This window comes from Rattus rattus, chromosome 2, assembly GCF_011064425.1.
Source record: "Rattus rattus isolate New Zealand chromosome 2, Rrattus_CSIRO_v1, whole genome shotgun sequence".
Classification (NCBI taxonomy): Eukaryota; Metazoa; Chordata; class Mammalia; order Rodentia; family Muridae; genus Rattus; species Rattus rattus.
In genome coordinates, this window is record NC_046155.1 from 200,892,128 (window position 1) to 200,964,033 (window position 71,906).

General features: G+C 48.4%; 1 protein-coding gene and 1 pseudogene across 2 annotated transcripts; one reads left to right on the plus strand and one right to left on the minus strand.

The window, feature by feature from the left end:
* Positions 1-20,848: 20,848 nt before the first annotated feature.
* Tent4a (terminal nucleotidyltransferase 4A) lies at positions 20,849-54,312 on the minus strand. Of its 2 annotated transcripts, none has more exons than XM_032894825.1 (13): positions 53,621-54,312; positions 36,716-36,839; positions 35,923-35,969; positions 34,791-34,911; positions 32,611-32,718; positions 31,502-31,630; positions 29,068-29,281; positions 27,472-27,598; positions 26,487-26,587; positions 25,747-25,919; positions 25,063-25,221; positions 23,330-23,494; positions 20,849-23,012 (listed from the first exon to the last, which is right to left on the minus strand). In XM_032894825.1, exons 1-13 carry the CDS (start codon positions 54,310-54,312, stop codon positions 22,821-22,823), a joined length of 2,352 nt encoding a protein of 783 aa, XP_032750716.1. In that variant the 3' UTR covers positions 20,849-22,820. The 2 variants fall into 2 exon arrangements, with proteins under 2 accessions (XP_032750716.1, XP_032750715.1); XM_032894824.1 differs by having other exon boundaries at positions 20,849-23,015.
* A 15,300-nt stretch (positions 54,313-69,612) lies between these two features.
* LOC116893535 lies at positions 69,613-70,401 on the plus strand (annotated as a pseudogene).
* The last annotated feature ends 1,505 nt before the right edge of the window (positions 70,402-71,906 follow it).

Here is a 71,906-nt window from a genome sequence, read left to right on the forward strand (position 1 = left end):
TTTGAGGTAATTTTCTAAAGGACTTTTTGTCTTAGAAGGTATAAAAGACCAGAGAAAAGAAATAAAGTTGTTGGTTGGAAGGCTTGGCTTGGGAAGCTCTGTGCCAACTACCTACCCATCCATCCATCCAAATGTATATTCTGTCTGTACATACGTGTGTAATTGTATGTGTGTGTAAGCATGCATGAATACTTGTGGAGTTGATTGAGACAGATGATTGGGCCTGGCCAGAGTCTGGGGATATGAACGTCTATGTGTCTGTGCATATCCTTCCCTTCCTCTCTGATTCTCAAACCAGGCCAGCAGGAGAGACTTCTGGCCATGTGGACAGAGAAGGGAGCAATAGCAATAAATCCATTACCTAGTCACCCCACTGTTAGCAACAAATGTCAGTAGACCCAGAGGTCTGCAGCTTCTGGCCTCAGAGTAACTAGATAGCTGTGTGTTATTATAGAAAGCAACCTACTCTTTTTGCAAGACCAGGTAGATGTTCTTCCAGCCCAGCTGCTTCCAAGAGGACCAAGCCCAGGGCTAAGCTCCAGGCACTAAGCCATTTGTATTACACTTCCTGCTATTTAATTTATCCTTCTCAGGTCTCTGGTGGCGTTGGTGGCTGGGCTCCTTCTCCAAAGCTGCAGTTTGCTTGCTAGTTGATTTCATATGTAAAAATAGGGCCTTGCTTTTTCTAGAGCTACTAGGCCTCTTGCTGAGAAAGGCAAACAGATTTGCCTTCATATTAAAAGATACAGCTTCATATTAAAGGATGCACAGGTTTCAGGTGTAACTTTTTACTGTTCCTTTATTTAAAAGAACTTGCTTTGCAATAACTGCTCTGAGCAATAACTACTTGTGCTGAATGAAGTCAATGTGGTAAATGGTGAGATGGAATGAAAAAAAGGTTTGAAGTTATGTAAACTCTGAGGGTCTAATAGCATGGTTTAAAGCATGTAAATGTAAGTTGTGAATGTGTAAGATAGGGATTTAAGGTAATAAAAAAGTTTCGGATTTCTTTTCCCCTTCTATGGTATTGTTTTACTTAGATTTCAAAAGTTCAGAGCTTTCACATTGATCAGTGGAGTTTAGATAAGCTGGTAGGGCACTGACTACCAGTATCAGTCACAGGCTCGAGATTTACAATTTCCTTAGGTTGTCTTCTAAGTATAGACTTAAAGGTGCATCTTGCCAGGCTAAAAAGCATCTCTGTCCAATCTCTCTATAGATAGATAGATAGATAGATAGATAGATAGATAGATAGATAGATAGATAGATAGATGGATCCCTATTGACATATAGATATATAGGTTTATATGTATATGTATATACAACCCTGTGGACAAAGAAGAGAATACTCATGCTTTTTAACACAAATGACTTCCTATATGGCTAGGAGTGAATCTACTCCACCTGTTTTACAAACAGCCGTTAGCTGCTTTTCCTACAATGTGGGTTTTACTACAGATTTCCAACAGTAATGCTAATATATCTAAACTTTATCTCTTTTTGTAAACTTAAAAAAAAGTAAGTTTCAGGGAATTGAGGAACTAAAACTTGGATCCCCCTCTCACAGGTCAAAGGACTCTAGGTACAGCCTAAGTCTCCCCGACTGCCTATTCCTGAGGATGTGATTTCTCCCCCGCCTAGTCTTAGGACTCCTTCCCTCCCCCAACCACCAAGATAGTGTGCCTGAAAGTTCCAAATGTGATTTTTCCTTTAAGTCCCTAAACTTTAGCTTCTGTCCCTCATCTATATCTGTCTCAACAGATTTCCACTTGGCTGACAGACATCATCCAGTAATCATCTGGGGACTACAAACTACTCCAAACAGCTGAGAGCCCTGGGCTTGCTGAAGGCTGATGTGAACCAGTCCAGCCGATGTGATTTTGTAGTGCCAGGAAAGTGTTAATGATTCCCAAAAGAAACAGACAGGAGCCCATCTATTGCAACTCATAGCAGGGCCTTTATTTGAGCTAGCCTGGGCTCCTCCAACGTGCTGCTGTCATGCAGGATGGTTTTGGTGGTGGGGAAGCCCCAAATATCTATCAGAGCAAGGCTTTATAGTAAGCAGCAAGGGGGAGTGATAAGTGTGCAAGCATCTAATTGGAAAACTACTGTGGCCTTTAACATAATTGGCTGGTGCTGGAAATCATATCATAAACTTAATTTCTGCTCCCCTCTGCATTGGTGGTCATTAGGCAAGGGGTGGGCTTGTAACCTGGGGGTGCAAGTCTGTTGGAGAAACAACCTGGAGAAGATCTTGTTGGGGGTATAACTTGGAGAAGCTGGTCTTGTTGGGAACTAGCCTAGAGACTGGAGCTAGGCTCAGGTTTTGTTGTGGGGATAACTTGGAAACTAATGCTAGATATCAGCCTGTTGGTTTACCTGAGTTCAAACTTAGGTCAGGTTTAAAATCTGGAGTCTGGATTTAAAAGATTTGGCCTCTCAATTGCTCCCTGTCTCTTCAGGTGAGTCAATGAACCAGACGTTTCTGATGAATGCCCCATTGCCTGAACCCCTCAGCCTTTGGCTAGCATTCCAGCCCTCCTGGACCCTGACAATGACAGCCTAATTTCACCAGGAAGTAGTTACAGAGGAGAGTATGTCACCCCTTGTCCCCAACAGGCCAGAATGTTAGATCAAAAGGAAACTCCCTAGTATAGGGGACAAAACTACCTATTGTGCCAATCTGCATACCTGGAGAGGTACCTGTTAAAACCAAATAGACCGGGCTGGAGAGATGGCTCAGCGGTTAAGAGCACCCGACTGCTCTTCCAGAGGTCATGAGTTCAATTCCCAGCAACCACATGGTGGCTCACAACCATCTGTAAAGAGATCCGATGCCCTCTTCTGGTGTACCTGAAGACAGCTACAGTGTAATTATATAAAATAAATGAATAAATTAAAAAAAAAAAAACAAATAGACCCAGATGAATAAACACACAGATTCTTTAGCTGGAAGAGTTCTACAAGGATAGGGCATCTGACCTGCATTATGTAGTGACTTTAAGAAAAATTTGTTTCAAAAAAGAAAAGCACCAGAGAATCATTAGAGGTAGTTTGTCTGTAGTCAAAGGGGAAGGCAGGGGGTGGAAGGGGGGATATGAAATAAAAGACTATCTCTCATTCTCATAGCCACTCTGATGTCAGCCATCACAGGGCCTTTGGCCCTTCCGTTTCTGCAAATTACTATTGGCCCTTGCATCATCAATGCCTTAACTAGATACATAAATTCCCATCTGGGTGTCATCAAGTTGATGATTATTACCCCAATATAAGCAGGTGCCCACCACAGAGTCAAGGATCTGACTCAGAATACAACTCAAGGGAGGACTGTGAGGGCTGAAGTTATGTTTTAATGACTGTACTGAAGAGATTTACAAGACAGAAACAAACAACAAACTGCCTCTAGCCAGTAAAGCCCCCACTAGCCCAAGGACAGATAACACTCTGGAATGCTAGGGGCCATTGCTCCTATAAGACAGCAAGCCACATGTTTTCACTTTTGCACACAAGGTAGGTTGTTCCAACTGCACAGGATGTACTTGATCACATGTAGGCAGGAGGTATACAGGCAGGAAGTATGTCAGGATGTATGTTTGCCGGTAATTGGATGAAGGAGACAGGTCATACAGTCTTGTGGGTTTGCCTTTACAAGTATTGGACTAACACCATCGGCAGTTACTCTTTGGGCATCCTGGGTACTTACCTGGCCAATATTCAATAAAGTTTGCTTCACACCTACCCCTGCAGAAACGTCATGTGTGTTGAGTGGGGATGGGTATGGGAGGGGCCTACTCTCTCAGAGGCGAAGAGGAGGAGGGATGAGGGAAGGGATTGTGAGGGGGGATTGATCAGGATGTAAATGAATTTTTAAAAAAGGCTTCAGAGTTGGCTGAAATTTGTGGTAGTGGTCTGTTTCTCGCCCAGTGGAACTAACACGGCATCAGTTTATAAATAAGACAGGCCTACAGACACGCCCACGGCCATGGAAGCTCCTCAACTGAGTTTTCCTCTGCCCAGTTGTGCCAAGTCGTCAATTAAGTTTACCACGGTAAACATCAGTTCTGTCTCTCCTCCAAAGTCTGGGAAACCTCTTGCTCTGGATGGAGACATGACATCTGCTCCAAAGAGAAGAGTAAATTCAACTGGGCTTGTCAGTCACCTGGCACGGAGTCCCCCTCCCCAGGAAAGATGTTTTACCTAGAGACATGAGAGGGAGGTGAGAGGAATAATCATCCCCCTATGAGACTAGTACTTGTTCTTCGCAGGGGCCACTGGCAAAGCTCCTCCCTGTGGCAACGGAATCGAACACTTGTCTGAGTTACTCAGAAACCTGTCAGCTCTCTTCCTCCTTCTTTCTGTTTATTTTTCTTTCCAACACTGGCCAAGACCCGGTATTCTTTCTGTGGCATGCAGCTCCCACGCGTTTACTCGGGAGCCACACATCTCCACCCTTCCCCACTGTACCACCGACACCCTCCGCCCCACGGCTGCTCCTCCTTTGTTCTAGTTCGCTTTCTGCTGCTGTGACCAGTGACTAAAAGCAACTTAGTGAGAAAGCGGTTTATTTTAGCTGACAAGTTACAGTCCATCCCCCAGGAAATCAAGAGCAAGAACTCGGGGCAGAAGCTTGAAACAGACACCACAGAAAAATACCGCTCTCTGGCTTGCTCCTAGGTTCACATTCACCTTGGAGAGCCCAGGATCACCTGCTGGAGAATGGTACCACCCACAGTGGGCTCGGCCCTCATGCATTAATTAGCAATCCAAAAAAAATGTGGTTGTTTACACACTGCGTGGCCTGCTTTCTTCTCTGTCCCGCTGTTCCCAGTAGCTGCTGCAGCTGCTTGCTAACTGCTATTGCTGCTCTCAAACTCTAAGAAAAATGTCCCTCTTTTACTGAGATTAAACCAAACGTGGAAATGGTAACAACAAACGGGTAAATAAGAAACCCCATTGGAGCAGTCCCGTTTAGCACAAAGCTAAAGAGTCATTTTGAAAGTGTCTGTGACTTTAAATAGTGTTAGAAACACCAGTCAGGGACTCGAGGCACAAGGTCACCTGGACCATGATGCATTTCACCTAGGGTACTTGAAGGTGCTGAAAACGCGCACCTCTGGATTTAGAACCAGAAGGAAGGCACCTGGGGTTTCTTGTCATCGTGAAAAGAAATGTCTGGGAAAGCAACACCTTCAAACAAACTGAGCACAGACCTAGTCGTAAATCAAAACTGCCAAGAGAGAGCGCTGAAACCTGTTTCTCACCAGGCTCCACCCCAGTCTAATTAAATCTCAGTCGCTGTAACGGGATCCCGAGACTTTATTTTCAGGAGCTCCCAGGTGAGCCTAACGAGCAGCTAAGATGGAGAGAAGACCGCCGCAAAGCCTTAAAGTGCTCACATCTTAAATTTGTCCCAGATTAATCTGCGAGGCCCCTGCAGAGCCCTGAAGCAATGGGTCCAGAGCTATCAGAAGAATAAGCCTTGACTCAAAGGGAAGCTGGGGGAGGGCGACACCCACTCCTCCACCCTGCCTAGCAGTCGCCAGCACCACCTGCCTTGGAGCAAGAGAAGCCTTTTTCCTTCTCTTCGCCAGCTCCAGTCACCTCCTCCCGGCTTACATCCGCCAGTTATGTAACCCACGGAGCTGTTTTTTCTTAAAGTTCAAAGTCAAATTGGATCTAGCACAGCGGGAAACAGGATAAATTTAGAGAGGCTCTCAGGTCTGTCAGCAGAGGCACTCTCTGGCTCCCTCCCGTGTGCTGTGCAAAACTCCCAGCATTCGCAGGCTGCAAGAGCAACTAAATATTCATCCCAGACGAAAGCAACATAGGCTGATCTGGGCCATTCTCCCGAAATGGTGCGAGGCATCACACACTGTCTTCCGGCACCTCTTTTCTTTTCTTTTCTTTTCTTTTCTCTTTCTCTCTCTCTTTAAAGTAATAAAATTAAGTGCGGGTGCAGTAGAGAGATGTGCTAAGGAAGATTTCGGGTGAAAATCCTTTTATTAATTATGGGTGGGTGAGATGCTGAGATAGAAAACAATACGTAGAACAATGAAAATTTTTATATCTAGGGAATTTTAAGGGGAGGAGTTGTCAGAGCAGTGGGAAGGGGTGTGAGTCTAGAGGGAAGAGGTCCCTGGATTTAAAAGTGTAAGAGTGGCCACTCATGCTAAGATAACCATGTAGACAGCAAAGGACAGCTCTGTGGAATCTGTTCTCTCCTTTATGTCAGTCCCTGGGCAACAACTCAGATCATCTGACCTGGCAGCAAATGTCCCTAACTGCTGAGCCATGTTGCCTGCCCTCCAGAACGTCATCTACCCCACAGATGTCACTCCCTAGCATGAGTCGGCACTTTAATGATTCTCAGAACTAGATGTCCTTGTACCTAAGACAGACATAAAGGATTGAAGGGTATTCTCAAGGGAGAGTTCCAAAACAAATCCATCAACTCTGAGGTGCATGTCACGCTATGCCACTCTGGTAGAGAGCTTGACACCTGTTCTCTTAGGAATACACTGTCCTCACAGGAGGACTATAGTGGGAAACACAGTTATTTTCACGGTGAGAGGCTGCATAAGAGACCCGAATAAAAATGTCACTTGTCATTGTTAGAAATGTGTTCAGGGTTGCAGAGGGACCACCCCTCCAACTAAAGGGTCTCAAGAAGACAAAACTTTACTCTCTGCCAAGTTGGTACACTCCACCTTGTGGAGAAGAACAAGCAGAAGGAGGCAGGAAGTGCAAACGGGGACTGCACCCCCCCACACTGGGGTCTGACCTCACAGTCTTTCCAGACTGACTGGTTTTAAATTTATAAAGGGAATTAAGGGAAGTGGGAAATGGTGGGCTACTTAAGTGGCTTAACTTCCAAAAACACAGCAGGACCTTTGTGTAAACAAATGTTTTTACAGGGTGTAAGGGTTCAAACGTCTTGCTTGAAGGACTTACAAGATGGAGAATAAATAGATTTTGACTCCTTGTCAAGAACAAATGTTGCACCATGTTTGATGGAAAAGACTACCATTTCATGTGTATTGTGGATGTCAGCCGTCTGTGCCATGACAGCAAGAAATGGAGATAAGCCCTTGATGAATCAGCTTGACCTGCTTCCCTACTTAAGGCAGGAAACCTTAATAAACATGGGGTGGGATCACATGTCAAGGATCCCTCCACAGGATGGAGTCTTTCCAGAGAAGTGTCCTTCCTGTCTCTCATCGGAATGGCTTCTTGCTGAGAATTAGACCCATTTCTTTGACAGCCTGTTGGACTGAACTGTCAGTGTGTTTTCTGTCTAGTTCAAAAGTTTTGACTTCATCCCTTTGTGTAACTATAGCAAATTACCCCAGACTGGAGAATTAATAAACAACACAACACTTAGCTTCTCAAAGGCTACCAGGCCCCACAATCAAGGCTCAGGAGTGGTGAGCATCTGCGGTGTGGTGTTCATGGCTGTTTCTCTCAGCAGCATCTTCACATGGATGAGGGCAGAAGACAAAAGAGAGGTCTCAGAGGATGGAGGAGCAGAAGCCCTCCCTCTGCCTGTTCATAAGACCCTAATCCCCTTCCCTGCTCTGTGACAAACCCCAAACTCTGTAATGTTGTCAGTGCAGCTTCAACATGTGGATTCTGAAAGACACATCAAGCCATTTCATATGCTCACCTCTTCAAGCAACTACACCCCACTTTGGTTCATCAATTAGATAGGGACCATCTGCTGTTTGTAAAAGTGGGGGTTACCCTGAGCAAGGAAGAAACAGGTAAGCAGCTCTTGAGGAAAGTCTTTAAATACATATTTTCCTCCCTGGATGAAATGCCTGTCTAAGGGACCCTTCCCTGACTAGATCATTGTTGTCTGGGGGAATCCTTCCCTGGCCAGCTTATCACTGTTTCGGGGGACTCTTCCCTGACCAGTTCATTGTTGTCTGGAGAGGGACCCTCCCCCTAGCTAGTTCATCAGTGTCTGGAGAGACGTTCTCCTGACCAGCTAGCATATCATTCTCTTGGGGGACCTTCCCATCATCAGCTGATCACTAGGGGAACCTTTCCCTGGCCAGCTCACCACTTTCTGGTTCCTGTTCTGAGCTATGTGTAGTAACATTGACTCGTCCCCGAGATGCAGAAGTGCATGACACAGCAGAAATAACCTGTTGGCTGTCTTCCTCGGTCAACACCCTGTACATTGTCAGCTCATAGGACCTTGCTGGGTAGCAAAACATTGAACGTTTTTCCTCCTTTTCTTCGTATAACATCAATTCTCTTGTGTTGGGAAGGTTCAAAATCCCCTCTATACATATTCTGAAATATTCAATTAACTTTCATTGAGCAAACTTACCATACTAGACCAAGAAGGATTAGAAGCTATTCCTTCTGCCCAATACACCCCATGCCCACTACCCACTAGAAGACCACAAACCATAGTCTGTCTGAACACCAAATCGGAGGACGCTGGCTTAGGAAATGTTTGTATCTGAAGGAAGCTAATTCACGCATGTGCACATGGTCCCTAGCTGCTTTGGGCTGCAGTGCAAGAGGCTGTGTGACCCACAAATCCTCTATTCACTATCTAGCCCTCTATATAAAATGCTAGCAAAACCTCATTTTGAACGCTGGAGAGATGGCTCAGCATTTAAGAGCCGTGACTTCTCTTCCAGAGGTTCTGAGTTCAATTCCCAGCAACCACATGGTGGCTCACAACCATCTGTAATGGAATCTGATGCCCTCTTATGGTGTGTCTGAAGATAGCAGCAGTGACTCACATAAGTCAAATAAAACTACAAAAAACAAAACAAAACAAAACTCATGTTGAGAATCATTGGGGGTTTTGTTAATCTAGAAACATCCCCAGGCCTATAGTCTAACCCTTTCAATTAGTAGAGGAGAAATGTGAGCTGAGAGAGCCCTCTGCAGGCCCCAGGTGCAGCACCCCTCTAGTGGTTATCCTATACTCAGCAGATATGGACATGGTCTCTGGTTCATCAGACTAGGATTTATATAATTGACCAAAAGAAATATTTATGATTTCTGTAACAGGCAAGTTGCCAGTTCCCTGATCTGATCATTACACATTGAGTGTATGTCTTGAAATGTCATGTTGTACTGTTCAGATATGTGAGACTACTATGTAGTCAAAAATGCTGCGAATGTGCCTTTTAAACATATAGAAAAATCAAGAATCTGGGAGAACAATGAACAGTAAAAGAAATTCAATAAGCACAAAGATGTCTAGGTACTAAACAAAAACTGTAACTCTGAGATTCTTTGTTTCAGACACCTGTATGGCCAACAACATACATGAAGATGTCCTCAGTGTTGCCTCTGGGCATGTGAAAGTCCCTGCTCATAAAGGACTGTTGGGCAGGGGGATTATAGCCACCAGCAAATATCTTTTTTGGCTCCTAAATCCTCACAGCAGGAGGAGGGGGCACTACTGACCTCTAGTGGGTAGAATCCAAAAATGCTTCTGAGTGGTCTACAGTGCACAGTTATCTCCACACAGAAGAGTTATCTACCTAGCTCTAAGTGTCACGTGTGAAAGCAGATTCTGTTGAAAGTCCCACCTGTGCACAAGATGCCAGTTTGAATGCTGTCTTATTTACTGTTCTGTTACTGTGAAGAGGCAACTTAGAGAAGAAAGCATTTGAATGGGTCTACTCCATTATCGTCATGGCAGGGAGATTGACATGGTGCTGGACAAGTAACTGACAGCTCACATCTGATCTGCAATTCCAAGCTGAGAAAGAGATACTGAGTCTGGCATGGGCTTAAAGCTCACCCCCAGTGAAACATCTCCCCCAACAAGGCCAAAAGCACTAATCCACAAACTAGGGACCAAGCATTCAAATAAATGTATGGGGGCCACTCTCATTCAAACCACTACAACGTGAAATGTCCCATAGGCTCCCACGTGTGAACACTTGGTCCTTGGCTGCCAGCTGCTGCTACAATTTGAGAAAGTTGGGAACCTTTAGGGAATGGAACCTTGCTGGAGGAAATGAGTCACTGTGGGAGGGTCTGAGGCTTAGTCCTACTTCCTGCTTCCTTTTTGCTTCCGGAGCATGAATGCGGAATTCGGCTCCTGCCACCATGTCTTCACCACCATGATGCACCCACACACATGCATGCTAACACACACACATACACACACACCACACACACTACACACGTGCATGTGCACGCACACGTGCACATAAACACATACACAAAGGTGGCAAAGGGGAAAAGAAATATGCAGAAATTGCCCCCATAGTTCTGGAGACTGGAATGTCCAGCATTTTTTTATGGTAGAGTCCAGGTCAGGGTTAAGGGAGTTCTGTCAAGTCTCTTCTATCAGGATATCAGCCCCATTTGCAAAGCTTTGCCATCTCAAATGCCTTTTGTCCTGTGGTGAGGCACTGGCATTTAGTGTAAAAGTTGTGGGAAGGCACAAACATTCAATCTACCCAAGTTAAAGCATCAGCCTACTGCGTCCACGCACCCTAGGGGAGCTGCGAGTGTGGACGATGAGGTCATATCACAAGGCTGGACACTTCGGTAGCATTCTGCCTTCAATTTGGAAATTGCGGGAGTTTGGTGACACTGAGCAAACGATCTCTCTAAAGAGCTCTGGCAGCAACAGGAAATTTCAGTCCCCACATGCTTTGACTGCCACCGGAGGATACCCAATCAGTAAGTAACCTTAGCCATGTCCCTTGTTCTCACAGCTAAGTGGTTGACAAGCGGTTTAGAGCAGATGGAACTGGTTGCTCATTAGCTCCTCTGAACTCTGCCACACAAGGAGGCCTCAACAGCGGGGGGGAGGGGATGGGACTGAACAGAGGAGCTTGGCTCCTTTCCACAGAATGATGGGAAGCAACTGCGTTTGATGAAAATAAACACTTCACGATTCCCAGTGGAAGATGTCCTCAGTGGCATTTTCCAGTGGCCATGGGCAGAGAGGTTGGAAATCAAACTTAACTCATGTGAATGGAGCAGCCATTAAACTGCAGACTCCACAGAAACTGCAAAGTCAGGCTTCTTGGAATTGAACCTCTTGGTGAGCCTCTATGAGTCATTCAGCAGTGTGGACTCTGAAGAACACCTCTGGGAGTGGGGGCAGGGATGGGTAGGTCTGCTGTGGTGGGACAGCATGGTGTCTGCTGCCTGCTGCTCCTTTAACGACTCACTGGCTAAGAGCACTTGATGCTTCCAGAGGACCCAAGTTCAGCTCCCAACATCCTCGTCAACTACCTCACAACCACTCCCTGCTGTCTCCTGAGGGCACCTGTAAACACTTGTCGCACACACGCACACACACTGCATGATGCATGATGCACACATGTGTATGAATGAACACACGTAAAATAAAAGTAGATCTTTAAAAAGTTTATTCTGACATGAGGGTAAATTGCTGATTTTAATTCAGGTAGAAGAGTGAATAAAGGAAGCAACTTTATATGTGTCCCTCAGCATGCTTTAGCCCCTCGTGCTGGAAGGGCCAGAATCACTATGGGCTGACGTGGCTGGCTTTCCTGAGGCTGGGCACAGACTTAGAGAGGCACACGGGGTTCCCTCTGTACCACAGAGGCAGGAAGACAGGGACTTCTGAAGGATTTCTCCCTGCCCCGCCCCGCCCCCAATCCTGAGACCGACCCCGGTCCATGTCACATCTCAGAAAAGTTATTTCAGCCAAATCCCCGGAAGCCAGCAGCACGGATCTTTATCTGCTAACTTAAAAAGCGCCGGAGGAAAAGGTTGGATGCTGCGTCTCACATGAAACTCAAGCAGGCTGTGGAGCAATTCTCTTACTGAACTGTCCTCCTTCGCTGTGCACGCTTCATTCTCCCTGTCTCCTGGGGAGGATAAGAATTGCTTAATCCAAAGTATCAGAGAGTTCCCCGCCTGGTGCAGTCTTGAGGAGTCAGACATGTAAAGCGTGCCGCGGTGTGGAGAATGAGAACTATTTGTACTTTTGATCTGCTTTGCTGCTGGGGGACTGACTCGCACTGAGAGCTGGTGAGACAGAAGCTCTTCCTCAGAGAGATCAGAGAGCGGGAAGATCTGCCAGCCTCCGACACACTCTTCCACTCTTTTACTCTTCACGAAGGACGTGTCCTCCACACCGTCACCCCTCTTCCAGTGGCTTCATCAGAACTCACTGTAGTTTCCCGGCTCCTTGCCATACGCCTGTGTCTCCTTCCACTGTGACAAACAGGAGGGCACCATTATGCAATGTGCCCTGAGTCCTCTGAGAAAATCGACGGAAATTTGGGTTCCAAATACAGTCACAAAGCCAGTGATTTTTAACACATCTAAAGAAAATATCAGGTGTGCAAGATCCAAGCCAGCTGAGAGTCCAGGCTTCGTTTGTACGGTTGGGAGCTCTGTCCAAACCCTCGCTGAGTGGTGAAAGGTCAGGCTTCTCCTCCCAAATCTGTCCATGCCCAGTGCTGAGTCCCTGCATAGCCCAATCCTCTTACAAGAAGCTGCCCTGCTGAGGTGCTGGAGTGTCCACGAAAGGGCGAGCAGCGGAGCAGATCTGCCCGCTCCCAGCAAGTGCCTCTCCTACGGGACCACGTTGAGAAGCACAGACGCTGCCAGCTAAGCCCACAGCCGCCCCTACCACGCTTACGAAACCACTTCAAAGACTAAGAGCTATTCAAGGGGCGCATGTTCCCATATCTGTCAGACTCCACAGGAAGGCATGACACGGCCTCCTCCCTGCGACACCTCTGCCTATATAAGAGCTAAAAGCCCTCTACCCACAGGCAATGCCAAGCATCCAGACTGAGGGGGCAGGAACAGGTCAAGAAACATGATGGAGGGGTGCTGACCAGATGGCTCGGTGGTACCTAGCACTTGACTGTTCTTCCGTGGGATTTGAGTCCAGCAGCCACAAGCCCTCTCAGCGTCAACTGTAACGTCGCTTCCAAGGGATCCGAAGCTGTCTTCTGGCTCGTGTAGGTCCTGCGTGCAGGTGGTGCACAGAAATGCCTCTGCTGTCCTCTTTTGGACACACCTGACTCCAAGGGTCTGTCTCATGTGGACTCTAGGATCCCTTGAGGTTACTGTCCTGGAGGCTTTGGGGCACCTGGTCAAGCTCCATCCTGGAGGAGCTGCCAATGAGCTGAATGTCCAAGTTCCTGAGAGATCCCAAGCCAAGCGAGCAGTGTATTCTAGTGCACTCCCCCAACAAAGGTGCTTAAAAGTCACAGAAACCAGGATCCACACACTTCTCCACATAGTCATAGGGTCTGAGGACTTAGAAACAGTCCCTCAGCAGCTCCCACTCCCTACAAAGGCAAAGCCCACTGCCGCCCAGACAGCCTTCTCCTGTCTGTCTGTCTGTCTGTGCGTGCTTGCTGGACAAGCCTCCAGCCGAATGACCATGGGAGATGTTTCACTCTATTTCCAGCTTCTCCTTGGTCTTGGGGACACTATCAAGTCACAAGTCCTATGTGCTCCCAGTTATCCATGCCCTGCCCACCTTTCTGTCCTCTTGTTCAGTATGGGGAGTTCCAGGTCAGGGAGTCAACTAGGAAGGGTAAGCCCAGGAGAACTGCAGAGGTGGGGGGTGGGGGTGGGGCATAGCATTTTGTGGTCCAGACTTCTGACAACGTGATGTGATGTCATCTAAAAGGTTCACAGTCAAGTTACAAGGAAAAAAAGTTACCATAGAGCATTATAAAGTTTTAAGTAAGTTATAGCTTTGAGTTGGGCTACACTCAGATACCCTGGGGCCAATGGAGAGGAGGGGAAGCTGCCAGAAGTGTGAAGGACACAGACCTAACTGTGACCCCTACATCACTCTGTGATGGTGTCTGCCATGTGGGTGAGGAACAGAGGTAACCTGTTCAAACCTTCAAGTACCTCCAGGATGGGGCATGATGGGCAGAAAGGAGGCAGATATTACAGAAAAGCACGTGTGGAATTCATTTACTGATGAAAGGTGGGATATTTAATCACCACATGCTTACATGCCATTCATCAAGTTAACTATTCTTTTCATGTGGCCATAACATAACATATTCACCAAAACAGCTAAAGTCCAGAATCCCTTCCAGGACCAGGCCTGGGTCCTCCCTTACCCAGCTCATACTGGTCACACAACAGTGCTTCTGTGGCTAGAAAGACTTGTCTCCATCAAGAGGGCTTTGGCTCTGTGGCATTTGTAACTGTGGGCTTTCCCACCTGCACATAAGTTCTCCGAAGTAACGACTCTGGGACTTCTTAGATATGAATAAGCACCTAAGCCAATAGCTTTGACTCGTTTCTGTAGGATGGTGTCACAGGTGAGGCAGGTACAAGATAGAATGAGGCCTGTCATTGGACAAGAAGGGAGGATGGGCGGGAGAAAAGTTTGAGGGAAGAGGAGGAAACTGGAATGGGAAGAGGAGAAGCAGTGGAGAGAACATGGAGGCTGACGTTAAGATTCCACTCTGTGTGTTTACAGGTTGTTATGAATATTCTTAAGGAATGGATGTGTACAGGGCTTTGTATGTATAGGTGGGCAATTATATCTTATCAATTGGATCAGAGGTTATTGTGTTGTGTGTTCTTTCATGTGGCAATTTAAGTTCAAGAGAGTATGTGGTGGCTGGAGACACTGAGCCACCACGGAATTGGAATGTCTATTTCTGGCATGGTGGCAACCTGTCTTGGGAACTAGATGGGTAGAGAGATTGTGGCCAGGCTCAGAGAGAGGCCATTGGCAGTGTGATATGGGATGGAGCAAAACAAGTGAGGGGCACTGGGGTGCTGAACCTAGTAGGGGTAAAATACCAGATTTTTTTTTTTAAATAATTTTACAGCAACACGTTTCTTTTTAAATTTTTTTATTTTTTTTTAAGATTTTTTTATTTATTATTATATATGAGTACACTGTAGCTGTCTTCAGACACACTAGAAGAGGGCATCGGATCTCTTTACAGGTGGTTGTGAGCCACCATGTGGTTGCTGGGATTTGAACTCAGGACCTCTGGAAGAGCAGTCGTCGCTCTTAACCGCTGAGCCAACTCTCTTTTTTAATTTATTTATTTATTTTATATACATCATACAGTTTTCTGCCTGCATGTATGCCTGCAGACCAGAAGAGAGCATTGGATCACATTCTAGAGGGTTGTGAACCACCATGTAGTTGCTGGGAATTGAACTCAGGACCTCTGGAAGAGCAGTCAGTGCTCTTAACCACTGAGCCATCTCTCCAGCCCCCAGCAACACGTTTCTACTAGCTTATACTTTAGTTTAAAGTCTAAGTCATGCCACATGGCTGGTTACCTGGTCCTCAGTCTTATGTTACCCTCTTTCTCTATGTACAGGTCAATCTCCCACACAGGACTCTGTTCCAGAATCTTCTCTCCCCTCTCCACCTCTCTCTCCTCCCCCCTCTCTCCCCTGCCTCCCTCTCTTTGCTGCCCCCCTCTTTCTGCTGGAATCCTCCCTCCTATTTCCTGCCTCAGTTCATTGGCCATAGGCTGTTTTTTACTGACTGACAGGTGAATGCCTTCACAAGGCACAAGAGAGTCTCTCTACAGGTATGAAGTACCACACAGGACAGATAACTCCAGCTACACCACACTGGAGCAGTCACCCTCCTCCACCTGATGTGATAACTGAAGGGAAGTGCTCATGTAATCCACAGGACCTTCCAGAAAGCCTGTAATGAAGGTAGTCAGCCAAAGAGTACCAGAGAGAAAGAGAAAAAGAGAGTCAAGGAGCCCCACCTGAAGACCATGTACATGTCTGGAGGGAAGGCTGTGTGTGGTGCTTTGTGGACACACACACCTTTTTCAGCACACCCAGGCAGTGGGCTACCTCATCGCAATCCAGTTAAAAGGGCAGAGCGCTCTCTGCCAGTGCTTACAGCAGTGAGCACAGAAAAGGATCCCGGGTACTGCCCTCAACCCTGTGCACCCCAGTTCTCATCACAGTCCTTAGGGCCCCTGAGTGTGAGGAAGCCATCCTCCTCAGAAAGACTGAGCAGCATGGCAAGGGCACTAGTCAGGACCGTGATAGCCAACAATCCCCTGGCTTCACCGAAACTCAGAATAAGAACTCCACAACTGGTTCTAGGATGGGGATACATCTGATGAACAACCTAAAAATATCCCCCTTGGGATATTTTTGCCCCTTGGGTCCCCAGGCAGCCCTGGGCCAGCATCAAAGACCCCATGGCTCCCAAGAGGCGGCAGCCCCAGGCTCCCTTTGCTGTCACTGTTAGCATCCGAAGACCTTTCTGTTCTTCCACAGAGAAAAAAAAATGTAGCCCTATTCCCCCAAGGACTTTGAAATCCTGGGTACTTCGCCTGGTTTCTTATTAAATGCTAACTCAGCGTAGCATAGAGAACACTTCCTGGAGGTGAAAGGTCAGATAGCCAGCAACCTGGCAAGAGGGGCGCTCCTGAGCCCTGACAGTGGCTTTACAGAGCAGAACACCTGCAAGACTGGAACAAGGGTGCCCTCTCTCTTCTCCTGGGGACATTGTTTCCACAGCGGGAAAAGCAGAGGCTGAGTTCTCCCAGGGAGAACTCTGTAGAAGCCACTGGACCTTACAGGCACAGCAGCCCAGAGCTAACGGGGATGCCCTCCAGGTGCAGCCACAGCTGCCTATGTGGTTGCTGGTTACACGGTCAGGGTGAGCTGGAATGTGAAGCTTAACAGATGACAAGGTGGAGAAATCAGCTCTGACTGGGCAGAGGAAGTCCCTGACTGAGACCATCATGTGTCCGACCTTCCACTAGTTAGGAGGCAGACAGGAAACCAGAGTGGACAGGGCTTTGTCCCTCCGTAGATACTCCAGGTGTGCGGGCATCAGTATGGGGGCTGCCCCTTCCTGGACAAGGGCTCCAATTCCAGCCCTAAGATGCAGAGCGTGCCTTCCTTAGCCCAGATCAAGTGGTTCAGTAAAAACTGGAAGTTAGAATGAAAGACAGAGGTGAATGGTCTGCTGGCTTCAAACTGTGCTTCATGGACTATTCGGCGCTTCATTCATGGGGTATGTCCTCCTAAATCCAGGAGGAAGGTCAGGCAGGACTTCAAGCAAATGAAACTGTTCCCCCGACCTAGAGCACCTCCTACAGGACTACCCATGAGCTTGTATTTCAAGTGCTTTTTATACACCTGTTAAGATTGTGTTCAGCCGAGAGCCCAGAGTGCCAGGAATAGGTTCATTCTGCAGGTAAACATTCCATCTGTGCCTATGAAAGGAACTCCAGTGCCCCCTTCCTCCACCACATCACCAGGGCAGCTATGTATTCAAGATGGCTGCGCCTCCCAACATCACCTTCCAATTCTGCTGAGAATCCAAGGGGGAAATCAAGCTGTTGTCTCCTAAAACACCCATTATGATGGAATGCACCATTTCAGAAGAGGGGAACGAGAGTTTAGTGACCACAGCCTCAGCTGTATCCAATCTGCCTTAGAAGCCACGTACAGGAATAGCAACATTCCGAGAAAGAGAAAAAAAAAAATCCTCTGGCCAAATCCCTTCTGGGTCCTGGGAATTATCAATAGGATTCCCATGGGGAGCTACAACTGGTGGGTTACAAGTAAGCAGGCATGAGTGCCATGGGCCACACAGTGAGAAAGGGCCTTTCTGGCTTACATGACATTCATGTCAGGGTGGGTTCAATGTGGCTAGGAAGTAGGCCACACGTAGCTGTCCCATCAGCAGGCAGTGGGTACCAGAAGGTGGCAGCATGAGGCAGAAGTCCGGATGACGTACCTTGAAACAGTATACCTTCTATCTAGAACGGATGCAGAAGCAACATGAAAGTAGGACCGCCTTCAACTCAGATGGTAGCTCACCAAGTAGACCCAACTGCACAGCTAGCCTTGGGCAGGGCATTTACTGTGCATCTCCACGAGCAAAATGGAACGCAACACAGTACAGAGCACCCAATGAAACTGCTCATTTGGTATCCGGAAAGCACACCACAAATTACTCGCTTCCTATCTAAATCTGAGTTTTGCGCTTTAAACTGGTAAACCTATGAAGTGACAAAAGAAAGCAGCTACTGGGCAATCGGCAGTGTCTACTATGCCACCCAAAGTGACTCATACACCAGTACATCAGTGTCATAACTTTTTTTAAAAACCTAAGTAACTTTCCTTCCAAATTATCCAAGACCCTAAGAACCTTAAATATGAACAAACACTAAGGTTCAATGAATGCCAAGAGCCATGTATTAAAATGCATCTTTTTGACCTTTATTAAAAATCAGTTCCTCACACAAATTAGAGCCTTTAAATTGACGGCTTAGCTCTATGTAGCAATCCCTTCTGGTCTGATCAGGGGCCATTGGGTCTGACAGTTGAGAGCTTTCTCTGTATATAAGTTCATAGTTTAAGAAAATGGGTTCAGAGGTCACAGCGTGGGAGAGAGAGGATAACTGACAAACAGGAACCTGAGTAGGCTGCCCCAATGGTAACAGTTAGAACACACTAAAGAACACTGTTCTTCAGAAACTCAGCCCCTTTCTGTCTGCTCTGAGTCCCCCACAGATCCACAGATCCCCCACTGGCCTTGGCTGGGGCTGTCTACTGGTAGGGCTGTGCACCAGGGTGATGTCCCCATTGGACTGTACTTTCCCGGCTTCCTGCAGTCTGGCAGTCACCAACTAGGCGAGGCTGGCCAGTCAGTGAGTCCCAGGGATCCTACTGCCTTCAAAGTCCCCAGCTTTTTGCATGTTAGAGATCGGCTGATGTCCTCATTCGCCGGTAATGCAAGCACTTCATGAACTGCACCATCTCCTCAGCTCTACGGGCTCCCTTTCTAAGAGGATTGCAACAGTGTGCCTGAATATGGACGGGTGAAGTGCAAGTAGGCACCCATGGCAATTGTGAACACTAAAGGGAAAGCCAGCACCCAAGGTTTGCAATGCTGCTCTGAGGAGTCAAGGCAGTGAGGGAGTTACCTGCAACTTTCAGAGATGGCTCTCAGTGATCGATGTAGGAGAAAGAGATAGAGGATTGCAACCTGGTGAGGAGATATCTGAAACCCAAAGGGACAGTGGGACCACACAGGAATGGAAGACTCTAAGTGGCAAAAGAATGCAGCAAGAAAGGGAATACTTGAAGACCCACTGAGTTGGCAGCCTGGGGAACATCTGTACAAAATCTGTCCAGGTTACATGCTCGTCAGGCAGGCAGCAGCTCAGGGAATCTGCCCTGTGCTGGGGAAAGAGCATGTGGAGAAAGCCCGCGAAGGGAACTTGCCAGGGTGGAGCCAGGCTCTTCTGGGAGCTGCAGGGCCGGCTGGAGTCTGCAGAGCTGGAGGCAGTGGGGAAGGAATGTGGACACAGGACAAAGAGAGGAGGGCAAGCAGCCTTAGAGGGATACTAAGATCAGGGCTAGGACAGACAGTAAAGGCTAGCCTGGCCGGCCAAATGAAATAGCCAAGCTGTCCCTGGAAGGAGAAGGAAGAGATGGCTGAAGAACGGAGGCCCAGAGCTGAAGCGCTCCTTCTCTGACTCTTACTGAGAGGATTCTCTTGTTTGTCTGCTTCTCAAGTAACTCTGCAGCATCCTTTTTCCCAAGCAGTCTGTGGTAGCTGGCAGATGAACCAGTTACTCTCATCAAGAGAACAGCTAGGTGAGAGACTGAACCTGTGTCCTCGAAGCTGGGCAAACCAGATGAGAGGCATGTGGGATAGTCCTGGCCATAGGATGTTAGGCACAGCACCACAGGAAGGGCAAGCCAATGGGCCCAAGGCAGGAATCAGGGTCTGGGGTTTAACAGGGTCAAAGCAAACTTCGCTGCAGGTGTCTCCAGAGGGTAGCATCTAAACAGCAGAGTCTCTGAGCCAGCAGCAGCCTCGTCACTCCTTCAGCTTCACCCAACTGTCTCGTGGTAACTGCAGACAACAAAGTACAGGCACAGACAGCATGGAGGGCTGGGCTCTGCCATGACTTAGAGTGGTTGCTACCACCAAAAAAAGGGACGGGCCTGTGGCTCCATTCTCACCTGTCGTGTGTCCTTGAGAGGCAGTGTCAGCACATCAGGCCTGCTTCTCAGCTCTATGACTGAGCAGCTCTAGCTGATCTGTAAGGCTGGTCCCTACCCGAGCTGTGAGGAACCGGTTCTTCTGCACATGCTCAGCACACACACTCAGGACTTGACAACTTGCAGGTAAATTGTCAACAATTAAAACTACGGGGTTGGGGATTTAGCTCAGTGGTAGAGTGCTTGCCTAGCAAGCACAAGGCCCTGGGTTCGGTCCCCAGCTCCGCAAAAAAGAAAAAAAAAAAAAAAGAATTAAAACTACACGCTTTCTCCAAAATAGCCAACAGCCTGCACTGCATGGTCAACCTCCCACTCGTGAGGTCAGAACAAATACAAGCCTCCACACTTGCTTCCAAGGAAAACATCTACTATGGGCTTCCTGATCTTGCCTGGAATTCACGGAGGCTTCTACGGTCATGAACTGGTTCTTCACCAAGAGTGAGCCAGCCAATGGGAATGGATGAGTGTTTTGTTCTCAAGACATGTGTAAGGCACTACGATATCCCACCACACAGGTTGGATGGGCTTAGCAGCCGAGTGCCCTGTCACTTACAGGCATGCTTATCAACCTCCCTACAGGTCATAAACTGAAGGTGCATCATACCTGGGAGCTAAGTGTGACAGTCACTGGAATACCTAAATAGAACACAGCACAGCACAGTGTGCAATCCTCCACAGGTCTTCAGAGCACCCACAGGAGGGACTGAACCTCCTGCCATAGTCACAGTGGCACGGCCCCATGTTGTGGTAAAATAACCCATCACCACGCTGGCCACGGGGACAACATTAGGATCAGATATGACCCCAGCAAGCAACTAATGCAGAAACCACTCCACCCTTCAGAGGAAAGCATCTAGTCAACACAAAGCTGGTTTCTAAAGTTTATTAAAAATCAAAGAATAGAAAAACTTTACATAAAAATATGTCAATTTTAGTGTCCACATTGTTGTCCACACAGAAAATTGAAACATGATATCTTTTTGTCAAACTGTAGCATATGGCCACAGTAGTAGCCAGGCCAATTCATCTGGTTCACCATTACGGGGATGGACACACATACCTGTGCCTGTGGATGACAGAACTTTAAAACGCACATCTGCGGGTCACTCGAACGGCCCCACGGTGGCTCCTTAATGCAGATACAGTCAATATTGCTAATGTGTAAATTAGTACAGGCTATGGACCAGTGTTCATAAATATTCTTTAGCAACAGGCTTCACAATTTAAATAATTTTAAATATTCTGGATGATTCCAATCCTCATGAGCTGCAGACCCCATGTGCTACTCTGCTCTGGAATGTCTCCCAGAGTCAACAGCCCCACCACAGCAGCAGGAGGCAGACCCAGACAAACAGCTTGTCCTTGGCGAGGTGTCCGTCAACTCAGACATCCATTCAGAATTCACACTGCTGCGTGTCAATCAGATGGCACAGCACTCGGCTTCTCGTCTTGACATTCTGTACTAGTGGACTTAAGACCAACCTACCTGTAGTGTTTAGCAGGGCCAGACCCCCATTTTAGAAATGGAAGTCAGAGGGCCTACAAGTGCAAGCACTCCAGGACAACTGTGGTACTCCACAGACTCAGGATCAGGCGATGGATATATTCTTGTTCAAAAAAAGTAACAAAGACAGTGGTGGTTGTGGCAGAATACACTTGCATAGTAACCTGTATGCTTCTGACGCAGGCACCAGTGCTCCTGGGCCCACACTGGGCTGTGCTCTCCTATGGTGCATTAAAATACTCCCCGTGTGCCCTGAACAGCGGAGGTCCTTTTCAGATATTTGCTCTTAACAGAACGAGTGCATACCTATGCAGATTCCTCAATGGAATCAACGAAATGCCTTTCTCCACATTCCTAAATCTGGGTGCCATTGTCTGTATGATACTCACCAGGCCCATGACTCTAGACCACGTCACATGATGGACCGAAGCACGCCCACAGTTACAATGCTTTACGAGTTATACCGTGACAACCTCTTCTCCCCTTTGAGGTTCTTACTTCTGGCACTTTAAATGCTGGATTTGCTGTCTAGTTTTTAAAAACCCAAACCAAAATGTCAGAACTCGTGGTCAGAGCAGGACAACAGCCCAAGGCCTACAGTGAGGCTGCCAGGTTCACACTGGCCCCACAGAACCGTCGGGATGACTCGGCTCCCTCTCTGCATCTGACCAAAAGAAAAGATGTAGAACTAAAGCCCACTGGCCCCTCCTCACGGTGTTCACGTCATGATGCTATCAGATAACCAGCCAACACGAGGAACCCAACTTAGAAAATGCAAATTGGGAAAGGATCTAAGCGTGTTTTAAAAAAAATTCCCTCCTCCCTTAAATATAACTTATGTGAAAATATGAAATTAAATAAAAAATATCTGTTATTGCACAAATCATAAGTTTTCAATATTTACATAGAAAAACAGTCCTAAATTTTCAAACAAGACATGAGGGCAGTAAAACAGCAGCCTGCCCACTCCATCAGAAAGACATGGAGCAAGGCTTGGCACCTCTGCCTGGGACAGACATGATGAAAACCCCAAATCGCCACCTAGCAGACACGGCTGCAAAGCCGCACATCCAGTCCCTGACACTCCTAGGCCTGCCCTGCTGGGCACGGATGAAGACTTCTAGGCAGGCAGACGCACATCCACATGTAGTAAGGCTTCACAGATGAGCACAAGGAGCTGTTCTGTAGGATGGATGCGGCCACCACACAAACATGCAGAGTGACCAGTGGTGGGCGGCACTCGGCAGCCCACGGTGGAGGTGCTGGATGCTGGTCTCGGTTCCCCTGTGGTGCCCGAGGCCTGTGGGCAGTCTGGGGGAGGGAGCAGTCAGGACCATTATCTGCTGAGACTCACAGGCAGGCTGTCCCTTGTGTGTGCATGCTTTTTCCTCCTCCAGCCGGTACGGTTGTACTGATGGTGTCCTCGGTTACCAACAGGAGGCCTCACAGCTCCACTGCCCACAGAGCTGTAGCCACCACCCTGAGTGTGGTTGTGGGAACCTTTCATGGACAGTTTCATGCCATTGTGCTGCTGGAGAGAGAGAGAGAAAAAACAGGGCTGGAGCACACAGACCGTGAGGTGAAAAGACACAATGTACAATGAGAACCCACAGCCCATAATCACTGCTGGGACATGCAGTAAGCAGAGGGCCCTTCACTCTGAACAGACTATCACTTCCCTCGGGGTCCTTCAGGCCTAGCTTCTTCACAGGTCAAGGACACCGTCCTGGGCCCATGGGGGCTCACAGAGACTGAGCCACCAGGCAAAGGGCACACGGGAACTCTCTTCCAGGGGCGCAGGCCCACTGGCATGGCTACAGCAGCACAGCAGCAGGCAACACTCACCTTATGATAGAGATGAGGACTAGACAGTGGGTTGGGGGATGCCGAGGGAATAGCTGGGGAAGTTACGTTGTGAACGGCCTTCAAAGACGTGGTTCCGTCGACACCAGCCTGTCTGCAAGGTACAGGGGCAACTCCGAGGGTCGGTGGAGGGATAGTAACTCTGGTCTAGAAGGGAAAGAGAAACATGAGCTTCCCACAAGTGAAAGCTTCACACCAAGCGGAAGCAGCAAAGGGCTGGCTGTGGAAAGCCCACTCACACACATCCCATGGAGCACAGCTCCTGTTATGACCTAACGACACTGTGGCCTTAGACTTACAAACACCTCATCTTCTCATACAGCAATTACAATACCAAGCTATGGAGTCACTAGGTCATAAAATCTAACATTTTCCAAAGATCAAACCAATTCAAAACAATTAGAGCCATCAAAAGAACAACTCTCATTTCAGTCTGTAGAATGAGCCCCCAAGTGAATATCCCTCAAACCCCAGACACACAGAGAACACATGGAAGGACCAAAGAGAGAGGCTCTTTCGGGCCGCCTCTCTATAGCTTCTGCATTATCTGTCCCACCCAAAGCAAAAGAAAGCAGGTGAAAGCTTTCTCAGCCGGACAATGCCTCCGTCCGTCCATGAAGGCATGACTGCTTTACCCAACACTTGCAGAAAGGGTGGCTACAGTAGGAGCCTTCAGGGTAAAGCTCTACTGGGAGATCAGCAGCTGCTGGGAGAGGCAACCTTTGTCGAAAGCACATGGAGGAGAATCGGATAGTAGCACTCTGCTCTAGGCCATTACCTCAAACCTCAGTTTCCAGAAGCTCGGCCTAACTCACTCTCACACAGGGCATCCACACCCACACTTTCTTAGACACCACAGGTCCAAAACACCTCCGCCAGGAAACTGAAGCTGGCCCTGCATCAGGCTCTCCAAGACACTTTCCTGAAGAGAAACATGGAGGCCTCCAGAGTGGGTGGGTGGGGGCAGTGTCCTTTCCAGAAGCAGAGAGACAGGTTGACCTGGGGCAGAACTTAATAGCTTAAACCTCTGCCTTGGGAAATTCCATGTTTGCACCCATTGAAGGTCTGTAGTGTGGGCTACACTGTTTGGGTGAACTGTGTCAAATGCTCACCAGCATCAGTCATGTGCCTAGCAGCTCGCAGCAGCTGTGTGGGAATGCATCTCTGCAGGGCTAGAGGACTCCAGGATAGACATCTGCAAGCTTCTGTTGTTTTACACTCAACTCCCACTTCAAATGCTGCTTGTCCTTTCAAGTGACTAATGTATTGAGTGTATACAAATCCAACTGATAGATAAGTGGAGTGTATATGCAATACTGAATTTTTATAAGACATTTTTCTTTTGATTTATTTTATATAAAATTTAAAGAGAAGTTCCAAGTAATAACTGACTAACACAGTCTAAGTCCATGCTGACACTTCAGTCTGCACACCGAGTTTCTGGGAAAAAGAAAACAAGTATCTATGTAGCCAGCAATGGGTGCCCTGGACATGCTGCATGTGGAGCACTGAGAGAGCACCTGTCAGAGGCATCCAGTCCTCAAGGAGCACATCAGCCCCCAAGTCAGAGACTGTGTTACAGAACAAGCTGAGTTGTTCTACAGCCACCAAAGCATGACAACTGCTAGAGACAAATACTAGACGCAGCAGTCTGCAAGGACACTGATCTAGAATACTGCTTGGCTTGGACGCCGTCCCTTGGGAGGAGCCTGTACCTGATTGTTGGTTGTCATGATCAACGTTCTGGAAGCAGCTGGCTGGGGCTTGCTGCTGGGCACTGGCAAGGCTGTGGGCAGGCCGGCCATCAGGGTGGTGGGTGCTTGCAGGCTGAACTGATAAACACTGGGCGTGGTGCAGGGTGGTGTGTCTGAATCCTAGAGCGCAGCACAGAAACAAGGAGAGTTGTAAGCACAGGGCTTCTGAGGTATGAGACAGGCACCTTCAGGGAGGAAGCTAGGAAAGGTCATTAGAGCAAACCTACCCCTTCCTCAGTCATTTCAGAACAGAGAAAGACTAGGCTACAGAAGATACAGATGAGACACATGGACTTAACTTGTAAATCTCTAAATCAATTAAAAAAAACCAAACACTCAAAAAAATCCAGTTTGGCTCAGTGCTATCACTACCTTGGTTGGATCACACAGCTTAGGGTTCTTAAAGCCTATGCCAAAGAACACTGAACAAAGACTGACACTGACTGATTGATTTACTTTCTGTCTGTCTGTCTGTCTGTCTGTCTGTCTCTCTCTCTCTCTCTCTCTCTCTCTCTCACACACACACACCACACATACACTCATCTCTACCCACCCCCACATACCCCATACACCCCACAGAAACTCCCACAAGGACAGTGGCCACCCCACGAGGAGGACGGCAGTCAAGAGCGAAAGCCCACTTACAATGTCACTTCCAGAAAGCGAGGACACGGAAGAAGCAGAGGAGCCTGAAGACAGCAGCTGGGGGCTGGACAGGGACAGAGTCAGGCGCTGGCTGTAAGGGGAGCTGGGCTCCCGGCTCTGCATCTGCTCCCCATTGCACGTGGTGATTCTCTCCTTTATCTTAATCCTGTTGTCTGGGGCAAGAAAGCCAAGTCCGGGTTAGTGATTAGGGCAATGTGCCCGAGGCACGAGGCTGCTGAGCTCTGAATGCTACACGTGTAGCATTCAAACAAACCAAACCTTACATCTGAATTAACTTAATTTTAAATGCATATCAAACTAGTTGTCAGAAAACACTAAAGTATTTGTCTAATGCTGATGTGTAGTCTTAATCTGTAGCTGTGATAAACTATAAACATAGACCAAGCATTTCCAGTATCAGTGTGGAATGTAGACTTCTGAAGCAAATACACACTGAACTTGTAAGATTTGGAACAAAAGCTATATACGTCTCAGTGATTTCTTGCCCTTGTATCTTAGTTTAATCAAATGCAAATTAGCAACTACCTCCGTCTGCCCCTCCAGCTCCGTACTGCAGCTATGACTCTATTTCTATAGGGTCCAGAGCTTACAGAATGGATGGCCTATCCGACAAAGTAGAAAAGAAGCTGCTTTCACAGCTCGAGCAACCCTACAAGAAGGCAAGAGATGCTTCTGTGCTCTGGAACGGAGGGCCGAGCCTCACACTGCCAGTCTCTCACCTAGGTCTGGAGACGGGACGATTCTGCTACCCCATTTTTCTTTGATCCACCTCCGGTAGTCGATCACTTCCTGGGTGACTTTGATTATTCTTCCTAAAGTACTGCAGAGAACAAGGACAGAAACACTAGGTGTCAGATGTGAGGCTCACTAAGGAAAAGAAAAGCATGTGCTCTTCTGACATGTTTACACTCATGTGTACCATGACATCATGGTACAGACAAAAGTAGGTTCACTATGGAGAAGTCCTTAACCAAGATCTGTACAAATTACAATGTCTTCAATCCAGTTTAGGGGAGCCCAGACTTCCAGGCACACTGGCCATGAAGTCCTAACATCTTGTGTCCGACTGCTCAGGTGAGGAGAGATACCCAAGTGCCCATGACAGGGATAGGGGCTGGCCTGCAACACTGGATGGACAATCGATGTAAAGCCACAGGTTCATTGCTAACAGTTTCCTGAGCAGCCGCCCCCGAACAGACATTCACACCCTGCTGACAGCAGTCTGCTCAGCCCACCACTCCCCTTCCACTCCTGTCTCCTCTTGCTCCCCAGGCCCACATGCCATAGCAGCTAAGCTGGAGATGGAGATAAATATGTCTGCCTACGAAAAGTAGACACTGCAGACTGTGCTCAAGTGTAAACTGAAGGGCAGCTAAACAGTAGTGACAGAGGCAGAGCAGTGTGCTCAGATCTGAACCCACTCACAGCCTAAGCAGCCCGCCTGACCCAAAGCTTTCAGAGTCAGGAATCTGCCCTAATACAGAACACCCCAAGTAAAATACCACCCCATTAAGAAATGCTTAGCCCTAGGCCATGGGCTACCCCCAAAGCCATCCTGATTCCCCAAAAAGCTTTCCTTATTTTCAAAGTCCATTCAAGTATGACAATGTACCCATCCATGTCACAGAAACACATGATGAGAAAAAGTGCACCTGCTACTCCACAAGAAAGAGGAGCCCAGAACCCAGGCAGGAGACCCATTACCTTTCAGAATCCCTGTTGGGGTAAGACCTGGCGAGCGGTGACACGGCATGGCTGAGCACAATGTACGCATAGTCAAACACCTGCTTCACCTGCATGGCCCCATAGGAACTCCGCCCAACATCGTTTCCTGCAACACAGAAGTACCTGTCTCTCATCCCGGGTTCTGTGAAGAGGGGCTCACCACTAAATGCCTCCCACCTACAGCAGCTCGAGCGACAGCCATGTAAACATAGCACTGAGCTGCTGCTGACTGACTGCAGGACGCAGCTCCTGGTATGGGAATGCACACAGGCTCAGTGTGCTTCAGACTCAATGTGACCATTCTATTCCTAACAATGGAAAAGGAGCAGTCACACGTGTCTTACAGTTCAGTCTGCTAAGTCCCCAGGTGGCAGAATGTCTAACACACAGACCAGAGATGTGGACTTGGCATATCGATATCATGATAAGCCCTGCCGGTGGCCCACAGTGTGAGGGGCTTGTTCACCCTGAACACAGACTTAGAACTGGAAGGAAGCCCTGTAAGGGAAGAATGCTATAGCTACAAACTCACAGCGCTAAGCAAATGAAGCTATCACTAGCATCAAGAGGAAGTCTAACTCCTACATAGATTCATTACTCAGTCACATCAGGTATGGGATGTTTAGGGAAGATATTGGAATTTCATCTTCCTAGATGCAGCCACAGTCCAGGAGTAATGCAGGCACACTGAAATAGGACACTCAAATGGGTGACACGCAGTTAGAATGTTCCCAGGGAAACCCTACCTCCCCATCTATATGGGATCTGACATATCACTTAAAGATAGCTGACTAGAACTGTCTACATTTTCTTTTAGTAGATTTTTAAAGAAATTATTCTCACCCTAGAATGAACAGTTTTAAAACGATCATTAATTTGAAGATAGTAAATAAATAATGAACAGGAGCAGAATAATAAAAGGGACCAAATGAACACAAACTGGGATCTGTGAGCAGTGTGGACAAGTCTCCCCAGCACAGAACACCAATTTGGACAGCTCAGGAGACCACAGCTGCAGCATGAGAGAAGAACAAAGCAGAGGGGGTCTGTGGTCTCCCGTTGTCCTGTTGCCACTACCCACCATGATCCTATCACAGTATTAAAGCCTATCACCCAAGACAGGCTCAAAAGGCATATGCAAAATTGAAAAGCAAAAACCAGGAAGGACTGCAACTAAACAAGAACGTGCAGGCAGTTATCAGATTGGCAAGGACTTAAAGACCAAGTGTTGCCGCAGTGAGACAAGCATCCTTACGCGCACCAACAGCGTGGGGCTGGGAGTCCTAGCCAGCCACCACATAATGCAAGGGCAATGTTCACAGTGACACAGGAAAGCCAGGGAGAAATACCCGCAGGAGACTTCATACTTTACTCACTGGCCCATGCTTTTTTCCAGAGTGGATGGTTTCTGTGAGGATTCCCTGATTAGCCTTTCCTAGTTCTGATATTTACAGAATGTAAGCATTTTAAAATGCAATAAACTAGTTGGAATCAGGACTCCTCAAAGTGTCCCACTGAGGTCTGCAGGTACAGAAAAGCCAGCACTGTGCTCCCAGCCAGGGGAGATAAGCTCACCAGGCAGTAGGGGGTCCTCAATGCACAGCATCGACGGTCGGTACCCACTGGTCATGGCTTTCATAATCTCTTCCTTGGCGATATAGGCACCTCCTTCTTTTATTCTAATACCAGTTTTCAAGTAATTAAAATTCCTTCCATAAAGTTCAAAAAATTCTACAAGAAGCATTCCCAGGTTTTCATCAGCTCTCCGGGCATCAATTCTTGGATGTAACTGTAAAAGCAAGAGAGCCACAGGTATATGAATTCAAGCTACACTCCAAAGACACTCACCTAGCAGCCTCTCCAGGGACCCACTGAAGGGTCCCCACTCCATAGCACCTGAGAAAACACAAGACAATGGATGCCTATGTGGGTGGGTGGGGCTTGAAAGAAAGACGGCATCTCAACATCCATTCAGACCATGACATCTAAACACACACATCTAGTTACCCTCATGCTGCCTGCCAATGGTTACGTTTTCCATGCTTCGTACAACTGTCATTTGGATGGTGCTTGCACAGTTCATATTAATGTCATCATCCTGACATGTTGCCAGTAGGTGGCGGATGAGACTGAACAGTATCACACATCACTGGAGCAGGATGTGAGTGGACTGAGCGAACTCACCCGGGCACTCACTTCCTGCTCTCACACATCACCGTCAGGCTACTTCACCACCAGTTTGTTCTAGCCACAGCCGCACTGTGATGCTTGCCCACTGTCCCTTATAACTAACTCCCCAGCTGCCCACTACAGAGTGAGCTTGAGCACGCCTCTTACTCTAAGCACCCAAGAGTAGTGTGTGGCTCACAACCTCCATGGTCACACATAGGACTCTGCCCTTTGCACAACTCTAGATGGTGACGGTCAAGCCTCCCTGGTGTCCAAGTCCTGTAGCACAGGGCTGAAGCATGAACACAGCCCTCCAGGAACGGTTCCTCATAATGTCAGAGTTCTGCCCTCTTCCAAAGAACAGGGCAGTCCTTTTGTCGAGCCTTTATGTCCTTGCTTTTGAGCCAGATCAAATATTCAAGACAGACCTGGGAAGGGCCTGGCCTTTTTCCCTCAGGCAGCTGTGAGATAAGCAGGATGCTACACCAGGTCCAGCATGAGGTGGGTGGTCTCCAACACAGACAGAGGAGGAAGGCTATCTCATCTATGTAGCCATGTGAGGTCTGACAGCCACAAGGACCCCAGTAACAGCATACCAGAAAGCCTTGGAAAACCCCACTCAAGACAGCATCACCTGTCCTGACAAGATATCTGAACATATTACCTCACATCAGGGGTACTCAAGATATAAAAAGAGAGGGCCATTTAACTAGCAGTAATGTCACCCTTTGTGGTATACTGTAAGGGGATGAGCTGCATGGGGCTCAAAGCTCAGCATTGCTGTCACACCTAGGGACAAATGCTTCAGGGGCAACAAGTCTGTGTCAAAGCTCACGCACACCAGTCCAAGCTGTAGTCTGACTTGCAGGCTAGCAGTGTCACTGGGAGTAACAAACCCTCAGCAAGCACACAAAGGAGAACCAGTGATGTATGTGGACACACAGACACACTTTCAGTGATACACATGAGGACACACATTTGCATGCGAAAACACAAAGGCAAATATTTTCTTAAGCAAATATAGATGCAATAAAACTTATAATTAACATACGTACTACTCTGTTCATGAGTCAGCAGGTGTAAGAGCTCACATCTATAATCTCAGTATTCAGGAACCTCAGACAGAATAATTGCTACTAGTTCAAGGACAGCCTGAACTACAAAGTGAATTCCAGGTCAGTATGACTTAGAAGTGAGAGATTCTGGCTCAACACCACCAACCAAACAACTAACCAGCAAGGACAGGAGTGGCCCTTGGGAGGCCGACTACTGACGGGGGCAGTTCCTAGTGCTCACTCAGAAAAACAGAGATGACACCGAATTTAAGACCATCATAAAAGGCTTGCACGGCAGTGGCTCACATGTGCAATCTCAACACCAGGGAAACTGAGTCAAGAGGATTACTGTGGGTCCAAAGCTGGCCTGGGCTACACAGTGAGTTCTAGGCCACAAACTAGAGTGACTTCATCTCAAAAACAGAAAGAAAAAAAAAAAAAATAGAAGGAAATTTCTCCCTTTCGTCCCCATGTTGGTACTTGCCCTTTATTCTCAAGAGTATTTGGGAATAAATTACAGATAAGCACCAGTGAGAAAGGCTTTTTATGATTATGTGGTAATAAACCAATTCTTGTTCTCCTGCTCCAAATGAACAATCCATCCACACTTTTCAACATAGAAAGTCTGAGCTTCCTGAAGCCTGCACCCACCCAATCAACCTACAGGAGGGATGCTGACCAAGGAAGCGTTGTGATGAGAAGCAGGAAAGGGAGCCTCCTTGCCCACAGTGAAGGTGAGGGTCACCACTCCTGCCAAGAGCACAATGCAGAGAACACCCACTCACCTGCAGAAAGCTGATGGCCATTAAGATGAGGCTGTAGGAGCTGATCCCGCCTGTGAAGACTTCATTCAGGTCCCTCTGCAGGAGGAACTGTTTCAACACTAAAATCAAGTATGGCAGTAGCGAGTACTTCTGTAAACCCAAGAAGAGGCAAACAAGTCAGCTGATACACCTTTTTTTTTTTGGGGGGGGGGGTGTTGTAATTATGCCTGCATGTGCACCTGAAGGCCAGAAGAGGGCACCAGACCTCATTATAGATGGTTATAAGCCACCATGCGGTTGCTGGAAATTGAACAGAGAAGGTCAGTACTCTCTCTCCAACCCCCATAGTTAATGTACTTTTTAAAGGGACTCTAGACAAGCTTCCTGTGTGAGAGAGAATTTCTCACCCATTCTCCTGCCCCCCTCCCAGAAACAAATCTGACTGCAGTTTTAGGCTTAATTATTCACACTATCTAAGGGGTAACACCCTCCCAGTCCAGGCACTGTCAGTCGGACACAGAAGGGCCCGGTGGCCACAAGAATCCCAGCACCCAGCAGCACCCGAGAAAACAGGGACACAGAATAAGGAGGGAGCTAAACAAAGCATTCTCTAGGGGGGCAAATGCTCCTGCAGATCAGATGACAAAGGAGAGAGGCACTGACAAAGTCAGTAGGAGACAGGAAGAAGACCACAGGGCTGGCTGTCCAGGATCTGTTCAGGAGGGAACCATCGGGCAGGTGGAGTGACTATGCTCAAAGCTCCAGAAGTCAGCAGCTCAGGCACCGACCCCCCTCGCACTCACAAGCACTGAGGTCTCTAGAGTAAGCCAACCTAGACAGACTCCGGCATGTGAGAAAGTAAGTTGGGAGTGTAGCACTGAGCTGGGAGCAAGGCTGTGTACTAACACACAGAACATTTGCCCAGAGTGCTCTAAAATATGCAGTCACTCACTCAAAGTCAGTCAGAAAACAACTACGTACTTTCCGGTGCCTCCACCAACTCCATGACAGAACCTGGAAAATGCACTGTCTGTACCAATGACCCATTCTAAGGTTGTTAATATTCATGAGAAAAATGATAACAGGGTCTCACACCCCTGGTCCTTCCTGGGGACCTGCAACAACAGTACCTTCATGTAATTCTTGATGAACTCTGCCGCCCGTACGCCAGTCTCCATGTTAAAGCTGATGTCGACTTTAACTTCAGTTTCCTGATCTGTGAGCTTTATAATGGGCACCTGTGAGGATGTAGTTGAAAGACTGCTGTGACATCACTGTCTCCAGACAGCCACTCACCGTTCTCTCTTCACAAAAGGGAACTGGTGGTCATGAATGTCAGTTTTAAAGAGAAGGGTTCTGTCAGTTTTAAAGAGAAGGAGTTAATCTCAGAGGTCACATGATGTTCATGACCTGTCCTCTCCTAGCAGGGCTCCCACTCTACCATCTCCTGCAGACTGACTCTGAAGTGAGACAGCAAGAGGGGAATAGGAGCCTGAGGAAGAGTACTCAAGTGGGAGGCTCGACCTGCATACGCACCCTACAGAGACCCACCACGCATGCCCAAAGGTGAGCCCCACTTCTGCTCTGTAAAGCCAGAGGCAAGGGCTTCACACACGGAGAAACACATAGCAGCACTACCATCCTTATTTTGGAGCAGTTGTGCAAACAGGCTGCACCACACACAAACCCCTTGCACTTCAAGATCTAGATCCATGTTTATCATCAGAGGATGCTCAGCAGAGAGAGCACACCCCGCCCCAGCAGCTGGGATGGGACGCCTACAAGTGACTGAGGACAAGGTACACAGTTCTCAACATGCTGAAGCAGGGAGACCAGGAGGACTAAGCGGTTATATCCAACATTCCTCAAATGCTCTGTCTGGGTCTTGAAAAGTTCAAGAACTCAGGAACCTTACATCTGAATAACAATACCAACAGCAAGTCCCTACCAGCCTCCCTCACGGTCAAAGGCCTCATATCACTAACTGCGCAAGGCAAGCCTGCGTGGTCAGAGTGGCTTAAACAGCTGGATGTCTCCCTGGATACGGAATTAAACACAAAAAGGATAAACACAGCAGAGATGGACCACAGCAGGACCCTGGACCACGGCAAGACACTAGACCAGAGCAAGACCCTGGACCACAGAGAGACACTGGACCACAGCAGGACCCTGGACCATAGAGAGACCCTGGACCACAGAAAGACACTGGTCAACAGCAGTACCCTGGACCACAGTGACACTGGATCACAGCAAGGTGTCATCTCTTCCCACGTGTTTAATGCGTTCAATGCCTTTCCCTTGCTATGCATTGTGGGAGTTTCCTCATGGGCCAAATTCCAAAGGTAATAAATAATGTCTGCCAGTCAGTTGGAGGACTGAGTGCAACATGGCCTTCTGCATCTTACCAAGGCTCATGTCTAGACAGAGTTCAGGAGGCTAAAAGGCAGTACGGGAGCCAGGCCTAGAAGGATTACTGCTGGGAAGGATAGTACAGATACTTTATGAAGATCCACAGTGGGCATGCTTCTGTCAAACACTCACCCACCCCAGGGAAAAGTACCAACAGATCTTGCAGCCACTGGATTGACTCACTTTCCCCAAAAACCCTAAAGATGAGGTAACACACACCAATTCAAAACTGAAACTCCAGTGCATGGCAGCAGCTGATAACTGGTACACACCAGGGCCATGGATTGAGACATAAGCTGTCTAACCTGAACCACTGTGATGAACCCTTCCAGGAACTTCTTAGAAGCAATCATATCTTCCAGCGTCCCAAGTCAGCCCCTCTCCTAAGTAGACATGGGTCTGGGCCACAAAGGGAGCTTTAGGTTTTCTTCCTTCAGTGTAAGTTAGCACACTGTCTTTCACACACACACATACACACACACACACACACACACACACACACACGTACATGCACACACAGCAACACAGTGTAAGTTAGCACGCTGTCTTTCACACACACACACACACGTACGTACACACACACAAACAACAACACAGTGTAAGTTAGCATACTGTCTTTCACACATACACACACATACACACGTACACGCACATGCACACAACAACACAGGAAAGCTGCGCACCAGAAAATAGCACTCAGTGATTCTCTTCCTTGCCTTATGCATGGACACATTTGGACACAAGTCTGTCTTTCAGGGCCAAGAGTGAAGCTTTCACAATGAAAACAAGCCCACTCATCACCAAACAGGTTCTCAGCTGGTAAATCATGAAGATGGTAGCTGGTATGCTTATACCACAAGAGGATACTCGCACTCAGATGAAGGGGTCAGCCCACACTCACTGTAGCTTTGTCAAGGACTTTGATGGAGCATGGTTCAGCCACGTTGTGCTTCCGCAGAGCTTGTTCCAGCAGCTGTAATGGAGGTCGCTCCCACTTTCCAAAGACCACTAGGTCTATGTCACTGGACAGAAGAGAACCCCGTATCAGTCATAACACACCTCACCAGGAGGTGACCTCCCATGTGGAAGGCCAGCACCACAGCACATTGCCTGTACATCCACCAGGTACAGGTAAGCACCTAAGCCTTGGGCACAAATGCAGCCTAGAGTCCTCTAAAGCCAGAGTGAAAAGGCCCTCAGAGCCCCAGGAATCCCCGCTATCTATACATCGTCACTGGTTCCTGCTTCATGGCCTGGAGATGCCTGAAGACTTTTGATCCACTTGGCTTCTAGGGCCTTTGCCCATGCCAGCCCCTGAGTCCTGACTTCTTAGCCAATGCTATGCTAACAAGCTAGCTCCAAACACTAACTGGCGTGCACAACAAAAGCCACCTATAGGTTATGCATATGAAAACATGAACCCAGAAGACAATTTTAGGACGTAAATCCGACACTTCTTCTATATAAAGATCTTCATGAAATACTGTTCTAACAGAATGTGCTTGAATGTTCATTAACACTTTCTATTCACTATCACAACCCCAGACTCCCACTGAAACGTGGCCCCCACCAACAGTACAGGCCGTTCTACTTCCTGAGTAAGTTCTGGGGCAATGTCTTCATACATGAATCAAGACCACTGCTACATGGGTGGTTGTTATAAAAAGCAAAGTTTGACCCAACTATGGCCTCTGAATCTTAGACTTTTCAGTCCCCAGAACTGAGAGCCAAGCAAGCTTCTGCAGTTTACAATTCAGCCGGCCCATCCTCCTGTTTCATAGTAAGTAAGGCAGTTCCCAATCATTTTCTGCCTCTCATGCCCAACATTTCTGTTCTGTAAGAAATTAAATGCAAGAAGAAAATGCCAAACAAGCAATCTGCTGCCTTAATACTAAGGCTGATAAATTTTACTTTCTGCCTATTTCCCCTGTGCTCTGTAATCCTTCCCTTTAGCTGGTTATTCAAGCCTCAGAAGCACAAAGCCACTGCCATCCCATAAACCAACACCCAAGTGTGCCGCAGCTGACACTCACCTTGTTGGAAGATAGAGGCCTGTGCTAAAGCTGCCAAATATCTGCACCTAAAAGAGAAGTCCCACAGTTCAAGTCAGCAGGCTCCCATCATGCCTTGCAAAACATGAGGACAAACAAAACCAGCTTGGACATTAGGGGGAGGATCAGGTGAAACGTTGCAACAAACTAGAAAATTCTTTGTACATTTATATCAAAATCCAGGCCAGGTGATTAGCTAGCGACCTGGTCAGCTGACATACCACAGGCTGCCTGCACCAAGGGCTACAAGTCGGCAAGTCTCCTTTCCAGACACCACTCATTCATGTGAGGGTGCATAGCAGGCAACGCTTGTGTTCTGTTATGTTTTGAGACAGGGTCTCTCTAGGTAGTCCACTGGAGCCTCAAACTCCCAGCTTCTGCCACCTGATGGCTGGGACCAAAGGCATTGCAATTTCTAATGAAACAAACATGTTCCATGCTGTGAATCACATGCTGTGAACGCAAGTGTGGGCAGAGCAGGAGGGAGATTTCTAACCTTAACGTAATTTTAAAACAAGAACGAAATAGGAGGGGAGGGCAGAATGAACGAATGACTATGAGAACATAAATACTCATATTTACGGGTTTCGTGGGCTAACCAAAGGCTGGACTACACCAGGGCTAGATGCAGCAGTAGAGTGGAGAGTGACTGTCTAAGCAGTCCCCAGGTGATGCTGCCCAGGACTGTGCCTGTGGTAATAGGAAGCGTGAATGTACTGGACAAAGCTGACACAACCCCAGGGCGTTCCCACTGGCAGGTGAACAGGATACATACGTCAGCCGAGGGCCAGAGGTCTTTCACCACAGTTTCGATGCGCTTCACCACCTCCCTTCTCATGGCTGCTTCTTCAGGACAAGGGGACATGAAGTTATAAAAGTCAATTATCTCCTCATGGAGCCTGGCGGATAAAGAGAAAAGTGAGAGTTACCACTGAGCATTATTCTCTACCTTTTCCTATAGATCAAAATACAGGTGGAACCACTCAGAACCCAGCTTCTGGCTGTTAAGAACACTTGCTACTCTTCTAGAGGAGCCCAGGTTCAATTCCCAGCAGCCATATGGTGGCTCACGAGCCTTTGTAAGGCTGGTTCTAAAGGACCTGATGCCCTCTTCTGAACTCTGAGGGCACAGTACACACACGTTACACTGATATGTACCAAACATTCATACACATAAAATGAAATTGCAAAAGTCCAGCTTATTTATTAGTATTTATTGTATGTGTATGGAGTTTTGCCTGCACATATGTCTATGTACAGTTGCACACACAGTGCCCTCAGAGGCTATAAGAGGGCATCAGGTCCCCCGGAATTAGTTATACACAGCAGTGAGCTGAACCGTGGGTGTTAAGGAACCAAGCCCATCCTCTGCAAGAACACCCATTGCTCCTAACTGCCGAGGTATCTTTTCAGCCCCAGCTGCTTTTCTACGAACATAAATAAAATAAAATCTCACAGTATGGTGTAGCGCCACTGATGAATTCTTGTCAATTCCAAACATTAATGTATTTATGGCTAACCTTTAAAGATCCATTCAAAACAATGTCAGTCTGAAAGCTACACTCATGGCAGTACATGCAGTGCAGTACAGCAGCCAGCCAAGGCATCCTAAGACACAAGGGCACTTCCCTGTACACCTCACGGTAGGCAGCACACACAGCCTGAGACAGGAAAGACACACAAATCCACAGGAGCTGCTGCTGGCTGTGCACTAAGTCCAGAGTGGAGGAGATCAGAGTGAGAACAACAGAGTTCAAAGCCTGAGAGCAAGGTTCAAACACAGAAAGAGAAATTAAATAACTGGCCCAGTCACAACACAGCACTGAGGCTAGCTCATGAAAATCTCATGTATAACTCAAACTGGCCACATTCAAACATCCTGTTGACAGAGAGGTCCAATAGCCAAAACATGGCTCAAGGTCTCACTAGCAAGTGGCACATAAGGATGGCCCCACCAGCATAAGGCAGTCACACACACACCCAGGTCTTGTGCTGGGCTGCCTTGCTCAGGTGCATCTTTACCAGTAAGTAGGGAGTTCCCTGACTCTCCAGAAAGGAAAGGTGTCCTTTGATCCACAGCAAAAACCCTGCCATTAATAAAACCCACAGTGTACAATCAGACGTCTGATCACTCACTTGGGCCAAGAAGGAAGTGGCTGGCATTCCTCCAGGGAGAAGTAAGGCCCAGAGCAAGAAGTGGTGCCCAGTAAAACAGTGTCCTGTCTAGTGCTGGGGTCCTATCAGTGAGGCAGATATCTTTCTGAAGTCATGATAAGTGGGATATAAATATTACAAACTGCTCTAGGGGGGAAAAAAATCAGTCAAGAACATGTGTTTTGTGTTCTCAGTACTGGACACTGCTGCTGGACTGCCTTTAAGCCTCTGAGATGAGGAGGTTAGAAAAAAAGCCAAGCCTCCTGTTGGCCTTTTCCAAAACCGAGCAGGGTCACTAAGACACCACCAAAGTGTAGTCATGGAGGACAAGAAGTCTGACGATTGACAGCAGCCGTTAGCAGACATGGGAAGGGGAAGTAGAGCATCACTTCATGTCTGGTCACTCCTTAAGAGCCTATGGCTGCCTCCTGTCCCTCTCATGGGTTAGGGCCGGCATCCTACAGCCAGTAGGAGTCAATCACAATTCTGCTGCATCCACAGGGCTTGCCATCAGCACGGAAAGCCATATCTGTGCAGGTAAGGCACCCCCAGCTAAGGGACCATGCTGCGAAACCTCTTGGCTTCAGGTGGCCGGAAGCTTGATGGGAGCCTCCACAGAGTCAGAGGAAGGAAGCAGGCAGAGGTGTGCGAGAGGCCTGTGCGCTCACGGTGTCAGAGCTTCACCTTCACACCCTGGGGCCTGCCAGTCTCCAACTGCATGAGGGGTGTGGCAGCCCATGTCTCTAATCCAGCACTTGGGAGGTGGAGGCAAGAGTCGGAGCCAGCCTGGACCACATGAGACCATCTCAGAACACCAGAAGAGGAGATGACAGATTTTCTCACGGCTTCTGTATATTCCATCAGTTTCTGTCTTTAATGCCCTAGTCAAAGACATGGAGCTTGGATCTCTGGGCTATTCTTCAGAAGAAAGGATCCCAGCTATAAAGTCAAACCAAATCTCTCCATACCAAATCCAGCTACTAAGGGAAGTGATGGCCATCCTAAGAGGATGGTTTTCACTTCGAGAATGCTGTCCTACATAATCCAAGTAAATCCGAGCTGGCTGACGTAGCTCCTACCTTAGGTTCCTGGTTCCTATGCCTTCCCCTCAGTTCCTACCTGGGCAAAACTGGCTCCTTCTCTACTGCAAGGATCCCAGACCTTGAGGTGTGGGCTCCCCACTCAAAACAAGCACGCCTTGTAAGCTGTTTGAAGGTGCTGCCTTTGTTCTCAACTTGTGGTCAGCAGCTGCACGGCATCAGTAAAGAGCACAAGGAGACACAGAGCAGAAGCAGAGCCACGGCCTGCAGCAAGGATGGCTGAGACACAAGAACCACACAACACAGGCAGAGGAACACCCAAATGTCACAGCAGGCTCCACACAGCGCCTTTATCAAAAGAAAAGGGGGTTGGTGCTGGAGATATGGCTAAGGAGTTAAGAGGTCCCAGGTTCTGTTCCCAGCACCCATGGAGGCTCCTAACCATTTGTACTCCAATTCCAGGAGACCCAACATGTTCTTCCAACCACCACCACCCCCCCCCCAAACCCCCAGCCCTGGAGCACCAGGATCTCAGATGGTACACAGACACACATGCAGGCAAAACACACATATACAGAAAATAAAAGGAGAGGAAGGGAGGGAGGGAGGGAGGGAGGAAGAGGAGGAGGGAGGGAGAGAGAGGGAGAAAGAGAGCGCATAAGCGAGAAAGCACCCACAGGAGGAACAGGTGGCCCTCCCTGGGTGTTGCCACTGCATGTAATTCACCAACTGTGAGCTGCTGGAGCTGCTGGCCCGTGGCTTCTCTGCTGTCCACAGGCCCATGGCTCTACACCTGTCACGTTTACCACCTTTCCCCGCAGAGCTGCCCATTCATCCCATCAGTTCCCAATTCTACTGGAAAGTGATTTCGAGGACCTGCATTGACTTCAATGCCAATCTCCCTTTCCAGCCTCTGCTAATCAAAACTCTGAAACCCCCTCAATTCCTCAACTGTCAATTCATTTTCTCCCCTCCTCAAACTTCTTCAGTGTTTACTCTTGCTGGTTTCGGACATGATCTTACTCCATAGCTGTGACTGACCTGAAACTTGCTATGTTGACCAGGCTGGCCTTGAACTCAGATACATCCACTTGCCTTTGCCTCCCTAGTGCTGGCATTAAAGGTGTGGTTCACTACACCCAGCCTCAAAAAACTTTAAAATCAGTAGTTTCTGAGACCAAAACCCCTTACTTTGGGAACCATTTTTGCCAGAAAATAGTTCCTTGGTAAAAATAATTAGAATTAAACAATTCATTCATTCATTCATTCATTCATTCATTCATATTCTCTCTCTCTCTCTCTCTCTCTCTCTCTCTCTCTCTCTCTCTCTCTCTCTCACTCACACACACACACCCTGTCAAGCTAACAGTTAAAGCTAACAGCAGCAGGTTAGTACCTAGTAGTGTACGCAGAGCAGCCAGGACAGTCTTGCAGCTTTCTTTCATACAGCAGAAGGAAGGGGCTGCTAAGCAAGGCACACAGGTGCCTACAGAAGAATGAGTGAGCTACTTCTGTGATTCTGAGGGTGGATAATCTTTAAAGCACCATTAACTGACATGGTTAATGAACTAATTATAAATTGATTTTATTTAATTATATCACCTGGCAACTAGTATCAAATCTCCGAATCAGAAACAAATTAGAAAACCTTGTCTCAGACTATCAAACACTTTTTTTTAAACTGCAGGCTCAAAATAAGTGGCAGGCTGTAGGCTGGAACTGAGCCCATGGGTGTATGGGGGGACTCCCACTAGCTGTTCTGAGTTGCTACAGGAAGCTCTCTGGTACCAATCTTCTACACAGGGCTCTAGATGGTAGAGAGCACGAGGTCTGAAGAAAGGGGGTGGGGTGGATATGACTGCTATACTGCATAGGTCAGGGCTTGGCCTGAGAAAGCTAAAAAGAGAAGGAAGATCTCTGTGCAGCAGCTACTCCTTGGGGCAGGCAATGGAGGCTAGGGTTAAAATAGTGCTGTTATGATAAAACACTTTGGGAAGGAAAGGGTTTAAGTGGCTATACTTCCAGGTTACAGCCATCACTATGTGGCTATACTTCCAGGTCACAGTCCATCACCAGGTGGCTATACTTCCAGGTCACAGCCATCACTATGTGGCCTTCACCTCCAGGTTGCAGTCTATCATTGAGGGATATCCAACAGCAAGAACTCAGCAAACCTGAAGCAAAAATGCAGGGGAATGGTGCCTGCTGGCTCACTCAGGCTCATGCTTAGACTTCTCAGATAGCCCAGGACCACCTGCCCAGTAATGGTGATTGTCTTCTACAGGGTGGGGTCCATCCCATATAATTAACAAGAAGCCAATCCTCCACAGATACGCCCAAAGGCCAATCTGGTCAAGTTCACAGTTAGAGCTAACTACAACAGGTTAATACACAAGACAGAGAGGGCTCTGCAGCTTTCTGATTAACATTGCCAACCTGGGCTCTGAACAAATAGATGTCCAAGAGCCTTCCATAGCCTAACGAGGGAGGGATTATAAGAGGCACTATGTCCATGCTTGGTGACTCAAGACTGTCCTAGGGCAGAACAAGTCCAAGGACACTGAGAAAGCCCCAGAGCCACTCAGCAGCAAAGCAAAAGCATCACTCCTCAACAGCAGGTACATCGTGAATAAAGTGTTAACTAAAGTATGACGCACTTCCCTCTGCAGTGCTGGCAATGCCTCTGACGTGGCTACAGCCCCTGGGTCTCTACAGAGGAAGTCTGGTGAGCCCTGAACCAGATGAAGCCGGTGCCAGTACTTAGACACTGAGCATACTGAAAAGCATTCAGCAGGACTGGGCTGCTTTGCATTGGACCTAAGAGACACATCCCACATCCACTTCATGCCATGGGCTACTGCAGCAAACTCAAACACAGACACCCGCCTTGCTCAGACATACTGCTTTAGGGCAACCCTTCCACACGGGGGTTTGGGGTGATTCCCAATGACTTAGCCCCTTTGCAGGTAGCCCCTTTACCCTTCAGCCTCCTTAGAGGGACTATGCAGGGAGTTCTGCTGCTGCAGTCAAAAAAGAAGCTGCACTCGGCAGCTGCTTGGGCCTCTCCTGTGTGACCCTGGCACTACTGTCAACCACTCTGCACACAGCCCCACATACGGAAATTGGGACCAGGGCAGTGTCCTCTGGGCCTCAACCACCAGAGACTCAAGACAACAAAAAGGACCTAATGAGAAAAGAGGAACCCTAACAGTGGAAATTTACCAAAAATATAGAAAGAAAAGACAGGAATTTAGACAGAGGGAGAGAAAATAATCCACAGGTCCAGAGGTCTCTGCCAGTACTGCAGTACAGAAAGCAGAAGTGACCTGCATGCTACAGTACTTACTGAGGACCTCCTGTATGGCTCAGACTGCTGACCAGTGAGCCAGACAGGAGAAATGGGCACACTCACTGCCCACCCCTTAGAAGGGTCTTCTCTGGGGATAGGGGAAATGAAAAAGCAGGAGTAATGAAGAAATTCAAACTGGTTTCATGTGGCACAGGACAAGTTGTCAGGGACTACCTTCCAAGGAGCTGGTGCTGACGCTGAGACAGGGAGAAGCAACAGCTGGATAGGAACAGCAGGCCCCCAGGCAAGGAAACCCTGAAGAGAAGGCAGCATCCCTACACTGTAGTAGACTGAATGCTGGAGCCCAGGAGGGGCTCTTGTCCCCCCGGGGCTGAATATAAACAAGAGGCCACCAGGCCTTCTAGGAAGTCCAGGGGGTAAGCCAAGAGCACTGACCCTGGAAAGCTGAAACAACTCAAAGCAGAGTCCAGGTCCCAACAAGGTCGTGCCCTAGCTCAGTCTAAACCTCTGCTGCCCACAATCTAGTACCAGTAGGCCACAGATGGTCATCCCATGGAACAGGTAGACTTTCAGGACTGCAGATGGATTGGGGCTGGGGGTCGCTTCCATAGGAAAATATCCACAGCGAGTCAGTATTAAGACTTATTAAGTATTAAGATGAGCAGAGGGGGAAATATGCTGTGCATAGGTAGGGTAGGAGGGATGTCGTAAGGAACACAGTGTATCACGAAAACAGTGAACCCAGAAGAGAAAGCCACCTCATTGCCAGCTCCACAGAAAAAAATCAGAGGGGATATGTCCCTAATGTAGAGAAAAGTCAGGGGTCAGGAGGAGGCTGCTGGGTGTCTGTGACAGAGCCAAGGACAAGCAGCATCCAAGGATGGACAAACATTCAGACACTTGTCACCCCACGAAGGCAGAGCCAGGAACACAAGAACAAGGACATGACAGAGTTTCCTCTTACACTGTAGGCTAACTTCAGCCTGCAGTGCACAAGCATCTGAGGTCCAGAAAAGTCTGCCTCACAAAGAGACCTGCTTGGACAGAGATGTCTAGACAGGTCAGCACTTGGTATCAATCTTCAGACCAGAGGAGACAAGGTCCTGCGTCGGAGGACAGAAGAAAGCCAAGCAACCCTACAGAGTCACAACAGGCTTCAGGGAGTACAGCCCTTATCCACTCTGCAAAAATATATCTATCCAGTCCCTTCATAAAAAGGTACTGGCTGCAGCTGCTATGCAGTACAAAGAACTACTAAACAACATATCAAGCAGAAATTATAGACACAGGGTCAGAGCAGAGCAGCCCAGAACCCGGCCAGAAGACACGGATGCCTTGGAGTCCAGGGATGCAGGGCTGGCCCTGCAGAGCTAATGAGAGCACAAGACAGGCAGCGCTGAGGAGCAACTTGGAATCTGCCCCAAATGACACAGGTAGTCCTGAAAACAGGACCTGGGACACTGGCTTAGTAAGGGCCCAACAAATGCCAGTGAACAAAAGTACATAACACAATAGCAAACTCACAGCAACGCCTTACATCAGTCAGGAGGGAAGACACAGAAGGGTGGACTTCTCAGCCCATAAACTGAGAGCAAACCAGTGCCTTCTGCACTGAAGGCCTCGTCAGTTTACATTCTCGGCCACAGCAGTCACTCTCAGGAGCCTGTGTTTCTATCTGAAACTGCACATTTCTCACTGAAGCAAAATAATTAATTTACTCAAGTTTTCACGAAGATGACTCTAGTGAGTTTTGCTGATGGCTCCAATGCCATCCGCAGCTATGGCCATCTAATTAACCTGGTGACTTCTGGGTGATGTGACTGAGTTACTTAAAGCTTCCACGTTTGAGAACGTGAACCAGTTTTACCGTACACCATTATTTTAAAGTTGGTACCAGAAATGATGGCTCATGTTCGTAATCCCAGCAGCTGAGAGGCTGAGGCAGGAGAACTGCCCCGACTTTACATCAGCAGGGGCTACCCCTATGTCAGGAAACAATGACTAAATGAACAGGCATCAATGCTCTGAAAGTCATCTATAAACTGTCTTACAGAAAGGTGAAGAGCCCCTCTCTACTAGGACAGAGGCCCCTGTTCTTCTGCTGCTAGAGTAGTGAGAAGTGTCGCTCACTTCCTTGGGGACATTCAAAGTCCTGTGCTCAGAAGCCAGGCAGAGTCCTGGCAGCATCTGGCCTCTCTCCAGAGGAGCCAGAGCCTGGAATTCACAGGCACTGCTCCTAACAACCTCACCTTTTTGGCAAGTCCCTGTTAATGAGTGAGCCAGGGACTCCAAGTGACAGTCCTGTGCTGGGCAACTCTGGGTGGGCTGTTGCACCCTGGAGAGCAGCAGGAAACACTATATAAAGGGGTAACAGATAGGCCATGCCCAGGTGTGGGTCAGTGGGCGGCTAATGGCTGTGACTAGCTAGTACAGCAGGCCACACAGTCAGATGGGAACACAGGGGAAGAGGCGGAGCCCACCTGCTAAGGAAAGAAAGCCTCTGCACAGTGAGTTTCCTTCCAGCCACAAGTGCTCCCCACAGGCCTCACACTGTGCAGCAGCCCACCCATAGTTGAGTGTCATGTCAATGCTGTGACCTCCTTCCAGGCGTCCTGCTTCTATGCACACTAGTCTCTGGTGACTCATTCACCAAGTAACTGGTAGCTAGACTCTGGATTCCTTTGTTTCCCAGACCATGCTAAGTGTTCTCTTTACTTCTGGATACCTATCATAGCTGCTTTTCACTTTCTAAATGTTACTTCACTTTAGAGAAGATGCCTGTGACCAAATACTCTTCATTATGCTTCACCTCGTGTCTCTGCCATTCCACCAAATCAAGCTTCTGACTCTCAGTTCATGTCCCCTCTCACCCTCTGGATGGCACTGGTAAAGTGCATGGACTTGCCAGACAAGAAGCCTGCATCTGAGCCCAGTTCTGTCACTTCCTAGGTGACCCTTGGACCAGACAGAGCATCTCCTGAAAAATACTCTCATCTCGTTCAAATGAGCTGTTGCTGGGATTACAGGGATGCCTGGTTCTTCCAGGAAATGTCAGGTAAGACTCCGCAAGGCAGAATCTCACAGCTTCTTCATCTCTCTTTTATTGGGAAAGGCAATCCCTGGCACAGGAAAGGCCCAGTATGAATTTACCTTTGGTTTGCATAGTGCCTTGCCAAATCCTCAGTCTGTGGTAGCCATCTCCCTCAGCAACAGCAACATGCACATGTGCAGACCTCTTGGCCAAACCATTTTAGCTGTGTCAGTAAAACACAAGAAATACTGCTTCTGTGTGGCCATGAACCAGGAAGTCAAAGAGGCAAGTGGAGCAGAGCTCACCAGCCTCTTTGGGCAGAGGCTGCTGGGAGACGGTGGCAGGAAAGATGTTGGAACTGGGAGAGGCCGGGAAGGCCAACCTATTCGCAAAACCGCTAGCAGACCACACCTCCATCTTCTGCATGCTGACCAGAAATGATCCACTTCTCAGAGTGGCTCTGAGCTCACTCTCCCTACCCCATGTGGCTTCAGTCATGAAGCTGATGCCTTTCATAAAGGATTTGCATTGGAAACTCAGAAACATGGACTCTAGAGCTTTCTCCATAGCAACTTGCTGAGCAACACTCTTTTTTACTGTGCTTGAATTTCAATTTATTTCAGCAACTGAGTTAAACTGTTTCAAATAAAACATAGTTACACAAAACCAGCACTGTCCAAACACAGGGCCATTTAAATTTTAACTAAAATTAAGTAAGGCTCAGGAGGGTGCTCACTGGTACAATGTCTGCCTGGCGTGCTCAAGGTGCTCAGCTTGATTCCCAATGCCGCAAAACAAATCAATAAATTAAAGTTCAATTGAGTTCTTCACCTGTACTGGCCACCCTCCAAGCGCTGAACGATTCACATGAAGAGTGGCCACTACCCAGGCAGACTCTGCATGTCCTCCTCTGCACAGGACTGCACCACCCTGCACTGTTGTGGCTTCCGGGCACACTGCTATCTTCCTTCCAAACCCAGTAACTCTGTGTAGGAAGTAGGAAAGAACTCAGAGTAAGGGTCATCCACGGCCACTAGGTCCTCCACTCTGAGCAGGGACTAAGAATCGAAACCAAGCTAACTTCAGTTTCAGCACAGTGTACACACACACACACACACACACACACACACACACACACACACACACACACACAGACGGACACAATGGACTCACTAAAGTGCTGTCCTCATTTAAAATACAAGGATTGGTGGACGAGGGGATCCCAGAACTCCCAGTGTCAACACTGGTCTCAGCTGAGTCCACATCCTCCTCCCCTCTCTAGGACATGGAGCTTGGGTCTGTAGCATTGTCTACTTAAGAAAGGGAAGAAGAAGGAGGCATTCCTGTGGCCCATTTTTGGTTTCTATTTCCTTAGAGAAGGAAAAGGGGAAGGAGCAGCCTTTCTCACACAAACTGATTACGAGTTATATCCCCAGCCCTACTCCTCAGGCGGGGAAACTGAGGTGGGGGAGTTAGAGCCCAGGTAAAACCAGCCAGAACCAGACTTGTGAGTATGTGACTGGGCTAATGAAGCATGTTCTCAAAATCAAGCGTATGCTGCAAACTGAGGTAAAAAACAGGAATAGTTAGACTCTGTGCCCCAATCATTCCCAGGATTAGAACTGCTATCTCTCAGAAAACAAACACCAGGAAAAGCCACAGAGTTATGCAAAGCAGCAACCCAATAGGAAGTATAACAGTCTCAACTTACCCGATCCCTCAGAGCTCCCAGCGACTAAGTCACCAACTAAAGAGCACACATGGGCTGGTCCGTGGCCCCCTGCACAGACGTAACAGAGGACTGCCTTGTCTGGCCTCAGTGGGAAAGGATGCACCTAATCCTGTAGAGACTTGATGCCCCAGGGAAGGGGGATGGTGGAGGGGGGAACACCCTCTCAGAGGCAAAGGGGAGTGGGGATGGGGCAAAGAATTCTGGGAGGTGGGGTAACATTTGGACTGTAAGTAAATTTAATAAAAAAATTTTTTAAAGGCAAACGAGTGTCAAAAGCCACTGACTCAAGGATGTCATAGGGGTATCCCATCTAGCTGGGTCTGTCATCTGGGAAAAGATAAGCCTGTGCAGAACCCATGTGTCTAAGACTTGACAAAGTCCAGCCCATGCAGGAGGTCAGCAAACAGCACAGATGACCAGCAACACTCAGCAGGTGGTCCATATGGTCTCCAAATTTACCCAGGTTTTATTTTTTTTTAATTTTTCTGTTGTTACCCAATTTTTAAAAACAAAAATAATATAAGCAAATGGAAATGCCTTTCGGATGCCACATGAGACTTTTCTATGTGTTTTTCATCCTGTGTATTTGTCACTCTTTTCATCCTGCACTATGGGTCTTAGTTACACTCACAGAAACTCACATGCTATACTGTTTTGTATTTTAAAATCACTGCAAAACTTACAATCTATGTTTAAAATGCCCAAGACAAACAACTAAAGTTTTCTTTACTTTTGCACACAAAATCTATTTGTCTTTTGTACCTTTCTTAGTATGCATGTCTTTGGTGCTGGGAGTGTAGGTAGGCAGGGTACAATAGAAGCTAACTCCATAGGAATTAGAAGATTCAGATGGGGGCTCAGGAAGAGACGAGGCAAGAATTGAATTGAGGTGGTCTTTTGGCTCGAGGAGGTAGCACATGTTTTGCAACGGAGGCCATAGGCAAACCACCATCCCCATCAACAGAGCTTGCAGATCAGGTGTTGGCCACATCTTATACAGAGCAACGATGGGGTTTTGTCATTACCAAATGGCAACTTAAATGGGCCACCAAGACAATCTGATCAATGCAGGTGTCCTCATGGCTGGAACAGTTTCTGTGCAATCATGTGACTCTTGTGTAAACTGTTTTAAATGGTTCACCTGTGAGAGGCACAGGAAAGTGCACACTGTTCTTGCTATCAATCAGCCCAGCTTCAGGGGTGTCAATCAAGCCAGAAGACAGGACTGGCAAATGCAAGAGTCACTGCAATGGGCTAATGTCCAAGCAGAAAACAGTGTTGGACAAGACAACCATGGCCTCTTCTTCCCACAACAGTGCTGTCTTCCTACTAAACAATGCCTGTGTGGTATATCGTGTCCCATGCTGCATTGCATGGCCTAAAGACAGATCATCTGAATGGGCCTATGCAATCATGCTCGCCCTTAGAGGTAAGGGATCCCCTCTAATTGGCAAGAAACAAGAGAGTCAAGGCACCTTGTGGCCTTGAAGATGTGAAGGACCAAGAAAAAAGAGTCTCCCCAAAGCCATCATTGCAGGAATGTGCTTCTGAGAGGGCACTAGAGACAGGTATGACAACAAGCAGCTGACACTCCGCCCTCTGCCTGGCTGAATGGACAGCCCACCCAAGCCGTCCTCAAGTGACCAGAAGAACGTGACTGAGGAGATAACTGGTCCAAGCCCACAGGACCAGCAGACTTTGCTACCTGACCACAGAACAGTGAACAATGGAGAAGCATCAGGAGCACAATGCTGTTTGAGTCTATGCACATGCTAAAAGGGAAGACAACATGGCTACTCCGCTCAGAGGCATGCAGAGAGCATCACCATCTTGGCTTTGCTGCAAGCCACACTCTCCTAGGCAGCCTTCTGGGGTTAGCTTACCATCCAACTTTGCTTAAGAGAAAAGCAACACTGACAGACTGGGCAGAGCCTCTGACCTGGCCTCCTCATGACAACACCAGCTACAACAAGCACTAGAAATGGTTCCTGGAAAGGGTGGGCACTCCTACAGCTTGAATTCTGTCTGCATCATCAAAAATAAGTCTGTGAACTTGAGCATCCCAGATTACTTTCTTACATATATCACCTTACCAAGGCGCAGCATCCTTTCTGTCCATGGTGCACTGGTGTCCATGGTGCACTGGTACCCGTGCTCCCAAAGGATACTTTGTATGAAATCTTTCAAGATGTTGCCCCAAAGCACATATCTGTCATCAAAAATAGCCAAAACTTTGAAACACAAGTCTTAAAGTTATAGTTTTTTTTTTTTCTTTTAAATGTCTACTTAAAGAGCTAGATGGACTGTCCAGCAGTTAAGAGTACTTGCGGAGAATCCAGAATATTCCCAACACCCACATCTGGCTGCCCATGGCTGACTGCAAGTACAGTTCCAGAGGAATCCAATGCCCCCTTCTGGCGACTGTAGACCCTTGTAAATGTGATGCACATAAACTCACACAAGCACATACACAAGAATCAAAACCAAATACATAAATAACAGTATGAAAAAAATCTATAAAAATGTGTTTGCCTCAAAAATTACTTTAAGCCACAAGTGTGTTGTTTCTAAGGGGAAAACAGCCTTGCTTTTTCATCCAAAGTTCACAGCAGCAGGACACCAAGACCCCCTCCTAACTTAAACAGCATGAGCATTAGATGTTTTTCCTTCAAAATTACTCTGGGGCCTCCATTTTTATTTTAATGGTTTCTGTTTGTTTGTTTGTTTGTTTCTATTTGCTTTCTCCTTGGTGTTAAGAACCAAACCCAGAACCTCCCCAACCCTAGTGCCTCTCTTTTTTCCAAAGGATTGTGCCAGCCTGTTTAATATTCTAATCCAAAAGAAGACTGGCCTTGTCCTCCCAGGCAGCCTTTTCCAGTGTCAGCTCTCCCTCTGAGCAAGCCGTGGCTCAGCAGTTCTCTGGGACTCCCCTCTGCCACCCAAAACAGCACCTTACAAGCCTTCCCAGCTCTGTATGGAGACTGGCCACGGTGGCCATGACAAGAGAGCAGTGCTTGGAGAAAGGTCGTACACTGTCCATATGACAATAAGGCACTGTTTTCACCTCCCTCTTCAACCTTGAGCATCTCTGTGAAAGAAACCTATAGTACAAGAAACCTATAAGATGCCACTGTCACCTACACAGGTAGTGATCACAACTTGCCTCCCATGCATCCCCTGATGCTCACAGGAAGACAGGGAGGAACTAACAGTGACTACACCTGTGTGTCCACAGCACAACCCACTGGGCCCTCACCTGTGCCTTCCCAATGCAGCCTTCTGAGAAAAGGCCCACTGCTTCTATCAAAGCAGTCAGGACCTGTGCTACAGGAGAGGGACCCTGGCTGCTCCATCAAGCTCTGACTCCCTCACAAGAGAACAGCAAAAAGAGAACGCATGGAGCTGGGAGGGAACCACTCGGCGGTCCCATGAGCGCCATCCACAACCATGCTGTAACTGCTGACACTGGAGGCTTCTCGGGCTTCACACAGACAATGGGATTCCCATCACCGAGGGCACAGAACACATTAAAAGACTAACCATGGTGAAGAGAGCAGCAGAGAAGCTGCGTATGACTGCTGCCCACTGCAGGCACACCTGGAAGGACACAACCTTCACAGAGTCAACTCAGGCCATGAGGCTGCAGGTGCATACAAGGGCTGAGCCCTTCCCATGTCCAACTGCACTCCTGCTGGAAGACACCAGTAAGGATTTCGCTAAATGGGTGAGGATGGCACTCCATCCTCACTTCCAGGGCTCTGTTCTTTACATTTAACCTGAAGCAGCTTCTAAAGCCATTGAAGACTGACCAGGACAGAGGAATCATACTTTGAGTTGAGGACTCAGAAGGCACAGTGAGTTGAAAAGGAGAAGGGAGGACCCATAGAGCCTGCCCATACCTGCCTCCATCTCTAAGCAAGAAGCTCATGCAGAGGGCACGTCTGACATTATGCATACCACGTTTCAAAGCTTACAAAGATTTCAGGGCTATGCTCAGGGTAGCTTCCTATACTCATACACTAAGCCCTGTCCTCTTTCCGTTTTCTTCATCCTACCCAGGATGTGCTTGCAGTTGAGCAGTTTCAGGAGGCCAAGCCAACAAGCAGTTTCCAAGGGCAGACTCCTCCCAGAGAGAGCTGAATGGCGCAGGTGCCACGTGTCCACCAGGCATAGACCCAGACTCTCACCCCACCAGAAAACCACTAGTCCTTTCTGGAGGTCGGCAGAGTCCCTCTGAAAGGCATATCCCCAAGGAAGAAGGAAAGCTCAGCGCCTCTCACTAACAGCCCCTCACTGTTAACTGGGGCCACACTCAAGCTAACTCGTGTCTCTTGCTAAGCCACAGAGGAAGGCTTGGTGCCTGCCCCACACAGCAGAAGACTAGCTTTAGACAGGTCCCTTTCTTGCCATCCCAAGGTCAGTTCATGGAAGACCAACCAACCACATAGAAGCAGTAATGGAGCCACCTTTACTGTTAACACATAGGCCCAGCTCTTCTGACCCCCGGTTTACTAACTCCTCCGCAACCCCTCTGAGAGGTCCATCACAGTAGGAAACAGACAGAGGCACCCTACCCTCTTACACACACCTGCCAAGCTAGCTAGCAAGCTCCTCCTCCAGGATTCACCATTCAACAAAATCATGACACATGCCACCTAGACAGACAAGGAAGAGTCACCAGGCATGGGAAAGGTATGTGGGCAGCATCCCAGGCCAAACTCTCAGCTGGTTTCTGAGCCAGCCCTCTTAAGACCTGTACCATAGTGCCCCAAAGTGAACAAATGGGGATCTGAGGCAGAGCTCAGGCAAGAAGAGTAACCACTGAGTTCAGGCCATCATCTCTCTTGGGGTTGGGGAAAGTAATGGTTGTGAAAGTTAGGGCTAGGAGAACCTCATTGCACTGACAATGCTGACAATGAAGGACACAGTGCCCAGAAGACCCCAGTCTTTGACTGCCTGAGTGCCCTCCTCCAGAGATGTTACAATGTGCTTGAAATATAGACACCCAGGCTCCAGGGACAGCATCTAATCAAGGACTATAGACTTGGGTGGGAGTGGGGTGACAGGAGCCAAGTATGAATACCTAGGTAGTAATGTTCATCTGTACCAGGAAGCGTATTTAAAGAAAGGACCAGGTTTGGGGTTTCAAGAGAACTACATGCCACCCATGCCAACTGCACCCCAGACTCTAAAAACACACCTAGCCCACAGAGGCACACATACTAACAAAACCACAGAAGAACACACAGAGGCTGACCAGCTTACATACCACCAGAGAGACCACTTCAAGGGACACAACTCTCACCCAGGGGCAGATAAGCTGCTGGTGCTTAAGTACACACGTGGAACTCTGTCATGGGTCAGGCCCTGTCTCACGGCAGACACCATGTTCATTACAGTTATGTAACAATCCAGAAACCTCCCTTAAGGTCCACTGATACACACAATCTGTTCCTCCACACCTGCCTCAGAAAGTTCTACAAGCAAGCACTGTGGAGAAACAGCAGAAGAAACTAGGATCCTCCTGGGTCTGTAGTGCATGCACAAGAATCCCAATCTAACGTAGGTGAAACAAGTTGCAGAGTGGACAATTGTTTCTATGTAACATTCCCACCTTAAAGAGTATCAGTGTTCCCACAGACCGCCAACCACAAACATCTCCCTAAGAAGTCAAAAGAGTACCAGGGCCTAGCAACCATCCGGTGGACTTAAACTGGGGATAGCTCCCTGAGAAGGCCTGATGGGGGCTTAGATGCCCGTTAGAGCTGCAGGAACTCAGACAAACCAAGCTCACCAGTCTTGAGACTACAAACGACTGTTTGGTTTCTAGATGTTCCGAAGAGTCAATGGGTTGAATGAAGAGCTTCACACTAGAGCAGTCTCACCTGGGGCAATTCCAGACCAACACCCCCATCTTGCTGTCATTGGGGACATTAAACCTCTAAGGTCCTCTGGGATGTGTGGAAAATTTTTAAATGAAAATGACACCTTCCTGTGAGTACACAGGAAAAAATTCTGAGTGCTAGTAGGTGGTTTTCAGGAAACCCAGGTGATGGTCCTTCTGTGACCGTCTGCCCAAAATTAAAACGTACTAGGAAACCTCCGACCCCACTTCTAAACCACACTTGATGGCTAAACTGCACCACTACCAAAAACCTACTGTCTCAAAATAGGAACCAAAAATTTTTACCATCAACCTCACTAAAATACACGATTTAGCCTACAGGAAAGAACACCGGCATACACTTCCCACTCGCTTCCCTGCCCTGGAGGGGAAGAAAGAAAGGAGCCGCTTTCTAGTCTAGCCCCAGGCCTCCATCCCGAACTGTCAATCGCGGCCTGGTAGATCTTGATCTAACGGAGTTTTTAAAGTGCCCGCTACGCTGGCAGCCCCGCGTCTCGGGCGCACTCACCCCTGGATGCCTGGGCTGTACGCACGGCTCTTCCACGGCGTGCCGGGCCGCGCCGCCTGGGCCCCGGGGCCGCCCCCTCCGCTCAGCGTGGCCGCGCGGCTGCCGGACAGTAGGTAGTTGAGGCCGTACGTGCTGGCCTTGTTCTCGCGTTTCCGCCGGCCCGGGTGGAACTGGTGCTGCGGCGGCGAGCCGGCGGGCGTGGGGCCGCGTGGGCCCGGGTGCGCGTGGGCAGCGCCGTCGGCGAAGCTGAAGAAGGTGCGGCCGCTGCCGGCGCGGCCGAGCGAGGTGCTGCTGGAGGACGACGACGAGCAGCCGGGACTCTCGGTGCCCGACTCGGCGTTGGACGACGACGAAGACGACGACGACAGCGACGGGGACTTGTGCAGGCGCCGCGCGCCGTCTGCCGCGGGCCCGAGCGCGGTCAGCAGCGCCGGGGGCAGCGCGGCGGGGCCCTGTGCGGGCGGCGGGGACGAGGCGGCGGGTGCCGGCCCCGGGCCTCCTGCTGCTGGTGCTGCGCGCCCCGCCGCCCCGGGCGCGGCCGCCGTGTCCAGCGCCGGCGAGTTGAGGCAGAAGTAGGACGCGAAGCCGGAGCCACCGCGGCCCACGCCCTGCGAGGTCTCCCAGATCTGCATCCACAGGGCATTGGCCGGCCCCTTCTGCTCGGGCTGGATCCAGGCCACGCGCGGATCCATCCACGCGCCGCCCCGGGGCCTGCGCCGCCCGCCGCGCCCCCCCCCCGCCGCGCCCGGGCCGGCGCGCGGACGACGGACGGACGGACGGGCCTGGGCCGCGCCCGGTGCGCGCGGATGGGCGCGGGCGGCGCTCGGTGGGGCGCGCGGCGCAGCTACGATCCGGATGGCTCAGGCGGCGCGGGAGGGCGAGGGGGCCGCGGCGGCGGCGGCGTAGCGTGCGGGCGGCGGGGAGAGGCCATCGGAGGGGCGGCGACCGGCCGAGGGGGCGGGCCCAGAGCGCCGGGCCGTCAGTCAGTCACGGTGCTCCTGCCGCGCGGCGGCGGAAAGACGCCCTCGGCGGCGGCCGGGCAGGGAGAGGGATGGGGGCCGCCGCCTCCGCTCCAATGAGGGGCGGGGAGGCGGCGCGGGGGCGGCGGGGCGGGGGCGCGGCCTCCCTCGCGGGCCGCGACGCAATGCGCACGCGCGGGGATTTCAAATCCTCACTAGACAGCGCCGCCTTGGTTACCGCGCTTGCGCACTACACGTTCTAGTCGGCCGCGGAGAGACGGCGGCGCGGGCGCTTGCAGACCAGACAGACAGGGCGGGGCCGGAGGGGGCGGGGTGCGGGTAAGCGTTGTGTGGGCCGCGCCGCGCGTGCGCAGAAACGCCAGGGAGCCGGGTGGAAGTTTCCGCGCCGGCTGGCGTGCTGCGGTCGCCGGCAAGCTGGGAAAACGAAACCGCTGCGACTGCGCTGGGCTTGGGCTGCGGGTCGAGCCGCCGCCCTCCCGCCGTCTCCTCGCTTGTTCTGTGCAGTCGAGTGACGGGGCAGAGCCGGTCCCACGTGGCCCGTCGCTGGCCCAGTGCTCCACCAGTGCGCCTGCTTTAGCACGCGGGCCACGCGGCCCGTGAAGTCGGAAGCAGCTCCAATGTCCTGTGCGTTTGGTGTGCGGGTCCAACCCAGCAGGTGCACGCTCTGCCTGTGCGGCACTTGGGCCCCTGCACCCGGGCTCCGCTAATTTTCAGCATGACGGAGCTGCTTCTCTCCTGGAGCAAACCTTATGAAGTACTTGGCCCTGATACCTCACTAAGGTGGAAGAAAGGACCATGTTGCGTGCTGACTGCTTTCAGTCAGTGGTGTTAATGCGAATGAATGTTTATCGTCTCTGGCGTTTTCTGACCACCGGTATATGTGGAGATCACAGCTAATGAGTAGAGCCTGTGCATTAAGCCTGGCGTGGTCACAAGTGCCTGTAATTCCAGCGTTTGGGAGGCCGAGGCAGGACAATTGCAAACAGTACAAGCAGGCCCTGAAACCCAGCCCCAAAGAGTGTTGTGTTAAATACTACAGGAAAGGAAAAGAATTGTTAATTTGAACTCAACGTTTAATGGATTGGGGCAAAAGTGCTTCAGAGTCTTTGCCCTCCATCCCTCTGCCCTCTTGGCTCTGCTACTGCCAGGAGCTTCCAAAGCCAAACTATTGCCTCTCCTCTCCTTCCAATCACCTCTGTCTTCGGTCTGTTTTTAAATTGTGTTTCCCAGTGGTTTTCCCGTATTTCATCCTTGACCCCTTTAGATTTTAACCACACAGCAGGTGATTCCAGCGTTTGATAAGTCCACACATGTGCAGCCATATTTAAGTTGTCAACTTGTAAGAAATCAAATTGTCTATCACTTCAGAATCTTAACAGGAGCTTACTCTCTCGCTGATCAAAATGTAACAGCCCTGCTAACCTGCCAGACTCCACCTCACCTTCCCTCCTTTTCTCCAGATTGTCCCATAACCTCATTTGCACCAGCAGCAAGTGTGAGGCACACTCCTACCCCAGAGCTTCTACAGCTCGTCGGCACGACCTTCCCCAGACATACATGATCCCTCCTTGCCCTTTTCACATCTTAAGGACTTCCAAGTGGCCCGGCTTACACTAAATACTTCATCTTCGGCTTATCCCATTTTGTTCCCTAACTTTACTGATCAGGAGCCCAGAAACCAAGTTTGTTCCTTCCCGGTTCTGGAGACTGGAAATCTGACATTGGGATGTCAGCAGCCACGTCGTCTCAGGTTTGTAGAAGGCAAGTCAGCCCTCCTTCCTGCTTTCCCCCAGGTCTCTGTTGTCCTTGGCCATCCTTGGCACTGCTTGCTCAACCACACCACTAGCCTGTCTCCATTATTGCATGACACTTTTGTTCTGTCTGTCTCTTTTCTTAGGACGCCTGTTATGTTTGATTGGGCACACACTAACAATGTCACCATAACCTGAGATAATCTGTGAAGTTGTTTCCCTATAAAGCTATCCAGGCACCCAGGATAGGGGCTTCAACATGCTTTGATTTCACCAACTACACCATCTAATACATAGTTTTTCTGTGTGCCCTCTACTTTGCCAAATGGCAGGTCCCCAAGGAGAGATAGGTTTGTCCTCTTCTCTGCTGGACATCAGTTCTAGGATAGTGTAGCACAGAGGGTAAGGCCTCCCACCAGTGTTAGCAGAATGGCCATGAACACCGAGTCCCCTTGCCAGCTTCCAGGTCTGTCATCTGTGCTGTCAATACCTTCTCAGAGTGCTTTACTGTGGGTTTGTTTTTTCTTCATAAAAGTCTTGTGCTCTGTCTTTTCTAGCTAACACCCTCCTTTGATTAATAAGCCACTACACAAGTCTTTGTAATTAGAGCAAATGTTTTGTTAAATATTTGATCACAAATGTTTTACTTAAATCAGAAGCCATGCATTCCTTTCTTTTGAGATTTATTGGTTTTTTATTTTATGTGCATAACTAAGCATTTGTATACATATATTGTAAGTGTACTGCATGTGTGCCTGGTGACCATGGAAACCACAGGATAGTGCCTGATCCCCTGGAACTGGAGCTATGTATGGTGAGCTACAGTGCGGATGCTGGGAACCTAACCCAGGTCCTCTGCAAGAGCAGCAGGTGCTCTTAGCTGCTGGCCCAGCTCCTGCCGTAGAAAGCAGTATTAGCTCTTGATGCTGAGAGTAAAACTCAGTCCTTAAAACCCCGAGCAGAGAGATCACTCTCTTTAGTTTCTACAGAGAAAGAGCCCAACGCTTTCTCTTCGAGGCTTGAAGGGCTCACACAGTGAAGTCTGAAAATCTAGAACTAGGCTCCCAGGCATCTCACTCAGCTACTGTTGAATAGCAGGCTGCCCTCAACCCCAATGGCAAAATAGTGTTTGGTTCTTCTCAAAGTCAGCCTACCAACTGAGTGGTTCCGCTGAGATCACACACAGATAATCTTGGTGTAAGTCATCTGGCAGGACAGCCAAAGGTGGGCTTTCCCAGAGGGCCACACTCATACAGCTGACAGTTGGCTGGCAGGCAGCCAGGGCAAAGGCTGTCTACCTCATGCACTCGCTTCCTTATGCAACAAGCTGCCCTGGCTTGTTCTCAGTGTGGCTACAGAGGACAAGAAACAAGCATAAATGCATAAGTGGGAGATGGCATTCATTATTTCTCAACACACTGTGAACCCAAGTGACAGATATGATCTCAGTAGAAACAGTGGGTCTGAGTATATAGTCTTTTACCTTAATGGAAGATGCCACAGTCACACACATGGTATATTTTACATAAATATATATGTTTATATATTAAACATGGTATATTTATTTCTTATGTGTATGTGGTCTGTGTGCCTGTGTGAGTTTGTGCACTGCATACATGCACCCAGAAGAGGGTGTTGGATATTGTGGAACTGGAATTACAGATGGTTGTGTGCCAGCCAGTGTGGATGCTGGAGACTAAACTCGTGTTAGAATCTCTTGGCTCTCCCACGTGGAAACTGTGCAGGTACTGAACACAGGGCAGGGACCAGAATCTCCCAGTTACAACAATCTAAGTGCCCTTTCATGGAGACAGAGATCGGCCCCTACTGCTAATTCCTGCCCTGGAGTGAGCTGAGGAGGTAGAAGCACTCTTGACCACAGAGCCACGTCTTATGAGAACACAAATCATTGACTTTAGGAGCCACTTTGAATCCAGGGTGAGCTCATCTCAGGATCCCTAACCATTTTATATCTGTCAGGACCACTGTTTCCAAACAAGGTCATGGTCCAAGGTTCTGGAGGGTGGGAAATTTGAGAGGACATTCTGCAACCTACAACAGAGGCCTAAACAGGAAATCAGGTTCTTTTGCTCTGATTATTAGAAGCCCCAAGATAGCAGCCTGGTGGTATACTGGCACAGCACCCTACATGTGCAAGCCAACCTACCTGTCAGCCTCAGACTTTTACTGATAGGTGTCCAACCGAGCCCTCACGTCCGTCCACAGGAGGAGTGATGGAGAAGTAACGGGCACTGTCTACTTCGTGTGGCCTCTTTTGTCAGAAAGGTGATAATTTTCTAAGAAAACCTTTCTACATTTTTTTTCTTAAGTCATACTGATGAACTAGCCATAATTATAGCCATTCTTAACTGCCAGAGAGACCAAGAAATAAGGCAAAGCCTGAGAGAGTCATGGCTTGTACCAGGCTTGGGTAGAGGCCCAAATGACAAAGGGGGATCTGCTAGCAAAGAGGAATGTGCTTGTGGGAAGGAAGTGCAGACCCAGGGTACACAACCACATGAGCCTGGAAGCATGTTCTAACAAAACCTAGCCTTCCAGTCATCCTTGAAGTAGCTCCAGCAGGAGGATGCAACCTTCTGACTTCTTGTCATGGCCCAGCACGCGTGTGCTGACAGGTATAGGGGACCAAGTGTCATGATGTGGCACAGCAGAGACCCTATTCCTAGGACGACTCAGTCTGACTGTGCCTTACCGGTTGGGGCATGAGAGTAAGGACAGAAGGAAAGGGTGATGAAGAAAGTCAGTAATGGGTGCAGGGTTTAGTTAGGGTCAGTAAACAAGGCTGTTGTAGGGAGTAATCTCAAGCTGGAATGGGATGTCCTGATTCTGACACAACCCTATCAGTGTGTGTCCAAGATGAACAAGGGCTGTAGGCAGGAGGTATCCACACAGCCACCTGGGGATTTGAATATCCAGAGACCTATGTGAAAGAGACGGGACTTAAACTATACCTCCTTATCCAGGGATCTAGGGTATGGAAAAGGGGGCTTTGCTCTATTGAGTCATTCAGGATGTGTTTGGGGAGAAGGGCTCAGTTCTACCCAGTCAGACAAGGATTTGAACACAGTGTGCAGGGCTCAGCTGAGACAGACCACAGGCCACTAGAGTAGGGCAACTTGACTTCTTTATTAGATGTAGAGCTCTGTCTTATTACTAGTCTGCCCTGAGTAAAAAGCCTGTCCCTTTTTAACAGCCAGCAGGATTAGGCTCGTGCCAGCATCAGCCATTTTGAACATGCCATGGACACCTTGAAATAACTGTGAAAGACTACGGATGACACCCTGGCTCTGGGAGGCTGTTTCAGTCTGTACCAGGCTTGTGGTAACAAGCCTCCTCAAACCATTCTTACCTTGCAGAGTGGAAAAATGTCCCCTACTAGAGGGAAGACTATAGTCTGTAGCAAGGCCTGTGATTGGTCGGAAACACAGTTCCTAATAACCACGATTGGTTGAAAGCAAATGGCTAGTTATCGGTCTCCCTTCTCAGGCCATGTAAGAAGACTGCTTAGACTCCTAGTGAGTTGGCTAGGAAGCCCTCTGCCACCTCTCACGATGTTGCAACATCAGCTACAGCGAATATTTCTCTTGACTGGTCTGTCCTGCTTTCAGTAGAACACACTGAACTACTGACAGGATCAGCAGAGAGTGACAACAGTGATGCAGACATTAACAGGAGGAACTAGGGTGCCAACTGGCAGCTGGCCTTGATGTGTCTCCGATCAGCAGTGGCCTGGGCATACCTGCAGTCAGACCCTCAAGCCTGAATCTCCATTGTGTTACCAGGGTGGCAACCCACTGACCTCTTACAGGAGGAGATGATTGTGCTTGATGATCCTAACTGTACCTGATGCCCAGTTCCCATCTGCCTCCTGGGTACCTCAGCCCCTAAGAAATGGCAGGCACCCAAGCCACATCCTGACTCTGGTATGCTTTTTACCAGAGACAGCAAACGAGTCCTGGCAGCAGCCACTGACAACCGAGGGAGAGCTGAACAGTTCAAGAGCAGTCAGGACAGACAGGAGGACAGGAGAACAACAGGAAACAGAAAGACAGTGACTGCACAGGTTATAAACATAAACAGCTAGAGAAGAGAGCTTGCATCAAGTCCAAGGGGCTTAGACCCAAAGCTCTTAACACTGGCTGTGCCCTGTTGTGGATTTGGTTTATTGCTTGTGTTATATTGATTAGATTCCCCCAACTTACACTGGAATTCACATGTCTGCATCAAGACACTGAGGGGCCCTTCCCTCAGTTAGCTGTGATTAGTAAATAAAGTTACCGGCAGCCAATGGCTGGGCAGGGAGACAGAGGTAGGACTTTTAGGATTTCCGGGCAAGAAACACAGGAGAGAGAGAGGAGGTTCACCATGCCAGGAAAGGGATAAGATGTAGGCTTGAAAGCAGCAGAAGAAAAGACATGCCAATCATGTTAAGAACTAGGGAAGAGTAGCCCCAGAGCCCCCTCTCCCATTGGGTCTAGGATAGCAAAGATGGAATATAGATTTTAGTAAGTAATAACTCGGGAGTGTCAGAGAGGAGGGGTCAGCAACGTGGAAGTTTGGGAGTGGCCCAGCCATTGAGCTGATTAAGACTTATTAAATATAAGGCTGCGTGGCGTGTGTGTGTGTGTGTGTGTGTGTGTGTGTGTGTGTGTGTGTGTGTGTTTCGAGAATCCAGCGCTTTGAGGAAGTAGGGGGAACACATGTCACCGTAGCCAACCAACTACAGCAACAGTGCCCAAGACCCAAATACCTGAGACTTGCATGGAAATGGTAAAGTCAGTGATACCTGCTTCCTGCCTGCTGCTGCTCCAACTGACTGCTTTCAAACACCGAAGGAAACAAAAGCTGCTAGAAGCCAGCGTCTGTCTCTCCTGTCCGTGACCTCAGCCAGGCGAGGCAGACCAGCTCTCAATCCACAGAACTGAATGGGGGTGGGGGCTCAGGGTCATCCACCCACTCAAAAAGCCAGGTGTCACCCCAACATTGCCATCCGTCTGGACCTGAGAGCCCTCCGCTTTCCTGTGGAGTGCCAGCCGAGGAGAGAGAAATGGAGAGGGTCCTGCAAGAGCCTGAGAGGCCTGACCAGGAGTGGTCAGCACAGCTCTTGCATCCAGAACTTGGGAACATTCTGGAATTGGTCTTGCTATGCCAGAACATAAGCAACAAGGACTGGCAGTTGCATAGTGGAGGTAGAGGAACAGGATCCACGGTGGACTCAGTGTGGGGGCAGGAGAGAGGGGTGCTGAGAGCTGCAGGTTTCTGCTGAAGGGACTAGAGCAGGAAGGCTCAGATGTGAACACGGGAGCCATCGCTGCTGGGAGGACACGGGCTGGCAGAAGCACCATGGAGCACGTGACCCTAAATGTCAGTGTCCCTAGCTGGCACCTTTTATCTCTCGGAGTGACAAGACTCTACAGTGCAGAGGACAGATAACAGATGAAGTAGGAGCCTCCGTGCTTTCCCATATTTCTTCCACATCTCCTCCCCGTCCCTCCTGGTTGTAGTCTGAGGAAACAGGAAGTGATCACTGAGTGCCAGTGTTGCACCTCATGGGCTGCCCTGGGACACTTCCTGCAACCTAATCAGCCAAGTTGGCAACATCTCCCGGCTGAGATCATCACGTCTCAGGGTAGCCCCAGTGCTACACCTCACTACTACCTCAGGTGCCAGGATTCAGTAAGCAGAGACCCCACTCTCTGCCTAGGTCGGAAGCCTAGGTGAGGAAACCCAACTTGTCCACCCCAGGGAAAATGCACAGCACTCCCATGGGAGCCAAGTCTGTAAACAGGGCAAGTAGCCCCTCATGACTCAATGAGCACCAGGGCCCGTGGGGCCAGTTTCCCAACTTTCAACTCTGTGCTTGGTCATACAGCCTTGGGGAATTTGAGGTCTCTGACCTCACACCCCAAATCTTCAGGGAAGGATGGCCGAACCTGGCCACTCACACCTAAGATTATATATGAAAATGTAAGGGATTCACAACTCTTACTCCTCTGTGATTCCCTTAAGAATCTGGGTTTTCCTCCAAGCCTCCCAGGCTCCTCTGGGCCTCTTCCTCTGAGTGAAGCAAAAAGACAGCAGGTAGACCCACACCTTGCCCCCCACTTCCAGATCAGACTAGTTCTTCCCCCCCTTCCAGCTTTAAAGAGAGCTCTTCATTTCTACTTCTCGAGTTGTTCTATATTCTTGTCCCACCCTCTTAGCTGGCCCACGATGGCCTTAAACATGGGACAGCCTCTTATGTGCTTACCATGAGCCGCCTTGTCCCTCAGCTGAGTTATTAGCTCTTGTCCATGGTGTTTACCAAGGCAAGAGAAGACTAGCTGGGAGACCCCCAGAGGGAAGCCACCTTGAGTGCCATGTCACAGACCGTGCTTTCTTACCCCAGAGTAACAAGTCAGGCCTGGAGAACTCTGAGCCAGGCACTTGGATTAAACTGGCCTTCTCTAGAGGGACATTCAGTATGCCGGGTGGAAAGGAGCAGGCTGTGGAGGCATGCCAGGCCCTGGGAAGGACTGTGTGGAGTGGCCACAAAGACAAGTAGCCGCAGGCAGCACACATTTTAAAAGAGAGCTACCAGGTCTCTTGGAGGAGTTGGACAGAGAGAAGAGCTTCTCGGATTTGGGTTTAGTGACGGTCGGAGGTCGTTTTCCTGATTTACTGCACACAAGGAGAGCGGGAGATGCCCCCTACATGGGAGGTGCTGTGAGCTAGTTGACATGACAGCCACCTCTGAGCACTGTTGCCAGGCTCTCCTTGCCGGGAGCACATGCAGGAAGACTCACAGTTAGTGGATGGCACTAGGTGAGCCACATGCTGAAGGGGGATATACTAGGGGAGCAATCTGAGAGAACAAAGGGCAGCCATGGTCTGTGCCTTTGTCTTCATGAATTAGCCACGTGGCCCTTCAACCCCCTGAAGTTTCTGAGTTGGTCTGAGACCTGTGTTATAACTTTTCAAAGTTCTATTCAGTAAAATATGTGGGCCCTACTACACTGGGGAACTGGCTCAGACCCACTAAGGCCTAAAAATAGCGAGTTGTTTTACAGACCTGCAGATTCTTTCCTCATGACGGCAAGGCCTGGCGCGGCCCACTGGCTGCCCGGGAGCCACACCACCACCCCTCCCCCAGCTCCAGACACAGACAGACCAAGGCTGGGCTCAAAGCCTTGCCTGCAGTGATGTTCCAGGGGACATCAAATGCCTCTGAAGCTTGGCCATGACTAGCAATCTCCTCAGAGTATGCATGGGCTGCCGGTTGCCAACAGGCCTCCTTCCTCCTGGATTTTTCTTCTGAATTTCACCTGCTTTCTAAACTTTAGTCCTTGAACTAATGGTGGCCAAAGCCCGGCCCCACAGTGCATGTGATAGAATACAGAGCAAGCAGATTGAACATGCGTGGTGCTCCAGCCCACGGGGACCTGAGTTTTGTAGAATGATCAGTTTTGTTCATTTCGGGGCCACCCTCACAGACACTCACTGGGAGAATGGCATTTTACCTCCAGCAGAGAAATAACAGGGGACAGTGCTTAGGCAAACTCCCCTGAGAGCAGAGGGCCTGCTGCCATCACTCCTATGTCTTGAGTTGGCACTGAAGGACATCAGTGCCTTTAGGAGTATGTCAGTCCCACAAGGAGTTCTGGGCTGTTTTCTAAGATCTTGGTACACGCACTGTAGAAGGATGTGGGCTGAGGGTTGGGGTAGCACCCGGTACAGCAGGAGTTCCTCGCCTTTCTAGGGGGTGGCCAGTGTGTTTGACAAAGCACAACTGGCTTAAAGCATGCTTTGAAATCCCTGCTCTGTGTTACAATACGAGGGCCATGGTAAATTGACTTTTGCCCATTTCCGATATAGAGAGCAACACCCCCAACCCCCACCCCGTCTCGCCGGCTGATCAGAAAGCATGACACAGAATGCTGCCTCTTCCCTCTGGTTCCACTCACTCCAAGTACGCCCATTCAGGATCGGAGACCAGGTTAGCAGCCCTCCTCAGTCTCATGGCAATGGTGGTCAAGTGTAGGCCTCCCACATATCACAGGGATAAGGTGTTACCTCACTTCGGGTCTCATGGATGGCGGCAAGCCCAAGGAAGCACTGTGAACCTCATGATGTGGGGTGTGGGGTGTGGGGTGTGGGGTGTGGGGTGTGATCCTCTGGCAGAGATCAAGCAGCAGCAGAGGGAAACTCTCTCCTCCATGGACAGAACTTCCACAAGTGCCGGGTCCCTGTGGCTGGCTGTCTCTCTGCTGACCAAACAAACAAACAGTGCTCCAAGTTGGTGCTTGCCAGATTCTTCGTGCCTCGATCTGGCTGTCTTTAAATGCAGCCATTAACCGGTCTGTGGCTTTTTATCGTAAAAGTATCTAAAACTAATGGATGTTCTGACCCCAACTTGTTTGGAAATAAGGAAAAGGAATCAAGACTCAAAATCTCACCTTGTCTTTGTGGGTTACTATCTATCTTAGATAAATTTATCCTCCTGCGACTTATTATTCAGGCCATGAAGCCACATGCTTTGCCATGAGTTGGGTACTGATATCCCAGCAAGGGAGGGCAGGAATCTGCCCCAGTGACACCTTACTTCAGAAAGCCCGATGAGAACTCAGATCTGACACCCCCAGAGCTCTCTTAACACCACGCCTGTGTCTGTGGGCTCACACAAGGCAACTCCACAGGACAGGTATTCAAGGCTGTGCGTAGTCTCCACACTGCCGCAGGGTGGGCAGTAAAGACACGGAGCCAGCTCAGGGGCGTGAACTTTAGGTTCTCATCCAATTCTCTGTCATGGGAGTTTCTACACAATGGTGGTGAGAGGCCCTGTTGGCACAGGCTATCATTGCACAGTGTAAGGACCCTTCGTCCTTTAGAGTGGCTTTGTTTTTGCACAGCCTCTTCCTCGCTGTCCATGTTCCAGAATCTGACTACAGTCCTTCCTAGGAGCTCTCTGTTTAGGTTCCGCCCTCTCCTCCTTTGTTGGCTCCCTCTCCAGTGTGCAGACATGCCATCGCCTCTTTGGTACACTACCACACTCACCTTGAACCCCTTCAGCCTCATGGCAGCATCCTGCTTCCATACCACAGGACAGTGCCCTCTCTGCCTGTGAGCTGCTCTTCTTTGGTCCCACTCAGACTTAATACCTGGCTAGCTATGCGCTGAGAAGCCATCTTCTTTGTCCTCGTTCCTGACCCGTGGCTAGTTTCCTGTGAGTTTACTCACTTCTGTTTCTACACTGGCTGCCAGGCTCTGGGGGCAGCTGCAGGAACACAGCCAACCCTATCCTTGCACGGGCAAACTCAACCCAGAGCCCAGAGGACACTGGCCAAGCATCCCTGTTGACTATGATCTGAAGCTTCCTGAGAAAGCCACATCTAGAAAGAAATCATAGAGTCAGCCCTGCAGACTGAATGACTGGTTAGAACATCAAGATTGTGGAATGATGGAAGATTGCAGTCAATCTTGAGCCCTTCATACTCACTAAGCGTGAACCTCTCTTTGACCTAACATCTATGTGTGTCAGGTAAAACTTGGCTATGCTTTACCCAATCGTGCCCAAATCACTACCTTCCACCAACTCAGAATCCACCACCAACTCAAAATCAATGAATGAATGTCATCCAATAACCTCTGAAAACTGGAAAATAAAAGTCCGCAGACTTGTCTGTACCATGTATCTGGTGGATGCTCTAATTATTGTGTCCTTTTGTTCTGTGACTATGGACGTTCTTGTAACTTCTTTCACAAAAGAACACATCGTTCAGAGCAACCAAAGCCATCTGCCTGGGCTGCGGTTCCTCATATTTGGCTCAGAACAACACCCTCCGATTCCTCTGGCACAGGTTTTTTTGTGTCAGCAGCTGAATGAATGAACTAGCATCTGAGAGCTACCTGGCTTTCAAGTCCCAGACTGGCCTTGTTAGAGGCGCTCACCCACTTGCTGGAGTCTGGGATTTAGTGGTATCAAATCCATCAGGAACACCCCACTTTCAGGAAGCTCCCCACCTCAGTTTGTCTTTGCCTTCCCCGGTACAGCCCAAGCCTTATGGACCCAGCTCCTTCTGAGATGCCTTCTTGGGTCTCCTGGCTACATGCCCTTTAAAGCATTGGAGACAGAGACCTGTGCTCACCGTGACAGTGACTGACACTATTAGAAAATGAGTGCTAGGACCCCAGTTGCTGTCTTGAATTATATTGACTTACTCTTTTATTGCCTTACACAAATTACTTAAGTAAAGATGGAAGTATTTAATAGTTCACTTTCTTACTGAATATCCCACATGCACTACCAGGCTTTGTCACATAGCAAGTACCTGGCCTCTGGGACTCTGGGCCCTTCACCAGCCCACTTACAGGGCCTGAACTCAGTCAACACAGGCTTCTGTTTTGGATCTCTTCTTTCTGTCTTAGTGCTTCAGGTAGGGGCAGGAACCCATGATTGCAGGAAGCATCTCTAGGAGTTCTACCGGAGCTGATAGTTCACTAGCAACAATTAGGTTCTAGAGAAAACCTGGGGGAAAGCTCTAAAGTACAGAAAGAGAAGCAGCATTCATTTGGAAAGGCCAAGGCTGGGGACCAGAAAACTCTTCAAGCCAGTTGCTATTGAATACATACCCACCCAAGGCAAGACTGGCAGGCCCAGAGCCAGCCCACCATGAAATGGAGGCCGGCCTGGAGGAGGAGCAGGTATTGATGCACATCTGAAATGATAATCAATAAGTGAAAATCAGTAGGCAAAACCGGATTGCCTACAAAGAGAGCCAGATCTGTAAGCTTCAAGCTTTGAAGGGAACAGTAAAAGGACACATTTCATTTAGGTCGACCCCATCTCCATCTGCAAAACCGCCTAAAAGTCACCTCCCCTGCAGCAGGACTGGCATTCAGCAACATTGTATTTGTTGGTTAGCGGTTGTTTTCACCAACAAGTTACAGAATAACTTTGCCTGTGTTTTTCAAAGAAAGCTATTTCTTTTCAGGAAATGCTCTTAACACATTTCAGAGATGCCAGTCCTGGCACACGTCTTACTGAAGTCACCGGCTGTGGAAGAGAGTAGAGACCCACCCTCGCCGCCTGTACCTAATTTCTAAAGAGGAGCTTATGCGCCTGGAGTGCCGGAGGGAATGTACAGACAGATGTTGTGACAAGCTAGTAGTTAATGAAGGCTTGGTGAGTGACAGTCTAAACAATGAGGGAGAAATCCTGGGGTGGCTCTCAAATTATTTCAGGAAAGAGAGAAAGCCCACTCCAAATGCATCGCATCCATTGCAAAGCTCCCAGAAGACGTAGCACGCTGCCGTGGGAGACACACGTTCAGAATGCAAGCTTTGAGAAATACTTCCAGCAATTGTTGCCAATGCTAACACATTGTTTATATTCCACTAGCTAATGTTTTTAAAAACTGGACAGGATTAAATTTGAGCCACAAGAGCTCTTAACTCTTCTGATGTCTAAAATCCAGTATAATTCCCAGAGAGAAAAAATATTATAATCAACTTGAGCCTATTTCTGGGGGAAATTATGGTTTGTTTTATTTATTTATTTATTTATTTATTTATTTAATGTATGTGAGTACATTGTAGCTGTTCTCAGACACATCAGAAGAGGACATCAGATTCCATTACAGATGGTTGTGAGCCACCATGTGGTTGCTGGGAATTGAACTCAGGACCTCTGGAAGAGCAGCCAATGTTCTTAACCACTGAGCCATCTCTCCAGCTCTGTTTTTTTGTTTTATGTTTTATAATTTTGTTTGGTTTTGTCAGGGACTTGAGGATAAATGTGCATACGGTTCTCAGCCTGTGGGTCAGAAACGTAAAAGTACCCTGGGTTAGGATTGCCAGCTAAGAGAGAGTAAAGACTCATGTTCCCAAGGCGAGCTCAGTTTATTGATGAGGTCTGTTGCAATGTGACTGTGATGAGGCTTCCTGTGCGACCTGTGTGTTCAGAGGTCAAGGCAAGAGGAAGCTTTTCAAGGAAAAATGACACTTTGAAACAATCATCCTAGATCGCAAGGATCAACCACAAAGGTGATGCAGCTTCAAGCCAAAATGCAACACCCCTTTGTGGGCCAGCATCTTTGATCAAGTGTTTTCTGGGTAAGGCATGAGGGCCTGTCTGCAATGGCCCAAAAGCCTTTTCACAAGCACCCAGCTTTATTTATTTTCTTGTTGGATTGACACAAGGGATCTATTTTGATGCTGACAAGCTCTAACTTATTTTAAGAATGAGTCTGACTGAAGCGGGAGGGGGTGGGGGCAACCTGTGGAACAAACACCCTTTCGATTCTGAGTCATATTTAGCGACTCCTCACCTGTTGAGTACACAGTTCATGTCCAGTGTCGGCTTTTATGACTTACATTTAAAACTTCGATGCTTTGGAGTTTTATTGGACGGAAAACATGTATATCTTATTTTTCTCAATATTCAGCAATTTGTCTCAACATTTTTCTTATGATTGATGGAGGCTGTGATATAATGAATCGTCGAACATGGCAGTGACTCTCTAAGATTTCTGTTCTGTGCCAGTGACTTGCTTATTCAGTTCTTGATCGAAAAAATACATTTTAAATAAGTATCTCAGTATGTTAATTAACTGGAAAAACCTCAAAGTTGAACATTATCTTTTAAATTATATTTCCCAGCTGATGTGTTATTTCAGATAAAGCACATAAGAATTTTATAATAATCAACATAAACATAAATATATTTATCTACATTAATATTAATTCAATTTAAATCAATATATTAATATAAATCCAAAACAAAATTCCAGTAGTTTCATAAATTAAAATATATTGAATTACATGACCTTTTAGCATCTATAACAATTTTATTTAACTGCAACTGAATATCTAAGAATTAATGTAAGTCTACAACACAAATGAACATTATCTTCATGTATTTAAAAAATTCTGTCTTGAATTATGGTGATTGCTTCACAGTGACTGTGCACACTCTCCTTAAGTAGATTGCTAATTTTTATTATTGAAAATGTATAGGCTGTTGGCAGTCAGACATGAGCACCATGCATAAGGTTGTTACTGGAGAAATATGCCCATTTTTTTTCTCCTATGGAGGTGGGAGGGTGGGAAGATGGTCACAAATACTGCGTGCTTGAGTATTTGAAAATTAATGACTTTTTTAGGTCCTGACAGTGGTGGAGCTCATGGACAGCTTCATGGCACGGACAGAGGAGAAGTACTGGGGTTAATCACACGGGTGCTGGGGAGGGAATAGTAGCATTGGATGGAACCACATCTCCTGTACACTCTCAGTGCTGCCCAGATTCTTACCCCGTGTCAAAGCATTAATATTGCTGAAGTAAAGGAAGGCCTGGCCTTCATTTAAAGCACAGAGACATTGGGAAAAATTGATACAAGATTTTCACTTTCTTTTTTTTTTTTTTTCAGAGCTGGGGACCAAACCCAGGGCCTTGAGCTTGCTAGGCAAGCGCTCTACCACTGAGCTAAATCCCCAGCCCCCTAGATTTTCACTTTCTATAGTCCCAACTTTGGCTCTCTTAGGCAAGCTTGATGCTAGGTGGGATAGGTGGCTGAATTTGTTTTGTCCCGTGTGAACTTTGATGATGAATTTTGGTGTAGACTGGGCTCTGAATCTCCTGCTGGGCAGATCTATTATTACACAAGATTCCTGGCAATAAGAACTAGTCAGTTGCATCAAGGGAATTCTAACTTACGTGGTTGGTGGCTTTGCAAATAACGACTGCCTCAGGTAGACTTAATGGAAAACCCGAGAAGTTACCAGTTATGTGCTATTTGTGGTAGGGCTTGGCCTGACTGTAGGTAATCGGGAGGCTTCCTCAGATTGATAGAGAAAAGCCCTGTGGCCTCGTGTCCAGATGAAGAGGTTGGGGGGTTGGCAAGAAGGCGGGAGATATGGTCCTTTTCACACTTTATTTGGCATTGCTGGATTGACACTGCTGAGAGAAGAGCAGATGAGTCTGTTAGTCCTGCCTTTTGCAGACCTGAAGAAGCACTTCAGAGGGTCAATGCCCAGCCTGCTCTAGTGAGCTAAAGTCAGAGAAAGGAAAGATGCTTAGTATATAGTGTGCGATCTGAACATGGCTGCTTTTAATGCACATATCAGCATTAAAGTAGAAATGACTGCTGTTACGATCTATCCTGTTAATGGTAAGTTACATAATTACACATAGTATAAAGTAAATACCTGTGTTGTATTTAGAGCTTCAAGAAAAAAAAGGGAAACAAGTAGATGGTTTTCAGCTTTATTCATTGTTGCTGGAGTTTATCACTGGCAATATAACTCGTTAGAAAGTTACTAGCTTCCAAGCATCTGGAGTCCATTACTAAGCAGATTTCCTTGTGCTTTTCTGGTGAGTAATAGACCACTCTCCTTCTTCCTCTCATCTAATCCATTACGTACAATTCTCAAGTCAGTGTTGGTAGAGTAGACATCTCCTCTCCATTTTCGTGGGAGTACTCCATTTTTTCACTGTCAAATATACTGTATTCTGATTTCTAATAATCTATTTGATTATTAAGGAAATGACATTCAGGGTTGGGGATTTAGCTCAGCGGTAAAGCGCTTGCCTAGCAAACGTGAGGCCCTGGGTTCGGTCCCCAGCTCCAAAAAAAAAGAAAAGAAAAGAAAGAAAGAAAAGAAAATGACATTCTCAGCCCCGTTTTAGAAGCCTTTTTAAAATATAGTAATGAATATCAGACTCTATTTTTGTGTCTATTGACATATCCTACATCATTTAATCCTTGACCTGTTTATTGATTCAAGAATTATAGAGCAGGTCCAGCACCATGGGTAGAGTAAGCTGTTGATGTTCTCATTGTACATCTTCTTAAGAGTGACTACTAGCAACCACATGGCAAGGTCAACATTAGGCTCTTTAAATCTCCTCTCCAAATGAAACAAGTCCAACACTCTTCAATTTAGCCTCAGCCAGATTCTTAAGGTGAAGGCAAAAAGCAGCCACATTCTTTACCAAAACAACACATTGGTCTCCAGCCCTGCTGTGAAACCTCTTGCCTATGTCTCCATTGTACACCTTGCTCTCAGCACTGTTTCTGCCAAGCTCCTACTAGGATCACCCATTGAGACCCACTTAGAGTATTCAACCACTTTCCAGCCCAAAGTTCCAAGATCTTCTACGTTCTTCCAGAAAACAACATGTCCAGGCCTGTCATAGCAATGCCCTACTCCTGGTGCCAATTTCTGTCTCATTTACTTTTCTATTGCTGTGACAAAACACCATGACCAAGGCAACTTGTCAAAGAAAACATTTAAATTGGAGCTTGCAGTTGCAGAGGGATAGAGTTCATGGCTATCATGATGGGGAGCATGGCAGATCCACAAACAGAAGGCAGAGAGCTAGCTGGGAATGTCTTAAGTTTTGAACCTCAAATCACATCCCCAGAAAAACACCTCCTCCAACAAGGCCACACCTCCTAATCCTTCCCAAACAATTCTACCAACTGTAGCCCAAGCATTCGAATACATCATCCTATGGAGGAGAGAGCATTCTCATGCAGACCACAGTTTCTGTGTAC

Excerpts from the sequence above, each read along its gene's own strand:
- Tent4a (XM_032894824.1), bottom strand. The coding sequence starts at position 54,312 with ATGGATCCGCGCGTGGCCTGGATCCAGCCCGAGCAGAAGGGGCCGGCC. Across the intron at positions 34,912-35,922 it reads GGCCTCTATCTTCCAACAAG|TGACATAGACCTAGTGGTCT; the intron begins GTGAGTGTCAGC and ends TCTTCTGTCCAG. Across the intron at positions 25,920-26,486 it reads CGTCCCGTCTCCAGACCTAG|ACAACAGGATTAAGATAAAG; the intron begins GTGAGAGACTGG and ends TTCTTGCCCCAG.